Raw genomic sequence first — 72,089 nt, forward strand, 5'->3', positions numbered from 1 at the left:
TGGGGTTGCTTATGTACACTATCATATCATCTGCAAACAACGAGAGTTTAACTTCTTCCTTTCCAATTCGAATCCCCTTGATCCCCTTTTGTTGTCTTATTGCTATTGCTAGAACTTCAAGCACTATAGTGAAGAGATATGGAGAGAGTGGACAGCCTTGTCGTGTCCCTGATTTTAGTGGAATGGCTTTGAGTTTCTCTCCACTCAATTTGATTTTAGCTTAAAGATAAGATTCTGTGTAGCCTGACCCACAGACTTTTGCTATAATATAAAACATTTTGTCATACCCTGATGCAAGATTTTCTAATAGCCTCATCGATTGGATTTTTGAAATTAACTGATGAAACACTAACTGCATATCTTTGACAAATGCAGTGAGCTCAGGAGATGGTAAAAAATGATCTTTTAAATCTAAAACAATAATAGTGTAGGTATCTTTTTTTATGGAAGAAATAGAAGACAATGCAAATGTAAAGCTCCAATTAAGTCTCAGTAACTCTTCTTAAATTTCTCTGTTGGGGAAAACTCTTTAACTGTTTTTTTTTTCCTGTAAAGCTAGCCAATGGCTATATGAGTGTCCAATATATAAGAACATTCAAATATGATCAGAAATGTTATTCTTTTTCCTAATGGTCTCAAAGCAGACTTAAAAATTACAATAGCATTATTATAAGCTAGCTTTACTTCTCATGGATCCAGTTTCTGTGTCTCCAATTAATCTGTTTGGTTACTGCATCATCCTGTAACTATTAATCAGGTTCCTGAATTAACAGACATAAGTCGTCAGTCTGCTCTCCAGAAGATAGAAGTTTACTCCACGCCTTCTTGTCATCGAAGTGACTTGGGCATATACTGCTATTTCCAAATTTTATTGCTGATTTCTTTTTCTATGAATTCCCTCACCAGTAAGCATATGAAAAGAAAAGGGAATTTGTTGGGTCAGATTTCTCTCATCTCTGACCCAACATTTTTCATCATGTTTGGTTTTCCACAACAGTCTTCATTTGACAGACAAGCTTTGTCCAATTCTCTTCATTCCCCATAGTGTAAGGCTTCTAAAATCCTATACTCCAGCAGCATTTGCATCAAAGTATCATTTGAGCCATACTAAATTCAGGTTTCTTTTAATTCTTTGAGTTTTTTGAATGGGCTCAGGACACCTAAGTTATTATTAGTTCTGCACACATCTTTGCTCTATTGCTAATAACATTTGTACTTTCCTTCCTCAGCAGGTACCTTCTCTGAAACTAGCTTGCTTGAGAGATACACAACAAATTCTGAGTGTTTGTACTACTCTAGGAGGTCTCTGCATCACTGCTTGATCTAAGCCACCCCTTGTGTAGGAAGAGGAGTGCTTTTTTGTAAGAAGAGATTTTCAGTTTCCAACTTCTGTGAGGTTAATATTGCCAAATTACTCAAGCTTTCAACTCTTGCTTAAATCTCCACCAGTTTCTACTTCTCAGCATTGCTCACAATAAGCAAAGGACTTGAAAATTCCTTTTTCTTGTACTTAGCAGATTCTCTCTATAGCTCTCTATGCATAGGCTGATCATAATCAAACAGCATTATAAGTGTTTCCTCGTATCCCCAGACGGAGAAAATGACAAAGGACTGCAAGGGATGCTATCACCCACTGATACAAGGGGTCGGATCTAATGAGAGTTTACCAAGGGCAGTTGGACTGCGACTGAACGAGCACGTGATCCAACCAGATTCTCTGAATGTGGCCGGATTCTCTGAATGTGGCTGGCCCGGAGTCTTTCTGAGAAGCCATTGACAATGACACTGGGACTAGTTTCCTCTGCATATACTGGATTTTTGGAATCCAGTCTGTTTGGATACTCACCTTCCTGGACCTGGAGGGAGGGGGGACGAACTTGAACTTCCCACAGGGCAGGAAACCCTGACTGCCCTTAGGGACAAAGAGGGAGGTGGAGAGGGAGGGGGTAGTGGGAGGGTGTTGGGAAGAGGGGCGTAAATGGAAACTTTTATAATTTAATAAAATTACTTTCAAAAAAAAAATAAGTGCTTCCTCATCTAACAGCTCCTGTGGTAGATAGGGGTGTCCTGTCTTGCTTCTAACCATTGCAGTGGAAGCTACATTTTACCTATTATGTGCAAATACAAACTCTCCTTTATAAGCAGCCACAAATTAAAAAGAATACTTTGTGCTAATTAAATGTTAAAATGTTCTTGGATTTTCACCTCAAATTTTTTGTGTCCAAGGTACCTTGCTTGGAAAACCACAGGCCACGCTACTCTACAAATTTTAAAAATTTCTGTTTTGAAACTGATCCACCTACACTCCTCTACCTTGTAAATTATCTCCAAATCAATTGAATAGTCAGTTAACTACTAATTTTCTGTACCATTATAAATTTATTTACAATTATAATCCCTTGTTATTCAACCCATATTCACTTTCATTTTTTTTCCCAAGCACTTATGCTTTACTTAACACCTGTGGTATCCTCAACTTTTTGGTATCGATCATGCAATACCTCCATTCTCCTGTCTCATTTCTGAGGATCCATCATTTATTGTCCTGACCGACCCATTTCCATATTTGTGGAAGGGATAAGGATTAAGATCTAAATTTACAAGAGAAAATATATAGATTTAGAATAATGCCCTGTAAACACTGTTGTATGTCTCAAGTTTATTATTCAAAGTTCTTATATAACTCAGTTGAAAAACTGATTGGGGGGCAAGACTTCCTTGCCATGATAGAAAGAACAAACTAAGTAATTTTCTCTTAAAATCACCAAACAGGGAGCAACCACAACCTAGGTCAACATACCCTTTTTTCTTCTCACAATGTCCTGCAACAACACCTTAGGTCAAATCATCCTAGATTATAGCCTTAAAAAAGCAATTGTAGATCTGAACTCTATGACCATTAGAGAATCTGTAAAATATTCACATAAGCACATGTGAATTCATGAATTCTAGGTAATAAAACAAAATGCTTATTCTTGTGGTATATCCAGCTGGCCTCGGTGAGCTCTCATTAGATCAGTCCCCTTGTATCAGTGGGTGAATGCACTCCTCACGGTCCTGCCTTTCTTGTTCATGTTCTCCCTCCTTCTGCTCCTCATTTGGACCTTGGGGGCTCAGTCCAGTGCTCCAATGTGGGTCTCTGTCTCTATCTCCATCCATCACCATATGAAGGTTCTATGGTGATAGGCAAAGTATTCATCAGCATGGTTATGGGCCAAGGCCAGTTCAGGCACCCTCTCTTCTTCTGCCCAAGGAACAATCTGGGGACCTCTCCTTGGGCCTGGGAACCCCTTGTGGGGCGCTGCTCGCCTCGCCCACATGGCTCCCCAACCATGCCTAAAAGATGGCACTGGCTCTTAGCCTTTATAAAGGCCACCTTGAAGTAAACGACTCCTTATTTGGCATCGGACCACAGCTCCTCTGACAAGTGTCTGCAGTTGCCAGGGAGCCTATGAGCTATGCCCACGTGGCTAACAATTATTGGAGAACAGAGGCTTATAAGTTGCTTACATGGAGGGTTCGGGGAAGAAGATATTATTACCCCTAAGCTGTTACTGAGATCCTCCAATAAAGCCACTTGCTGGAAGACACTTGGTGCTGCATTATTCCTTGCTGGTCCAGGACAGCGTGACATTTGTTGCCCCCCGGGAACCTTCTCATCTTATCTGAGAGCCAGAACCAGCAGCAAGCAGGGAGTGATCACTGGTAAGTCTCAGGTAAGAATGGGAACACTTCGCCTTGACTGAATATTATAATTTGCTCCTACCTGTAGGTAAAGGAGGAGGGAGATAAGTGCTGAGACCACAGCGACAGGGAAAGTGCTGCGACTATAGAGGCGGGTTAGGGAACGCGAGCATAGGAAGTTAAAGCGAAACTAAGTCATTGGGTACTGGTCTGTATGGAGAGCTGCTACTTGTTAGCCATTTGGTTGGTTGTTACATTTCTGTTTGTTTTGATCCTGGCACTTGTCTGTTGTAGAGCCTGCATAGTGCAGAGCATCCAGAACATTAACATGGGAAATTCACCAATGAGCTATTGAGATCCAAAAATTTAAAACTCAAACAGAGAATGCTTGCTCAATTTTTATCTGAAGTAGACATTGCAGCCCCGTGGTTCGCTATGTCTGGAGCCCTTACTGTCCCATCCTGGGACAAATTGGGTCGTGATCTGGATTTTGCCTTTGAACAAGGCACCTTAAAAGGGGTAGTCCGTCCCATTTTCGAAGTTGGTTAAAGGATGCTAAACAGATCAAAGATGCAGTTCAGCATTAGAGACCAGTAAAGCGGACTTAGAAATCCTTCAAGGAGAGAGGTCGGAGGCAAATTCAGTCAGACAGACATCCAGGAGGAAGGGATATACCTCCGAGGAGGAGGAAGAGGATGATAAAGATAAGATATTGGATGAGAAATTTAAGCTTCAATCAATGTATCCTTCCTTGCGTGAGAGACGCCTTAAGTTAAAAGACAGGGAAAAAAGTTTTCCATTCCTTCCCCCAGTGACTCCTACTGCACCCCCTCCTTATGAGGGCGCGAATCCCAGGGGAAGAACCATGCCTCCCCCAAAGAATTCCTTACATCATTCAATTTGGAGGCAGGTTTGTGCGGAATTGATATCTTCAGGAACGGGCCCCAAGGTCCTTATGTCCTTTCCTGTATTCTTAGATCAGGCAGGAAATCAATTTCATGAGCCTCTAGATTTTAAAACTGTCAATCAGATTGCTGATTCAGTCCGCACATATGGCTTTGCAGCAGCGTTTACTCTCAGGCAAAGAGAGAGCCTGACTCGCCATGCTATGACTCCCTAGGACTGGTCCAATTTGGTGAGGGCTTGAATGGCACCAGGGCAATTTTTAGAGTGGAAGGCCTATTTTAATGAATATGCCAACGCACAGGCGATGCTTAATAGAATGAGGCCACCACCTCACAATGCCTGGGGCGCAGATATGTTAACTGGTACTGGTCTCTATGCTAACAATCAGGCAGCCTTACCACTCCTTGTTTTTAATCAAATAAATGCCTTGGCGATAAAGGCATGGAAATCAGTCCCTACAAAAGGGGAAGTTAGAGGCAATCTTACTAAGCTTATCCAAAAAGCAGAAGAGCCATTTTCAGATTTTGTAGCACGTATGGTAAAGGCAGCAGGCAGGCTGTTTGATGATCCTGATGCCATGGTGCGCATGCTTAAGCAATTAATATTTGAACAAGCCACAAAGAAGAGCAGAGATGCTATTACACCACATAAAACTAAAGGATTAGAGAGCTGGGTTCGAGTATGTAGAGAGGTAGGGGGCCCCCTATCTAATTCATGCTTAGCAGCAGCAGTTGTGAGACTTACCCAAGGAGGGAGGCCCAAATCAGGCACTTGTTATGGCTGTGGGCAAATGGGACATACTCATCAAGATCCCTTCTGTGTCCCAGAGTGATTGGTACGCAAGATCAATCAGCCTCCAAAAGACAATGACATTAATACTTATGATGAGCCTCCTGATAATACCCATGGTGATGATGGTGCCCCTTTGGGGAATAATGTATGCCTTTCCTAAACCCCTACCGCTGTCCTTTTCATCTATCGTCTTTCTTGATATTCCATCAAGGCTGTATTCCTATACATCGGCCCCTGTGTGCGTTTACCCACCACTTTGTTTTGCTTACCTACCATTATTGTTTTTATTGAGTAATTCTTCCTTTGCAGAATGCCACAATGATACTTGCTTTTAATTTTACTCATCCGGCTAATCTTACCCGAGAATTGCTTTCTTTTTTTTTTGTTTTTGTTTTTGTTCACAAAGTTGATTTATTTACAAATACCAGTGATTCTAGATTCAATCTACAAGACATTTATAAGATGCCAAAGAAAAAAGTGGTAGGGTAGTCTTAGCATTATTTTAAATCTAGACTTAGTTATGGGCCCCGGCGGTGGCACACACCTGTAATCCCAGCACTTGGGAGGTAGAGGTAGGAGGAGCAGGTATTCAAGGCTTACCTAGGCTACATAGGAAGTACAGGGAAAGCCTGGACTACATGTGACCCTGTCTCAAAACAAACGGCAAAACCCCAAAATAACATGAAAAACAAAACAAAACACCTTCAAAACCCAAATCTATGTTTTTTCTTAAATTTCTACGAAGTATTTTCAATTCAGCTATTTTTCCCATTTTCAAGATATTTCCAAAACTTGGTTATTTCTTTTAACCTTTGGGGGTATTAAAACAGTATCTTTATAAGCCCTTTTTACATTTGTTTCTATGTACAGAATTATGAAGAACTACCCCTTATCTCTGGTATTTTATGTGTACCATGTTAGACTATTTCCTTTCTGAAAATGGGCAACAAATGAACAACCCTATCAATACTCTACATTATGAAACTGAAACACATTACTTTGGGTAAGATTTTGTGTGTACACAGATCAAGATCCAAATACAATTTACATTTATGCAAATTACTCAATGACATTTGAACTCTTGACATTAAGTGTGAACCATGAACCAAAAATTGAGAAACCTTTTCTCAGTTACACCATTTTATCAGGACTTTATCTCATGTTCCTGCAGAACAGCCCATTCACTCCCTTATTCATTCAGAACAAACATCATATAATGAAGTCGTTTCCTCCCCTACAGATGTACCACCATGCCTGCAAACCCAGCTCTCAGGATTCATGTTCAAGGTCAGCCTGGGCTATGTGAGTTTGAGGCTATCTGGCCTATAGAGGGACAGCCAATCTCAAAAATCCAAAAAGAAATCAGTGACAAGGCTTTCTTATCTTCTAGGCAGTGGGACTGAAGATTTTGATAGAACGTTGGAAAAGCTTCGAGAAGCTGTTGTTGTTATCAATTCCACGGGAATCGATTCCACTCTAGCGGAGAGCCTGTCTTCCTGGATTACCTCTGCCATTGGCTACTTCAAAGAATGGGCTGGGGTGAGAGCAGCACTCTGTCTCCTTTTAGTAGTTTCCTTTGTTTGTCTGTGATGCATATGCAATATTAGGTCCTCACAGCAACACAACACTGACGTGATGGTGCAAGCTCTAGCCGCATTGGATGCTGGATGGACAGTTCCCAGATGCTTGGCTTACAATAATTGAGCCCTGCACACTCTGACAGAAGAATACTGCACTCATTTGACTACCTTGAGTCATCTGAGGAAGGCATGTCTGATTGCATATGGGTAGATGCCTTTCTCCCATCTTTGCAAAAAGGGCATCAGGCAGGTTTCTGGCCATCTGGATGGATGACATCCAGATCAGTCAGAGAGTGCGCTCCTTCTGTGGCAGAGATTGGACCCCTGCCTTCGGCTTCTGCGTTTTTATATAGAGTAGGGGGAAATGTGGGGCACTGCTCGCCTCCCCCACATGGCTCCCCAACCATGAATAAAAGATGGCGCTGGCTCTTAGCTTTCTGAAGGCCACCTTGGAGTAAACAACTCCTTATTTGGTATTGGACCACAGCTCCTCTGATGAGTGTCTGCAGTTGCCAGGGAGCATATGAGCTATGCCCACGTGGCTAACAATTATTGGAGTACAGAGGCTTATAAGCTCCTTACACAGAGGGTTCAGGGAAGAAGACATTATTACCACTAAGCTTTAACTGAGATCCTGCCTAAAGCCGCTTGCTGGAAGACTCTTGGTGATGCATCAGTCCTTGCTGGTTGAGTTCTGGAGTGACATCATTCCAAAATCAAGTCTCTTGCAAACCCTAAAATGGCTCCCTTAGTTGAGATATATACTTCCCTGCTCCCATATCCAGCCTTCCCCCCCCCCCCCCGCGTCTCATTCCCCCAAGCCATCCCCAATCCTTCCCCTCTCCCCACTCCTAACCATGACAAACTCCCCTTACATCTCCCTCCCCCACCCCGTGCACACATGTTTGCCTGGCAATCTTGTCAACTTCCAATATCCAGAAGGATAACTATGTGATTTTCTTCAGGTTCACCTTCTTATTTAGCTTCTCTAGGATCACGAATTATAGCCTCAAAGTCCTATAAGGCTAGAATCTACTTATGAGTGAGTACATACCATATTCCTCTTTTTGGGTCTGAGTTACCTCACTCATCAAAGCGTTTTCTATTTCCATCCATTTGCATGCAAAATTCAAGATGTCATTGTTTTTTACAGCTGAGTAAAACACTAATGTGTATATGTTCCACACCTTCTTTAACTATTCTTCTATTGAGAGGCACCTAGGTTGTTTCCAGGTTCTGGCTATTGCAAATATTGCAGCTATGAACATAGTTGAACAAATGCTTTTGTAGTATGATAGGGTATCTCTTGGGTATATTCCAAAGAGTGGAATTGCTGGGTCCTGAGGGAGGTTGACTCCCAGTTTCCTGAGAAACCGCCACACTGATTTCCACGGTTTCTGCACAAGTTTGCATTCTCACCAACAATGGATGAGTGCTCCCCTCACTCCATATCTTCTCCAGCATCGACTATTCTTGGTGTTTTTAAGTTTAGCCATTCTTACAGGTGTAAGATGGTATCTCAAAGTTGTTTTGATTTGCATTTACCTGATCACTAGGAGGTTGAGCATGACCTTAAGTATCTTCGGGCCATTCGAAGTTCATGTATACTGAATTCTCTGTCCAGTTCAGAAACCCATTTTTTAATTGGGTTAATTAGAGTTTTGCTGTCTAGTTTCTTGAGTTCTTTGTATATTATGTAGATCAGAACTTTGTCTGATGAGGGGTTGGTGAAGATCTTCTCCCAGTCCAAAGGTAGACTTTTTGTCTTACTGACAGTGTCCTTTGCTTTACAGAAGCTTCTCAGTTTCAGGAGGTCCCATTTATTCATTGATTCTCTTATTGTCTGTGCTACTGGGGTTCTACTTAGGAAGTGGTCTCCTGTGCTTGTATGGTAGACTACTTCCCACTTTCTCTTCTATCAGGTTCAAAGTGGTCGGATTAATGTTGATATCTTTAATCCATTTGGACTTGATTTTTGTGCATGGTGATAGATATGGATCTACTTTCATTCTTCTACAGGTTGACATCCAGTTATGCCAGCACCATTTGTAAAAGATGCTTTCCTTCCTCCATTGCATACCCTTAGCTCCCTTGTTGAAATTCAGGTGTTCATAGGTTTGTGGGTTAATATCTGGATCTTCTATTCAATTCCATATGTTGACTTCTCTGTTGTTATGCAATACCAAGCTGTTTTCAATATTGTAGCTCTGTAATAGAGTTTGAAGTTAAGGATGGTAATGCCTCCAGTAGTTCGTTTATTGTATAAGATTGTTTTGGCTATCTTGGGTTTTTTGTTTTGCCATATAAAGTTGATTATTGTTCTCTCAAGTTCTGTGAAGAAGTTTGATGGGATTTTGATGGGGATTGCATTGAATCTATAGGTTGCTTTTGGTAGAATTGCCATTTGTACTATGTTGATTCTCCCAATCCAAAGGCAGGGGAGGTCTTTCCATTTTCTCGTATCCTACTCAATTTTTTTCTTCAAAGACTTAAAGTTCTTGTCAAATAGGTCTTTCACTTCCTTAGTTAGAGTTACCCCAAGATATTTTATGCTATTTGTGGCTATCATGAAAGGTGATGTTTCTCTGATTTCCCTCTCTGCTTCTTTATCCTTTTTTCATAGGAGGGCAACTGATTTTTTAGAGTTGATCTTGTATCCTGCCACATTCCTAAAGGTGTTTATCAGCTGTAGGAGTTCTTTGGTAGAGTTTATGGGGTCGCTTATGTATACTATCATATCGTCTGCAAATAATGAAAGTTTTACTTCTTCCTTTCTAATTAGAATCACCTTGATCCATTTATGTTTTCTTATTGCTTTTCCTAGAAATCCAAGCACTATATTGAAGAGATATGGAGAGAGTGGACAGCCTTGTTGTGTTCCTGATTTTAGTGGAATGGCTTTGAGTTTCTCTCCATTCAATTTAATGTTAGCTAGCGGCTTGCTGTAAAAACCATTTTTTAAAGTTTATTAAATTATAAAAGTTTACATTTCCGCCCCTCCTCCCAACACCCTCCCACTTCCCCCACTCCCTCTCCTCCTCCCTCTCCATCCCTAAGAGTAGTCAGGGTTTCCTGCCCTGTGGGAAGTTCAAGTTCCTCCCCACTTCCTCCAGGTCCAGGAAGGTGAGTATCCAAACAGACTGGATCTCAAAAATCCAGTATATGCAGAGGAAACAAGTCCCAGTGTCATTTTCAATGGCTTTTCAGAATTTTATTATACTAAGGTATGATCCCTGTATCCCAAATCTCTCCAACATCTTTATCATAAAGGGGTGTTGAATTTTGTCAAATGCTTTTCCAGCATCCCATGAAATGATTATATGGTTTTTTTCTTTCTGTTAATTTATATGATGGAGTACATTGATAAATTTGCATATGTTGAACCAGCCCTGCATCTCTGGGATGAAGCCCACTTGATCATAATGGATAATTTTTCTAATGTGTTTTTAGATTCGGTTTGCCAGTATTTTATTGAGAATTTTTGCGTCTACGTTCATGAGTTGGATTGGCCTGTAATTCTCTTTCTTGGTTGTGTCTTTGTGTTGTTTTGGTATCAGGGTAACTGCTGCTTCATAAAAAGAGTTTGGCAATGACTCTTCTGTTTCTATATTGTGAAATACATTAAGGAGTGTGGGTATTAGCTCTTCCTGGAAATTTTGGTAGAAATCTGCATTGAAACCACAGCTTATCCAGTTATCTCCGTTGAGAAGTCATCTGGTGCAAAATATCCTAAGTTAGTCAAATAATATAAATGACAACTTGTAGGTATGAGTAATCTAAAGGAAATAAAACAAGTAATATTGTCTTATGACTCACACTTACTTAGCATTTGTTTGGGAGAGGATTCATGAATCAAGTAAGAGAATTGAATAGTATACTAGGGTTAAGCAGGTCAAGAAAGAATCCTATATTGACCTTTTATAAAAATTAAGGTTTTATAAGTAGAAGTAACAGACCTGAAGAAAGACATATACTTTTAGAATCTCTGGCCTTTGAAAATTCCAATTTACAATGCACAAAGATTCTTGGGCCTTTGAGGATCAGATCAGCACCAATTGGTGAACTGACCTCACATACAATAAATTTTGAGACATTAGAATATAGTACTGAGTCTTGGGTAGGAGAAGCATTTCAATGGTATGAGGAAATAATAAAATGCCAAATGAGCAGGAATTATAGAAGCAAGGGAGGTTTAAGATCCTGAGAGGGAAACTTACAGAGAACTAAACCAAGCTCATGGGAAATCATGAACTCTACACCAATAGCTGTGAAACCTGTATTCCACAGATTTAGGTGATCTGTATGTGGGAGACAGATGTGCAGCTTGGTATATTTAAGGGGCCTTGGAGGGGGAGCAGGATCTGTTTCTGGTTCAAGATCTAATTTTTGGAGACAATTCCCTATGTTGGGATGCCTAACTCATCTTCATATGGGAGTGTTTAGGAACTGCCCCAGCTTAATGTGCCAGGCTATGTTTCCTCCTTATAAGTGGCCTTACCTTTGGGACCAATTGATGAGAATATGTTTTGGGGCAGCAAGCATAGGGAAGAGGAGTCACTGTGAGAAGTGTAAAATGCAAAATGAATAAAAAGAAAGCAATTATATAAATTCCACCTTTTCAGTGATTCATCAATAGTATCTCATTTAAATTCATAATTACATATGAAGAACCAATAAAGAACTGTGGAAACACTGGTAATGCATACTAACAAACACACAACAGTCTGTCTAGAGTCTTGCTGAGCCAAAGTCTACTAAAGATATTTCTTAAGTCAATCAAAATGACATATAATCCCAAAATATAAAGGAATATTACATAACCTGTTTTTGAATAGCTAATACACACTACCTTTCAATACATTTTATTTAAATGCTGATGGAGACATAAAGTGCCATCCTTGTTAGCAACTTGAGAAATTTTATGATTAAATTTTCTCATAATAATGGGGGCATATAGTAACATGTTTGTGTATTTATTCTGAAATATATATTTTTCCTTACTTATGTCGCTTACTCAGTAATGATTACATCCTGAATGCTCATGTCTAGAAACTAAAGAACAACCACATGAGCATGGAATTTTAACCCACTGAGCTGATGCTGAATATCTAACCACAAGCTGGGCTGTGATGTACAAGTGCCTTAAAGTATGGGATTAATGATCGGGCCCATTTTCTTAGTCAGGATGCCCAACCCATTCTGTGACATGAAGTAAGCATATAAAACAATCTAAAGACTAAAAACACTGTGACTTTAATTGTTTCTAATGAGAAAAAGAAAACCCAGTACAGGAAAATATTCCCGTAGTACACATTGTTTTTTGTCTGTTGCAATTATTCAAAAGAAAAATCACATTTAAATAACACTAATTTATATGTAATGGTTCTCTTTTGATTTTTATGTACTTTTATTGCTTGAATCATATGGTTTACCTGGTACATTAGAAAGACACATCCGGAAAACAGGCAATTTCTTAGGTATTTGTTTTATTTCATATTAGCATTTCATAGTTTATTTTAATTTTATTTAAGTCCAGGTCCCACTGCCCAGACCCTAAAGTCTGCTCCAGCCATACATGTCTCTCCTACATTCAGAGCACTTAGTTTGGTACTATGCTGGTTCCCTCACTCTCAGGCCAGAGGTTTTAGGTGGCTTCCATTAGCCCATGTAAACTGATTCAGTGGGTATTCCAATAATGCCCTTAATCCCTTTGCATATATTCTCATGCACCGCATTCTTCAACTGTACTTTGGAAGCACAGAGCAGTGATAGTCTGTGGATCTCTGCATCTGCTTCCATCAGTTGCTGAATGCAGGTTCTATGATGACTTTTAAGATAGTCATCAATCCAACAACAAGGCAAAGGCTGTTCAAGTACTCCCTCCCATAATATACAGGGTCTTAGTTGGGGTCATCCTTGGGAATTCCTGGGAATTCCTCCAATTCCATCTTTAGCTATTCCCATAATGTTTCTGCCAATGACTAAATCTTTTCCCTTGCTCTCTGTCTCTTCAATCCCCCATCTCAACAATCCTGTTCCTTCAAGATTTTTCCTCTCCTTTTCTCTCTTTGTCCTTAGTTTCTGCATCCCCTTTCACTGCACCCATATTTTCCCATTTTTCTCATTATATTTGTAATTTTCCGATTCCCATGGTTATCAATTTTTCCCCTTAATGTTCCCCTTATTACTTAGCTTCTCTATGGTACTGAACTAGAGGTTCCCTATTCTTTGCTTTGTTGTTTTTCTTCACCTATGATTTGGTACAAACCATCCTCATCATTCTGGTCTGAGTTACCTCAGTTAGAATAAATTTTTATCGATATTCATTTGCTTGCAATTTTAAGATGTCTTTGTTTTTACCACTGAGTAGGTCTCCATTGTTTAAATTTGCCCACATGTTTCATCCTTTTTTTTTGGCATGGATTTTCTTCCATGCTGCACTTATTACCTTATATGCTTAAAGATTACAGAAGAAAAACCCAGACATTTGCCCACTTGTTGACATTATTATCTATTCTTAGGAAAAGATAATTTAACATTGCTGTTTACAGAAGACCGTATCATATTTGGTGAGTAAATAGAATACAATGATCTTTAGAGTGGTTAACTATGTGGTCTATTATTTATACTCATTATCCTAATTTTTTGCTTTTATGGTTACATTGAAATCAGAGACAGTCAGGTAGCAGTCTCAGTCAGGAATATGTTCATTTGAAAATTTGCAAACCTAGAAGTCATTTTTTAGAATACTTGTTTGTAAATTAGGCATGCTGTTATTGTACAATTCCAGGACATTAGAGAAGTATGGTAACAGGAATATAGATTTTTCTCTTCATTGGTCCATACTCCAGGAACAATTGGATCATGCTCTGTCAGCAAAGGCTACCCTTCTGCTGACTGAGGCAAGGAGCGTTAATAACACTTTCAGCAAAGCAGGTCCTTACTAGTCATGCTCTGGCTATATTACATTTCCAAGCTGCCCATCCCTTTAACAAAAACCCGATTGAATAGCACTAAGTAGCAGTCAATGTTGATATACTACATATCAATCATTAGGCATGTGCCACTGTCACCAGAGATGGTTCCCTTGAATGTCACAAATATGGGTGCTGGATGTGTGAGGGAATGTGGTGTGAGAAGAAATACAGACATTACCTGGGTCACTTGGAACCATAGTATACAATAAGCAGATGTTTAAGAAAGACTCAAATACTTTCTGGATCTTGATACTGGCACAGCAAATTCATAGTTTTCCTACAATTTCTTGGAACAGTATATTTATACAGTTGGGAATTTTGGGGACGATTTAATTGAGTAATTGTAATGCAAAAATTACTCTCTATAATGTGGATATGCTACGTTGAAGAAATAAGAGAGAGACAAGAAAAGGAAGTGGTGAAACTGAGTTACTAGAAAACAATGATGATGAGATTTCATTGGAATCTTAGTGATTGCAAATAAATTTTTGAAAGAAAGACAGCATTTGTGTGGATACATTTGTGACAGGATTTAAAGACTGCTAGAAAGTTCATGGAAGGTTTCCATCATATAGCAATCTTGGTTGTTTTACCATGGGTGACCTTTGTATCACATCACTGAGTAATTTCCCATCTAGTTTCAGAAGTAACACTTCTGGTGAGTTTCTCCTGATGCACAAATATATAGGTATGAGAATATATGACTAGGAATCAGTTTATTTCTATATGATTTTAACAGGAAGATAATTTGTTTCTGCGTAGTTTTGTAATCATTTTAGTCTCAGTTTCTAGTCCATTAAAGACATGTGGGGTATTCTTCCAAAACATGCCCTTATCATAATACTCTTAGTTATTTCATTGCACCCATGATTATTGTGCCACTTTGTTAAAAAAATCTGAAGATTTTTCATGATTCTTTCTGGAGGTCTGGCTAGAGAGCATTTAACTGGGGCTTATGAGAAGAGTGTTTCACCTTACTTAATGGCAAAAAAAAAAACCTGATGAGACCCAGGCCTGGTTCTGGGTCTGAGAGAAAGGCTCTCAGAGGCAGTAAACATGCCTTCACCATGATGGACTGAGTGGAACTCACAGGCAAGATGGCAGAGTTAGTCCTAGCCATGTCTACATAGCATATAAAAATGCTCCTGGTCAGAAAACAGTTAAGCTATAAAAAGAAACATCAGTTTGAAAATAAGTAAAACAAAGTCTTTAAATAGACAGAGTATAGATAGTAATAGAATAAATGAGTAAAGAAGAATAATTCATGTAAAGATAGAAAATACACAGGGAGTCTGAATTATGCATATTATTGTGTTTTCTTTCACTTTTGACTGTTGTTGCATGGAGAGTGAGCCCTTTTTTTATATCCCGTCCTGCTATCTAGTTTTCACCTGAAATAATCACCCAAACCTGTATTCATTTAAACACTGCCTGTTCCATTAGCTCTAACTTCTTATTGGTAACGCTTGCATATTAGTTTAATCCATTCCTATTAAATCTGTATATAGCCACGTGACTGTGGCTTACCAGCAAGATTCTAACCAGCATTGTCTCAGCCAGGAGATCCATGGCATCTCTCACTCTTCCCCTTTTCCCGGAATTCAGTTCTGTCTACTCCCTGCCTACCTAAGTTCTGTCCTACCAACTAGGCCAAGGCACTTTCCTTATTCATGAGCAATGAATGCAACACACAAACAGAAAGAACTATAACAACAGACTTTAAATGAGTTAAGTACAGAGGGAGAGGGATTTCATAATATGTGGTGCTATACACACACACACACACACACACACACACACACACACACACATATATATATATATATATATGTTTTAAAGATATCTTGACTTCAAAATTTGGTTTTAGTTGTATATTATATTTGTATAAAATTCATTATATCTTATTATGAGTAACATTGAATTATACATCGACTGCATAAAAACCACACATATAAACAGGCATAAAAACTAATCACAAAAAATCAGAAGACAGATACATAGGCAACCCAGATTCACAATCAAAAATCTCCAGACAAGAAGGAAGTTCTATATGTATATAGGCAGATTCGAGGCAAAAACGGCTGCTGGCTCCCTCAACTTGTCACATTTTGACAGTTTTGTAGATTGTTAACTAGAGGCTGAACAAGGGTAAATTAAATTTTATCCTGTGTTCCCTGTCAACTGCTCGGGAAGGAGGGAGACACAGATGACTCATCTGTTCTGGATGACATAATCTTGTTAAATGGAGTCCTGTGCTTTCTTGTCCTCGGTTTGAGATCACTCTCCTTATTGGCTCCTACATGGCATGAAAAGGTCTGCACTGAGGAATTTTGCCAGTGGGGCTTTGACTAAAGTCCTGCTAAAAGCTGAACTTTAGTCAAAGCCTCATGGAAAACAACACCAGAGAAGAAAATGTGTCCCAGAGAACTGCAGGATACAGAAGCAATTGGGAAAGCAAGAAATTTTTGCGAAGAGTCACCCTTTTCTGTTTGCAGTGCAGGAAATGTGCTCTAGTCTGAAGCCACTGATTCAGCCATAAAATCTGTGATTCCTAGGTTAGCCTTAGGTTCTGTATTTTCTGAAATGAAGATTTTCTTAAAATGTCTCTACCAGACAACAATCCGATTGTGCTGATCTTATGCATCTTTGGAGGCCACACTAAGATAATTGCTATGTCGTTAAATTGCCTCAGGTACCTGGAATATGAAAATTTCAAGTGTCTGATTCTCCCATCAGTATGCTAGGGTCCTGACATGACATTTCTGAATGTGATACCAGGAAACCGCAATCGGCAGCACAGTATCACAATGATCCATCAGCAGGGAGAAATGTAAATTTTCAGGTAGATAGGCAGAATACAGACCCAAGAAGTCCGATATGTGATCACATCCTAGTTAACTCACAATGATTTCTCCTTTTTGATAATTGGATTCTGGTCCTAGGTAAACTACATTTTTTCCTGTCGTCCGCTTTACTTTCATTTTTTTCTGTCAGAGGAAACATAGAGATGGGGGAGAAAGGAGTCAGCAGCTCTGATGGAGTTCTCCAAGGTAACCACAGGCTTTGTTCCTATTGGTGGATTTGAGATCACCCTCCTCATTGTTCAGGGAAAAATTTGAATGCACACACTCCTTCAGTCAGAAACAAGGAGAGCTAACAATATTGCCAGGCCCTTCCTAGTCAGTCTCTGGGAATTTGCTACTTCTCTGCTCCAAATGTTTTTACCTGAACCCTGAATGTACACTGGCCCATACCTGGCACACTGCTCTTGACATCTTTATGAGAAAAAGGCCAGGGATATTAGCAGTCAGGTAATGGTTTATTCCTGCTTTCACAGTTCTGAGTCTCTTGTTATTGTATGTGCATCATGTCTATCCCTGTTTATGAAAATTCTCCTTCTCTTTAAACTTGTAGTACCACTTTCTCTGTTTTGAAACACTGCAGTATGTGCAAGGAAATATATCAATTCTGGTTTCAGGATCTGACAGCATCATGGGGAGTCATGCCCTTTACTCTATTCATGGGTATGGCATTGCAGGGTTATTTTTACATAAAAACTTAGACTCATTGAAAATGTTATATAGTAAAATCTGTAAGCACTTCTGTATCAGTCACCAAATACTCTGCATTTAGAATAAGGAAAAGAAGAGGAAACATATTTCTTACCATCCTCTTGCATTTTAGGTTCTCACACGCTCAAATTTGCTGTTTTGGCTGAACAAGTCTTTGTGTTTTTCCATATAAATTCTCATGTACATGATGTTTTCATAATTTATTCCCATTCCTAATAAGGAAATCAGACAGCATAAACTTGGGAAATCAAGTGTTTATTAATGATGGCAGCTAGTATTACATACTTCAGTTGAAAATAATTAACAGAATAGATTTCTTTGTTATTGTGTGTCTTGTTTTTATATGCTTTGAAAAAATGCATATATTATCTTGTAAATTCATCTCAGACTCTAAACCTGTATGTATGCTAGTAATGTTGAGACTGGTAAATATTGGTACTTTAGAATCAAAAGACTCCATTTGAATCTGTCACAATATTTCTGCCATCCTTAAAATGTAAGTATATGAAGCTTTCAAGTAAGTTTACAGACATGAAACATCAAAATATAGTACTAAATAGCATTTTATTTTCTATAGAAAAAATCTTTCCTGCACATGCTATTTTCCTAATAGTATGAAAGAACATCTCTTATGAGGTTCAAATGATTCTCAGATATATGAGCATATCAATATTGCATTAGATGATGCAAGAATAAAATATATCATTATTATAAAAGTCTGGCACAATTTTTGTCATAGATTCCTAGCCATTAAGGCTATTTGAGTTATTCTTTCCATCATATCATCTTAAAAACAATATTTACTTGATTTTGGTCCTGAGTTTTTGACTTTTATGATGAAAATATTTCTGAAGAGTTCTTACTATTTTCTCTTTTTGTCATGTAGCTAATAGGAGGATTAATCTGCAATCATAGAACAAAGAGTCAATCTGATTTAAATTACTCATAAAAGGAAATGTATTAACATTCTATACTGATCAATGTATGTAGAAACTTCCAAAGAAAGTTCTTTCCACTGTTTTATCATTATAAGCATATGTTTGAAATGGTCTGTGAATGTCTAGTTTTGTACCTGTAGCCATGACTTCAAGCAATAAACAAATATATTGACACACTATTTTGATCTGAGTGAGAAATAGCTGATATGCCTCAGAGTATAAGAAGTTCAGCTTGACAATGTCTCTCCTAATATACTATGAAGCCTATATTACTTTCTATTGTTTATATAAGTTTATGTATATGTACATGTATGAGATTGATTATACATAATTATATTTATACATACATATGCATGTATGTGTTTACTTTCTTAATGTCGTTTAGAATTTTATACATGAGTACTGTATTTATGTTACTTTATACTCAATTCTGTTTTTTTCTTTAAAATTATGTCTATACTAAAATTATCAGAATAAGCCCTATATATAACAAATTTTGCACTGCCCCTCAGGTAAATCAAATGAGACCCTATAGGGGTTAGTGAGAATGGGATGCGACAAGAGACACAGGCATTGGAGACAAGACAGGATTCTGATCAAGTCTTGCTTATTCCAGGGAATAATATAGAGGAAGGGAAAGAAGACAATTCTCCTTGTGAACATGGGTAACTAAGCAACACATTGACAACCTAACCATGATCTAATCTTCAGGCTTAAGGTTCCTAACTCAACATAAAGAACAGTCACAATGTTCAGAACATGGGAACAATGGATCAATAACTCCTTGCAGAGTTAGTATTTGACAGATCAGAACAGAATGAGAAGCGAAGCACAACAGGTTGGGAGAAGCTGATTCAGGGAGCAGTAAGTCTCCCACAGGTTCCACATTTTATTTTTATTTATTTTAGACAGCTGAAAGTCAATTGAGGGGACTGTCCCCGTTTTAGGTTGGGAAAAACTCCTGTAGTCCCACCCTTATTCATCATAGGAAGACAAAACTGTTTTTGCTTCTGTTCCTGTCTTAGGTAGCATGCTTAACATAAATATACATCCTCCCATTACCTGAATCTCGCTAACCAGCCCATTACACCAAGTTTAAAGGCAATTATCTGTGGACCTCATGTGTGCATGATCTTACCAGTTAAACATTGTCATATTTTTTTAATGTTGGCCCTGTCTAATTATGTTAATCGACCTGTATAGTTTAAATTTTCTTGTATACTTTACGTGTTAGTTGCCTCATGCAACTGTTGTTTTATCAATGCCATCAACTTAGAATAAAAGAGCCAAGTGAAATAAAATTAATAAGCCAAGCAAGGATGCTTACAAGGGAAGAAGGTAGGGGACACATTGCTAATGCCTCCATGGCATTCATAAGGAAAGCAAAATAAAACTTTTAGTAGGGTTTTGGGTATTGGCCAAATTAAATAAAAATAATACACTGAAAGAAAGGAAAAGTATACAAAAGCAAAGCACTTCCATCATTATGCCTGATGATGTGTGATGAACAGAACTCAAAGGCCACTTCTTTATAGGGTACAGATTCTGACAGAACATTTGAAAAATGGGCAGAGAAAGTATATTTTCATCTATGCTTGGTCTACCAAGCAACTGTTTCCCAACTTATGAGGGTTAAACTCATCAAAGGTATTAATATATAAATTTAATTGACAATCATAACAATCAATTCCAGTTGTAGAATTAATTCTTCCAACAAAAATACATGTGGTATTGGCAAACAATCAGTAATATTAGTACTTCCAAATAAGGGAAATTTGTAAGTAGAAGCAGATACTACTGTTGCAAAAAATGAGCCATTTAAAAGCTGAACATGTATTAAGGCAGGAACAATCTTCTGAATTGCAGTAGGAGCTGTGAGTAAGGCAATGCGATTATCACTGATTCCTCTATCTCCCCGTGCCAGAAGATGTCTTCCAGTTATCATTTCATTCTCGGCTCAATTCAACCTGGTAGCATTAAGCAAATCACAAGTGATAATATTCCATTCAGAACATGTGTTAATAAATTGACCATATGCTCCTCAATGGATCTATTTATTTTGAACTATTTTGCCAAATTTTTCCAAACAAGTCTACCAGATTAATGGTTGATATTGTAAACTATGATATGTAATATCTGGGCATACAGGATATGATAATTTGTAATTTTCAGTAATATTTTCCCAGGTCTGATTAATGGACCATGCTGAAAGTCGTTGAAGACAAGTATGAGATATGTCTATTTTAATACCAGGTTGTAATAATGTAATCCCACTGATAAACAAGGACAATTTCCAAAGCTTATTGACTTTCTATCATCCTTATAAGTAATATTATAAGAGGTCCCATTAAAATTATTCAGATAAGTCAAGTCATTTCAAGGAGGAGAGAGGATACTTACAATACTATACACTAAAATATCAGTATCTCACCAAAAGAGAGGCTTTAACCTAGGTGTCCAAGGGATATAAACACTGTAACTTATAGCTGATCCCTGAACAGAAGAGACAATTAACAGAGCACATAGGGTCAGAAAACAATTTCTGGCTGTAACCCGTCTTTTGTACTGCTGGACAGTAATCTGACCATAGGGAACAAGAGATTTCACCTGACCCCCAGTTTGTGATCGTGGTGAAGACCAATGTTGTCAATTTAACTTCCATGAATATAATTGTACCATGGCCAATATTGGAATGCCTTCTTCAGGAGCCATAATTGTTACTCATCCTTCAGAGAGAGATTGCGATACCATCTCCCTTTCTCCATTAGCAATGCAGACGCTATTCAGCATCTTGGCAAATTTTCTGCTAGTTCAACATTTGAAGTATAAGCAAAATATTTCTCTACCCTAGTGAGAATATCCCTTTGGGGCAGATTTGAGCAATTTAATATGAATTAATATAAAGTTGCCCGAATGCTTCCAAATATCTCACATTATTCCATACAAAAATCTTCCTTTTTAAAATTTCAATTTGCTGTTTTAAAATGTAATGGACTTTAAAGTATGATTTGCTACTCAAAATGGAATTTTATATTGAACATATGGATGATTAGCATTAGTATGTAAATGTCCACGTTCCTCTTAACAATAGGAAAAAGTTACCAATGATCCCTTAGAGCATTTCCAAATTTTCAAATGTCAGATGTCTAGACATTTTGTATGTGATCAGAGGTTATAAACTATTGAAAAGGCATTTTGAATATCCTCAGTAACTAACTTTACTTTTGCCTGAGCTTCTTTGGTAAGAAACTAATTTGTCGATTTCCAAACATTTTAAATCTTTTAAATTTTTATTTTCTTTTTGCAGATTGTAATAAATGGTGGTCATAGTTTCAGCACCCAATTGCAGTTTTCTACTTTCATGTGTAATGTCTGTTCATTCTTTCCTATAATTATTAATATTTCCTGTTTCCTAAACTGATAGCTTAGCTCACTATAACACACATTGGCATTTTTATATGCTTGGCATTTTAAGAAGTTATTTCCTTGCTTCTTCTCCAATTAGAGTTCTTTCTACTGCTTGTTTTAGCCGAGCTAGGAATTCAATATATAAGGCTCATTAGATTTCTGGATGACTATAATCCAACAACCATAGTTCTCTCCCATGCGGCAAAGATGCTCCAATGCTTCCATGCCTATTTCTCTCAGTAATTTATGTATTTCAACTGGGGTATTAGCCTGATGATTAGGGTTATTACAAGCTCCACTTGCCTGTTAACACAGGAAAAATAATTTCCCTTAGCACAGGATTGTTGCTGGCTGTATTAATTTGAACCTTCTCAAATTAAAAAACCCATATTTGCCATTGCAAATATTTAGGCTCCTTTTTATTCATTTTCTCTACCTTATCATTTAATAATACTTTCTCTTCTATCCCCATAACATTGTCAACTATAAAATCATAATTCCTCTAAAACTAAAATTTATTATATCTAATAAAATAGACAGTTATTGGGACATTTCTTGGTCCAAATGCTTAATAATAATCTTTAAGAGCCTCTCTTACTCTCTATCAATTTTTCTCATCTATAAACATCTTTTATGTGCTCAAAAAACCTTAACTTTTAATTTTAATATTTACCCCCACCCCATGTCTTGAATGCATGTCTCATTTCATGCTAAGTTATTGTCCCGTGATCGGTGTTCTGCTTACCGAGTTTTAGAACACACAGCAGGTTCCTGTGCTTCTCTTCCTCTTACTTATTCTTCACTTTACATGTGTGTCTCTGAACAGCTTCTTCACTGAATCCCCTGTGTTCCAGCCAAATGATGGGCACCAATTTACCCTGACACACCTTCAGTCAATGCGTCCCTAGAGGGGAAGTGAGAATGAGATGGGACAAGAGACACAGGAGATGGAGACAAGACAGGATTCTGATCAAGTCTTGTTTATTCAAGGGGAAATTCCAGGTAAATAAAGGATAAGGGAAAGGAGGAAATTCTCCTCATGTACATGGTTAATTAGGCAACTTACTAGACAATAACTTGGTCAGGAATAAAGTCTCTAATAGCAACAAGAATAAAAGTCAGAATATTCAGGACATGGGAACAATGAAGCGTAACCACTTGGAGAGTTAGTATTTGACAGATCAGAGCAGCATGAGAAGGCAAGCACAACAGATGTGCGAAACTGAATCAGGGAGCAGTAACTCTCCCACAAAAATTATTATATTTTATTGTGTAGATATGATTGTACAGATCAAAATTCCATACTGAATTGCTACATCCACTGCTGTCTCGCCAGTGTAGCAGAAATGCTGACTGGATGGGCAAATATTGCCGGAAGGATCAGGATCCGCGCTTCTCGGAGTTGAGTCCTGGGCTGTCCCTTGGCAACCAGTTGTGGTGTAATGCTACCTGAGTTGCCATTTGTACTGACTCGACCTGACTGTACTTGGTGCTATATGTCTGTCTTTTCCCTTGTCTGTGTGTTCTTTGTGATCCTTGCATATTGCTAACAGATCAGACTATTCCAGGCAGTTGCGGATACAAACAAGACTGCTGAGGACATTTTTGAGCTTTGCACCCCTGTTCATTAAAGCCTTTAAAGAAATAGCCAGTTCTGGAAATAGGGAAGTCATCGTTAAAATAATTCCTTAATGATGTGGAGCAAAAGGAGTTGCTCTTATCAGGAGAAACCTTAGAAGCCTTCTGTAGGAAAACAGCTGCAGCAACACTAGATGTTTGCCTGAGAATTACGTGCGGGAGGCCTATGCAGCCTTCATTATGGCCAGAATAAACCTAGGCTAATTACAACATCTGACCCTGAGAGTCGGGGAGGGAAGAAAGTTGAGATTTATGATATGAAACCAGATTCAGACAAGTTTGAGATCATGTCTAAAATTTCCTAGCAGAAAGTTTTCCCAGGAAGATAGTGGCCTTCTCCTCTCACACCCCAAGATATTCTGAGCACAAGGTCACTTAGCCCTGCCAGCCGCCTGGTACAGACTGGGCGAAAGTCCTTGTGCCCAAGTCAAAGAATTTTCAAAGACTCTTTTTGTAAACTATTCTATGTTTTTTTTTATGATCTGATGATGTATGACTTTTCCAAGTTCTTTGCTTGTAATAATATAAAAACCTCACACTGAATAAGTAAAACGCAGTAGCATTTTCAAAATACATTGAGAGTGGCTGTCTGTCAAATTCCTCCGCCGTATCCTCAAATCTTCCGTCCTTCGCCCTGATTCCCTCACGTTCTGAGTGGCTCCCCTGAGCCGGTCCGTAGCACTGAATACTCACTGTTGTGATTTTATATAACCAATTTAATACTGTCCTTTCAATAAAAAAGCCTATCAATATTACTATACAATAGAAAATGATCCTTTCTTCTTAGCCTCCAACATTTGTCAGTGGCTTTTCTGGTAATTGTGTTAATTTAGAGAGTTTTCCATCTCTTTTGACATTTCAATGAGGGATGTCATTGTGCTAAGCATTTTTCATAATTTCTTTGCTTTCATTTAATTTTAATAGGCATTTAAGATTTCTAAAGTTTTGTTCTTTAATACTTTAACTTTATCTGTTTTTTTTTTTCTACAAGTTATAGCCAATATGTCTTGTAGGTCTACGGATAAATATTTAGGACCGAGTTACAAATTATATTCCTAAGAAAAGTTGCAGAGGAAGTTTATGACTTTTTTTTACAACTATCTCCCTAACAATATGGAGTAGGCTCGATTGCTGCATTTGGAAATTTTTTCTCTTTGTCAATTATATATCTGCATTTTTAAAAAATATAAGAGTAAAAATTTAGACATGTCTATGCATATGAAACCAGTAATACCCTCGATGAGCTAAATTTTGACAAATTATGTCATTTGAAGTAACTGGAAAATCACACTTTTAACCTTGATATGTGGTACTCTTGTTAGTTGTGGTTTTGACGGTAATATTTTAGGATGAGTATAAGTAGAAATTATAGCTATAATCATGGTTTAAGAGACTGACATTCACATCCTAATAGTGTAAACAGTTATTTAAATATTTTATTTTTAAGATAAACAGTAAAACTTAATTTTATTTCCTTCTATGTAGTTTTGTATGGGAGACTTCTGAATGTTGCTCTTATTTGTTATATGTGTGGATTATATAAGAACATCAAAGACATTGTAGTGATCCTACAGTTTTAGTTCAGGAGGCAGACAAAAATTTTAGAATCTGTAAAAATGCAAAAAATAGAATCAGAGGAGAGAAAGTGGTAGAGAAGTGAGTTTTATATAAAAACATCTTTGCTTACTTCAAATAATAACCCTTATGTTATATTCTGCTTTTATGTTCAAAAAATTAACAGAGTCATTGAGGGCTCAGTCCATAAACTGATAATTTGAAATATTAACAACTGGATCTATTTATAATATATACATGTGCAAAAAATCTGGTACACTAACATTATCATATTTTCCCAGGACATGGAGCATATACAGTGAAGGAATCACTAAGATTTTTTTGCCTGTTTTCATACCACATGTGGCACATTTCAAGGCTGTGGCCTCCTATTATACTAACACATACAAATAGTAATTGATTAATATTTATGTATATGTATACTTGTATTATTGAATTTAAATTGTGTAAATTTGCATATGTAATTGTTTCATTACAAAATCCAGAGAATGTTCTACTGTATTCTGAGGAACATTATGAATTCAAAATATGAGAATGACTTATATTTTCATTAAATAATTAATTTATTCATTTATTTATTAAAAATTTCCACCTCCTCCCTGCCTCCTTTTTTCCCTCCAATTCCCCACCTTTGCCTCCCTCTCTATTCCTAAGAGCAGTCAAGGTTCCCAGCCCTGTGGGAAGTCCAAAGTCCTACCCCCTCCATCCAGGTCTATAAAGTTTAGCATCTAAACAAACCAGGCTCCCACAATGTCAGTCCATGCGGTAGAATCAAAATCCAGTGCCATTGTCCTTGGCTTCTCAGTCAGCCTTCATTGCCAGTCACATTCAGAGTGTCCAGTTTGATCACATGTTCCATCACTCTCCGTCCAGCTGGCCTTGTTAAGCTCCCATTAGATCAATCCCACTGTCTCAGTGAGAGGAAGCACCCCTCATGGTCCTGACTTCCTTGCTCATTTTCTCCCTACTTCTGCTCCTTATTTGGACCTTGGGAGCACAGTCCAGTGATCCAATGTGGGACTGTGTCTCTATTTCCATCCATCGCCAGAAGAATTTTCTATGGTGATATGCAAGACATTCATCAGTGTGGCTATGGGACAAGTCCAGTTCAGACACCCTCTCCTCTGATGCCCAAGGAACAATCTGGGGACCTCTCTTTGGGCCTGGGAACCCCTCAAAAATAAAGTCTCTTGCAAACCCTAAAATGAGCCCCTTAATTAAGATATTTATTTACCTGCTCCCATGTCCACGCTTCCTCCCTCCCACCCATCCCATTATCCCAAGTTCTCCCGAATCCTCCCCTTTTCCTTTCTCTCTACCCATTCTCCCTTTACATCTTCCCTTCCACCCCCATGCACCCAAGAATTGCCTGACAATCTTTTCTACTTACAATTTCCTGGAGAATAACTATATGATTTTCTTTGGGTTCATTTTCTTATTTAGCTGCTGTAGGATCACGAATTATAGGCTCAATGTCATTTAATTATAACTAGAATCCATTTATGAGTAAGTACATACCATATTTCTCCTTTTAGGTCTGGGTTACCTCACCCAGTAAAGCGTTTTCTATTTCCATCCATTTGCATGCAAAACTGAAGATGTCATTTTTATCGCTGAGTAAAACTCTAATGTGTATATGTTCCACACCTTTTTTAACCATTTTTTCTATTGAGAAGCGCCTAGGTTTTTTCCAGGTTCTAGCTATTACAAATAGTGCTGCTATAAACATAGTTGAACAAATGCTTTTGTAGTATGATAGGGCATCTCTTGGGTATATTCCAAAGAGTGAGATGGCTTATAGTTTTTATAGAAATGATGAAAGGGTTAGAATAGATTTTCTCATGTATGCTAGCTTTGAAATGTTGCCCATGTACTAGAATAATGCCCCAATTCAAAACACACGCACACACACACACACACACACACACAGTCACACACACACACACACACACACACACAAACATTTTTCCCTGAAGTCAGATGTCAGTGAAAAGAGAGAACAGATATATGACCTGAGGATGAAGTACTGATATTGGTGATTATAGAGAAAATCTAGTGAAGGCAATGTGGTGAATTTTATCAAAATTAAAGTGTTTATATAAAAATACCTGAAAACATGTCAAAAGAATTAGAGATTATTACTCTGAAATCAATGTCAAAATATGTACACATATGTGAAACACTAATAAAAGCATGCATACAATTTTGAAATTTGGAAATAATAAATATATTTTGTTCTTTCTAAATTAAAACATCAAACTTTTGCAAAATTATCATGACACTTCTAGATATCATTCATATGTAATTTGTGCATTTCTGAACTGTGGTTTTAAAATAACATCCCTATTTAGAAAATATCTTTATTATTTCATAATTTCTATTTAAAATTTATTCATTTAAAATGTACTACAACTTTTATAATTCATATAATTATTAATTGCATTTGTGGAATCTGACTTGGCCTATTAGAAAATGCCAGCAATAAGCTTCAATTAGCAGGCCAGAGTAACAATCAGAAATATAAAGATTGAAATGAAGGCTTTCCTATTTATAGCCAAGATGTAGACCCTAACAGTAAATAATTGTCACTCATAGTTATCATGGACTATTGTTTATAAAAGATTGTTATCATGGATTATTGTTTTTAATCCCCCTCTCATTAAGATGACCCATTTTCTCGAGTAAATTAAAATTCATTCTCTTGTCCACGCTCAGTTTGTCTGCTACTGCTATGGAGGAAGAAGCAAATCAGCAGCTAGATTGAGCTCTCCAAGATGACCACAGAAATTGGCTGCACAGTTGAAATTGAGATCACTCCTCTAGTTGGTTCTTATTTCATGCTCAATTTGAATGCACACACTCCTGCTATCTAAGACCAAGAATGCTTATAATAAGTTATCAGTACTGGTTCTTACCAGTCAGGTTCTGTTTTTATTCCAGGTCTCATTTGGAACTCGGTAAAACCAAAGCCTCACTGTACATTGGTCTCGACAGGGCAGCCTGCTCCTGACATGTACAGGAGTCCATAGAATTAGCAAAATCAGGACTTAAATTCACAAAAACATTCCATCTGTGTTTGGCAACATTGGAGAATATATTTTATTAGCCACCCATTTTTGGTGCTTACAAAGTTTTGTTCCAAAATCACAGTCTACAATAACTTGTATTAACCAAACTAAAAATATTTTTTCTCTCTTTACATCATTTTCTCAGTTAAACATGGAAGCATTTCATGTCTCTCAATGTTTTTAAATGTTACATCTCTTTTATCAGTTTTTTTTATCTTGGTAACAAGGAAAAATGTAAAACTATAACTATGTAGTCGTCAATTGTTTCAAAGATCTGAGGAGAAGAATACATATCTGAGTAAACAGCAAGTGCAAAAAGAACAGTTTTAAAACTATGAAACTGAAGGATACTGAGGGCTGTAGGTTCAGGCATACAAGTTTTCTCTGCAACAATGAGGCATCTGTCTTTAGCTTATAAGCCCAAAACATCTCACAGACATTTCTGCAAGGGTAAATATTGAAGGACAGGCCACCATCATCTTGTCAAATTCTAACAGGCCACTTCTTTTATTCCTTTTTGCCAAATGAGGACAGCATACTCTCTGCAGTTGTGGTAGAAGCAGTTTCATAAATACTTAATTTAAATTCTTTAAAATTGTCACAGTGAATTCAAACTCCATATCGAGATTCCTTGATGTTCATCAGCTTCTCTGTAGTCATTGATATTTCCAGGTGCAGATGTATATCATTGTCAGAAAATGTCTTGAGCTATTAAAATAACTTAAAGTCTATTTTCTTTAGATATCTGATGTGTTTGAAGATCACCTATCTGCCAAAAGTTATCCCTGAGTTACATAGGAAACATCTAACATGAATACATTTTTGATTTGTAGAAGTGATTAGCTACTATCTATGTTTGTTAGTTTTTCTAAACAGCTTGTAATAGTATCTTTCAAGGTGTAGCACTTTATATTGCATTTTCAATGAGTAAATAGAAAAAAAAATAACCCAAACAAGAATAAAAACTTCCATACATTATGTTGCAAAAATAAAACTGAATTTATATCAATAAAGAAAAATTCATTCCAATGTAAACCATCACGAAAGGATACCCACATGAATCAAATTCTCCAGAAGGATATAATATTAACTAGTAAAAAGAAAATGCATTGTAAGCAACTTTTAAAACTCTAGAATTGACAGAGACATCTCATTTCCCAGAGAATCACCCAAAGGTTTTTGGTATGGTTGGACCATCCATCTTTAGCCTACTTCCCATATTATCTGACAGACTTTTTCACACATGTGAAAATTTAGAAAGGTTTGCCTATATTGGCAGCTTGTCAGTAACTTTTTTGTGTGTCCTACAGAATGTGTTGAATACTCTTTTATGAAGCAGGAACCCCAAAGGACTGTGCCAACTTTTTAAGTCAGATTTAGCCATCATTTTTCAATGGGTCCTTCAAGTTCAATCAAACTGTTCAGGCAAGAGCATTTTTTTTTCATCCAATGGGTTAACCCTTTCCGTAAGGAGCCTCTTTGGTGCCCATTCTTTTCTTGTCATGGACTATTGCTTCCAGAAGCAGCTGTGTCCCATTGTCATGAAAAATCCTGTCTTTTAAAAACTCTTTTAAATGCCATCTTCTGTTGTCTTTAAAAGATTTGAAGAACACCTATCAATCTGAAATACATCTCTGTACATCTAGAAAATCTAACTAATATGACAACAAGCTTGACTATTATAGAGTATTATCTATTAACCTCTCTTTTGGCCAAATAAATGAGTGAGTGACACATAAAATGAATTATACTGTATAAACTGCTTATAATACAGACATGCAATGTTGAAGAGATAACAGAATGGACAAGAAAAGGGAGTGGTAAAACTGAATTACTAGAGAGGGAGGGTGGCAAGGTTTGAATGGAACCTCAATCATTGCAGGAAAATTATTGAAAGAAATACAAACTTTGTTCTAAAGCTATTATGAACAACATTAAAGATGGTTAAGAAATTCATAAAAGGTTTCCATCATAAGTCTAACGTAAGACAAGTTTATACCTTGTGTAATCAAACATAAATTGCCATTTTACAATATGCTGTTGATTTTTAACATGATCAGCCTAGAAATAACCATATTTTTTATTGTATTGTATAAAATAACAATGAGAGAAGAACTAAATATTGTATAATTTGGACTTATGTAGAAAACAGGTAGGTATTAAAGATTTAGAGGCCTAGAGTCACCCCTAGTGTGCATGAATTATCTTAAAAGTAGAGAAAGTAGGATTACATTCATGGCTCATCTGGATACATATGTTTATTGAAAAGATATTGGCATTCTCAAGGATAAACTCTGTACTAAGATAACAATTATTTCTAAGATGTACAAAAGTCAAACTTTATAAAACAAAATACTGATAAGCAGAGGAATCTAGCCTGATGTGTGATGTGGGTGTCCCCTCTCTATGCTGTGATTACCTTTATTGAACAGAGAAACTGCTTTTGACCTATAGAAGGGCAAAACTTGCGTAGGCAGGGGAAACTAAATTGAATGCTGGGAGAAAGGAGGCAGAGTCACAGAAAAGTCTTGCTGCCCAGCAGGAGCCTGATGGAAAATTTCCTGATAAACACTTACCACATGGCAATGCACAGATTAATGGACATTGGGTAAATTAATATGTAAGGACTAGTCAATAAGAAAGTAGAGCTAATGGGCTGAGCAGTGATTATTTCAGGTCTGAGAAGCTGGCAACCAATAAGTGGTCTTCATTACAACAATTTGGTGCACATGTGGCCAACTGGAATCCACTTAAAACCTGAAAGAATATGGAAAGGGATTCTAGACACAAAAGAACAGAGGTAATCATGACTTCTTTTTAGCCAGTCTTTGGTAGGTGGCTTGCAGCTGCTCCTTTAAGAGCAGTTTTCCTGATGCAGCAATAGCAGTAAGAAAGTCACACCATTTTGAAATGCAGGCATCCTAGGCAGTGTTTCTAGAGTGACCTTTGGCTCTTTCAAAAGACTAAGCATTTAAATGAGTTTTGTAAGCACTGTGTTACAAACTGTTTAATGCCTTGACATAGACTCAATGCATACTTGAAGTTGGGGCAATGTGCTCACCTTGTAGATGAATACTGTTCTTCACATATACATGAGACTGATCCTATGAAAATTAGTAAAGTTTGGTATTGTTATAGTCCCAGCATTACAGCTCTCAGGAATTGCTCCTGTCACCTGTGCAGCAAAGTATTTAATGCCTCTGAAACTTCTGCTTCTCTTTAAACATGTGGAATCCCTGTCTCAGTCTTGAATGCTCTGTATATGCAAGGAAGCTAATTTCCCTCAGGCTTCAGTTAGTGACAGTGACTAGTGGAATTCTGCTATTTCTTCTCACCAAGGAGATCTATTGTGGGAATGGCTAAGACATTGCAGTATTATTCATGAAACCTTAAAGTCACTGAATATTTCAACCAATAAAGTAACTACATATTATCCATACTTCTATACATGATTCTTTATGGTTCATATAGTACACCCTACCCATGATATTAGGCAGGGCATGAGTTTTCTTGGAAATCAATTATTTTTTTATGTCAGAGTTCTACTTTATTCTATCCTTGAAAATGATTAAAGACCAGATTTCATTGATTTGGGGTATGTTATTTTGTATGCTATGAACCAGTGTAGATCTTATCGTGTGTCTAGCAGACTCTAAATTCCTATGTCTGAGAATAAAGCTAAGACTTTAAAACATTGGTACTTTGGAATCATCAAGCGACTACGAATCTGTTGGAATATTTCTGCCATCCTTTCAATACAAAAGAATGTTGCTTTCTTCTGGGGTTTTGTTGAAGACAAGTAACATCAGAACATAGTAGTGAAATAAGAAAGTCTCTATAGAATTTTGTGCACATCAGTGTGTTTACTCCCAACTAGTAACTTATTGGCATCTCTTATGAAAGTCAAGTGATACCCATATACTCAATATATGGGTACATCAATATGCCATCACTACACAGTTCATTGTTACATGACTCTGTCAGAATGAGTTAAATTACTTTTCTGTAAGTTTAATCACTTTAGTCTCAGGTTCCTGGCCATTAAGCAGTAAGGGGAATTCCTTCCAATTATCACCTTAATCATAATCCTTTTAATTATTTGATTTCTATCCTGATATTTTGGCCACTATAAAAAGTATATCTGAAGATGGCTTGATAATTTTTATCATACATGTTGCTCACATGATTGAGGAATTTTGTCTCTGCTATTTTATTTCTTTAATGTACAGTATACCTTTAATTCATGTCTTATGTATTCAACTCATTGAAGGTTCTAAATAGCAGGAGATACATTTATATTTTATAATGACATAAGTATGTGAGAACTTAAAAATGAGGTTATTTCCTTCACATTGTGAGTTGCAGGCATATTTTTGAAATGGTCTCTGAAGCTCCGATTTGGCATGATATGCATGTGGTTGGTCAAGAGCAAAATATATAGCACCTTACTGGTGTTATATAGTTTGCTTTCCCTAATTGATATGAATGATTCAGTTTTCATACTACTATCCAAAATGAATATGCTTCCAGGTCCAGGAAGGTGAACATCCAAACAGACTGGATCCCAAAAATTCAGTATATGGAGAGGAAACAAGTCCCAGTGTCATTGTCAATGGCTTTTCAGTAAGACCCCATGCCAGCCACATTCAGAGAATCGGGCCACATTCAGAGAATCTGGTTGGATCACGTGCTGGTTCAGTCCCAGGCCAACTGGCCTTGGTGAGCTCTCATTAGATCATTGCCTTTGTATCAGTGGGTGAACGCACTCCTCATGGTCCTGCCTTTCTTGTTCATGTTCTCCCTCCTTCTGCTCCTCATTTAGACCTTGGGGGCTCAGTCCAGTGCACCAGTGTGGGTCTCTGTCTCAATCTCCATCCATCAACGGGTGAAGGTTCCCTCTGATCTTGCCTTCTTTGCTCACCTTCTCTCTCATTCTGCTTCTCGTTTGGACCTAGGGAGTTAAGTTCAGTGTTCCATTGTGGGTCTCTGTCTCTATATCCATCCATCGCCAGATGAAGGTTCTATGATGATATGCAAAATATTCATCAGTATGGTTATGGGGGGAGGGAGGAAGGATGGATATGGGAGCAGGGAAGTATATATCTCAACTAAGGGAGTCATTTTAGAGTCTACAAGAGACTTGATGAGAAAGGGGATCCCAGGTCCAAGGAGAGATCCCCAGATTGTTCTCTGGACAGGGAAGACAAATCTTAAACTGCTCTGTTAGTTGCAGTTTAAAACTACAGAGATTAACACATGTGTAGACACAAGGCATTAGTGGCCATATTTTCCTCTCATGGTTCTATGAAAATCCAGATTTATTCCTGAGATATCAGGGAGTCCTTATTTCCTCTCTAGGTCAGGGAAGTTGTTGTGTCCATGCTGACTACTAGTAGACTGTTTCCCATTATCCATTAACCCCATTTAGCTTTATGTCATGGACATCGTAAAAGAGCCATACATATGTTAGCAGCACTCAGCCTAGAGCCGTTCTTTGTTTGCCCTTAGGATTGAGTTCAGCCAAGGAAAGTTGTTATCAAGAAACTGCTTTTGGCTCCGGTACTGGGTGGTTTGTCTCTTTTCAAATACTTTTTTATGAATTATGTTGAATGTCTGGCCCTTAGTGGGAGTGCTATTTGTAGGTAGAATATTTTATCCCACCAGATGGTTCCCAAATAACCACAGAGAGACTGTTATTCATTATAAATGCTCTTTCAACTGATTAGGCTTGTTACTGGTTCCACCCTAGATTGTATACCCTTCTTTCCTTATCTAGGCGATGCCATGTGAATTATTAAATTTCTCAGTATAACAAGGTCATGTCCTTCGTTCTGTAGCACCTCACAATACTGAGACTCCTTCCCTATTTCCCTAGAAGCCTCTTAGTCTGTTTCTCTCAGCTAATTTTTCATGCCTAGGTATGAGCCATGACATTTATTTATTATTTCAGTCTATGAAATATATATTCACACTTTCTAAAGGGATATTATTCACCATGGTTTTGAATTTTTCATTCACACACCATTTTTATTGCGTTTTATTTATAAGCCTACAAAAATATACATTTCTTTTCTTGCATCTATTTAACAAGTTTCATGATGAACATATGTTTATAAACATACTTGGATAATATTATTTTCTGTGTTTAACTTAAAATATCTGTAATTATTCCTAATTATTTCATTTATAAAGAAGTGCATGCAAAATGTTATGTCACAGGTTTAGAATTGATCTAGAGCTGCCTTAATACATAGGATAAAACTTAGAATATATTTAAAATTTGCTGTGTACTTTCAAGAGATTATAAATTTGATTCTACTTTATTTGGTAATGAATATAAGAAGGGAAGGTGCCTCTGACTAAGAACCTGTGAACGAATGAATTTCAAATGGTTTTGCAGTTAGATGCTGTGGTAAGTTTCATTGAAGGACCAATGTTTTAACTATATCCATAAATTGTTATGTGTAGTTTGATCTCAGAATATAGCAACATATAAAATATGCATTTAATATTCCCCAACTTTGTATCAATTGCTTTCTCTTAAAATGTCCACTAAAATCTTTTATCTTAGTCATGCTGACCCTCCCATTTGGTGATATGAAGTAAACACAGCAACAAAATTTCAAAGAATAGAATTCCACTTACTATAAATATTTAATTGAGATGAATAAAACCTGTTCTCTGGAAAAATTTGTTGGGTCCTTTTTCTCTCATGTATGGCCCAACTTTTATTCTTCATGTTTGGTTTTCCACCACAGATAGTCTCTATTTGAAGGCAAGCTATGTCCAGGTAGCTTTTAATTCTTTCATTTGTTCAAATGATCTTGGGGCACCTAAGTAATGATTTTTTCTGCACATATCTTTGCTCCATCACAAATAATATTTGTGTTTTCTCTTTTCAGCTGGTACCTTCTTTGAAACTATCTTGCTTGAGAGATATACAACAAATTCTGAGTTGTTACACTACTACAGGAGGTCTCTGCACTATTGCTTGATATAAACCATTCCTTGTGTAGGAAGAGCAATTCTTTTCTGATAAGGGGAGGTTTAAAGAGTTTCCTACTTCTCTGACGGTGATATTCTAATTCTCTTAAGGTTTTAAGCCCCTGCTTAATTTTTTTTTTACAGGTTTTACTTCTCAATATTCCTCACCAGAAGCAAAGGACTTGAGAGCTCCTTATTCTTTTATTTAGTGACTTTTTCCTATAGCTCTCTAGGTACAGGATGGTCATAATTAAGCAGTACTATGGATGTTTTCTCATGTAACAGCTTCTGCTGTGGATTGGAGTGTCCTGTCTCACTTTGGACCATTACAAGGAGAATTATTTTTACCTATCACTGTGCAAATCCGAAATCTCCCTTATAAGCCCTCACAAATTAATAGAATGCTATGTGCTGATTCCAGGTTATAATGGTCTTGTATTTTTCACCTCAATTTTTCTGTTTCCAAGATATCACCATCCTTGGGAAATCAAGGCATAGTTGCTCTACAAATTCAAAAATTTCTGTTCTTGAAACTGTTACACATGAGCTCCACTAGATTTTAAAATATCTCCAAGTGAACCTTGGGATATCAGTCCAGTGATCTGATGTGGCTCTCTGCCTCTATCTCCATCTGTAGCCAGACAAAGGTTCTATTGTAATATTTAAGATAGTCATCAGTCTGAATATGGGACAAGGCCAATTCAGGCACCCTCTCCTCCACTGCCCAGAGTCCTATCTCGGGACATTCCCATGAAAACCTTGGAACCCCTCTTGGGGCAAGCTTTTTGCCAACCTCGAAATGGCTTCCTTAATTAAGATATCTGCTTTCCTGCTCCAAAATGTGTTCCTCCTCCATATCGACCATCCTACTCCCACAAATCTCCCCAACCCTCCCCTTCTCCTTTCTCTCTCCCTGTCTCTACTTTCACTTGCCACACACCCAATCCCATACTCCCAATTTTTGCCTACAGATCTTGCCTGCTTCCAAATTCTAGGAGAATCTATCTATGTTTTTCTTTGGATTCACCTTATTACCTAACTTCTCTAGCATGGCAAACTATAGGCTCATTGCCCTTTGTTTAAGGCTGGAATCCACTAATGTGTGAGTAAATACCATATTCATATTTTTTGGGTCTGGGTTATTTCACTCAGGAGAGTGTTTTTTTTTTGTTGTTGTTGTTTTAAAGTTTATTAAATTATGAAAGTTTCCATTTCCGCCCCTCCTCCCAACACCCTCCCACTCCCCCCTCCCCCTCCTCCTCCCTCTCCATCCCTAAGTTCAGTCAGGGCTTCCAGCCCTGTGGGAAGTTCCAGTTCCTCCCTCCTCCCTCCAGGTCCAGGAACGTGAGTATCCAAACAGACTGGATCCCAAAAATCCAGTATATGCAGAGGAAACAAGTCCCAGTGTCATTGTCAATGGCTTTTCATAAAGGCTCCGGGCCAGTCACATTCAGAGAATCCGGCCACATTCAGAAAATCTGGTTGGATCACATGCTCTTTCAGTCCCAGTCCAACTGGCCTTGGTGAACTTTCATTAGATCAGTCCCCTTGTATCAGTGGGTGATCGCACCTCTCGCGGTCCTGAGTTTTTTTTTTTTTCATGTTCTTCCTCCTTCTGCTCCTCATTTGGACCATGGAGGGCTCAGTCCGGTGCTCCAATGGGGGTCTCCATCTGTATCGCCATCCATCGTTGAATGAAGGATTTATGGTGATAAGCAAAATCTTCATCAGTATGGTTATAGGCCAAGGCCGGTTCAGGCACCCTCTCCTCTGTCCAGAGAACAATCTGGTGGGGACACTAGAGTGTTTTTTATTTCCATCAATTTGCATTTAAAATTCAAGATGTCATTTATTTATTTATTTATCTATTTATCTATCTATTTATTTATTTATTTATTTTTACCGCTGAGTAGTACTCTAATATGTAAGTATGCCACACTCTTTTTATCTATTCTTCCATTGAGGGGCATATAGGTTGTTTCCAGGTTCTGGCTATTACAAATAATGCTGCTATGAACATAGGTGAACAAATACTTTCACTGTATGTTTGGGAATCTCTTGGGTATATTCCCAAGAGTGGTGTTGATGGATCTTGAGGAAGGTTGACTCCTATTTTTTGAGAAACTGCCACACTGATTTCCAAAGTAGTTGTACAAGTTTGCATTCCCACCAGCAATGGATGAGTGTTCTTACTCCACATCCTCTCCAGCATAGGTTATCATTGATGTTTTTGATTTTAGCCATTCTGACAGGTATAAGATGGTATCTCAAAGTTGTTTTGATTTGTATTTCCTTTATCAATAAGGAAGTTATACATGACCTTAATTATCTTTTGGCTATTTGAACTTCTTCTGTTGAGAATTCTCTGTTCAGTTCAGTACCATATTTTTTTATTGGGTTTCTTAAAAATAAAATGTCCAGTTCCCTGAGTTCTTTATATATTTTGGAGATCAGTCCTTAGTCTGATGTAGAGTTGGTGAAGATCTTTTCCCATTCAGTAGTTTGCCTTTTTGTATTAATGACTGTATTCTTTGCTTTACAGAAGCTTCTCAGTTTCAGGAGGTCCCATTTATTCATTGTTTCTCTTATTGTGTGTGCTTCTGCGGTTATACAAAGGAAGTGGTCTCCTGTGCCCATGTTTTGCAGACTACTTCCCACTTTCTCTTCTGTCAGGTTCAGTGTGGTTAGATTGATATTGAGGTCTTTAATCCATTTGGACTTGAGTTTTGTGCATGATGATGAATATGAAATCACTTTGAGTTTCTCTCCATTTAATTTGATGTTAGCTTTTGGCTTGCTATAGTCAGGACCATGAGGGGTTGGTCCACTCACTGAGACAGTGTGCCTGATCTAATGGGAGCACATCAAGTCCAGCTGGACTGGGACTAAATGTGCATGGGATCAAACTGCACCCTCTGAAAATGGCTGACAATTTGGGCATGATGTAGGAGGTCCTTTTGTATTTGTGTTTCTTTCATTGGTTGAGTAAAGAAACTGCCTTGGACCTTTGATAGGACAGCAATTGGATAGGTGGACTGGACAGAAAAGAATGCTAGGAAGAAGGACAGACAGGCAGACACAATGGTTCTCCTGTCCAAAATGCCATGGTTCTCCTGCCCAAGATGAATACTTGTTAGACTCATGCTGGTAAGGCACGGTCAAGTGGTGATTCATTTTTATGGAGATGAGATAAACTAATATGTGAGAATTAGCCAATAAGAGGTTAGAATTAATGGTCCAGGTAGTGTTTAAATGATATAGTTTCTGTGTGATTATTTCAGGTGTAAGCTTGCAGGGCAGTTGAGATGAAAAACAGGCCTACTCCCTCCATCTACAGAGTGGAAACTAAAGGACCCACACTCCAAACAATAGGAGCAAAATTAGAAGCTAATGATAACGTGCCAGGGATTTGTCTCTAATGCATGCATTGAATTTTGGGGATCCTAGTATATTTGGATGCTTAACTTCCTAAGCTTGGATGGAGTCAGAGGAGGGCCTTGGGCTTAACACAGGATAGTATACACTGCCCTCTGTTAGGACTGGAAGGGGAGGGGAAATGGGAGAGTAGTGGGACAAAGGGACAAAGCAGAAAATTTGAAAGGTATTATTTATAAAGTAATAAAAAGTAATAAACAATAAAAAGTTAAAATATCTCCAAGCTATTGTATAGCAAAAAATTACTAATTTTCTGCTCCATTACAAATTGATTTACATCTATATTGCCATGTTATTCAACCCATGTTCACTCTTAATATTTTTCCATGCACTTATTCTTTACTAAATAGCTGTGCTATTCTCAACTTGCAATATCCATAATGCTATACTGCCATACTCAAGCTTCACTTCTGAGGAGCCTTCAGTCAGTGTTTTGACTATACTATTCCCAGTTGGGATTAAGATTAAGATAGAAATGCACAAAAGAAATATTATAGATTTTGTAGGGCATCCTGTCTCAAGTTTAACATTCATAGTTCTTATGTACCTCAATATAAATTTGGGTATGAGCCAAGATTTCTTTTCCATGGTAAAAGACCATAAAAGGAATCCATTTACACATCTCTATACATGTAGTAACCACTCACTAGGTAAATATACTCTTTTGTCTAGAGACAATGTTCTGTAACAACACTTTAGCTCCATGCATCCTAGCTTACACACTTGAAGCAGCAAGAGTAGGTCTGAGTTCTCTGACCTTTAGACACGTTGTAAAGGATTCATATAAGTACATGTGAAGTCATGAATTCCAAGAAATAGAACAAAATGTTTAATTCTTGTGGTATATCAAAAATTCAGAAATCCCAGCATGCCTAATGGCAGAACTAATGTTGCCTGAACCATATCAGTGTGAAATTACTGAAATGAACATTAGATGTATTTTCAAGGATGTTTACCAAAATTGGCTACTAATGTTCCAGTAGGTGGATTAATACTGAATGACATACAACTTACTTAAATGAACTAAGTTGTCATTAAAGAGATAAAAGTATACAATCTTCAGTTATAATAGTGATTTTTGAAATTGGGCAGTAGTTTTAAAATTGGGATGTGACAGATTTTTTCCCAAAATTTTTGTATATTAATATAGGAGAGGCAAATTTCAATGGTCCAAAGAGATGCCAAAATGCCAACTGAGCAGGAATTATATGATCAAGGGATGTTGAAGATCTTGAGAATATTACAGAGACAGAAGCCTGCTCATGAGAAATCATAAACTCTATACCAACTGCTATGAAGCCTGTATTCCACTGATCTAGACTAACTGTTTGTGGGAGATAGATGTGTAGCTTGGTCAATTTAAGAGGTTGGGAGGGGGACCAGGACTCATTTCTGGTACAAGATCTAATTTTTATAGACAAATCCATAACTTTGGATATCTAACTCATCTTGACATGGTAGGATTTGAACTGCCTCAGCCTTATTTGCCAAGTTATATTGCCCCCCCTCCATGGGTGGCCTATCCTTCAGGAGGAATTTGTGTGGATGTACTGTGGGGAGGAAAATGTGGAAGAAAAATCCGTGGGAGAACTTTATTTAGAATGCAAAATGAATGAAAAGTAAATAAAAAGAAAGGAAGTACATAAATTCATCTTATCAGTGATCCATAAATATTATCTCATTTAAATTCATAACTAACATTTAAAAATAGACCAGCAGAGAAACTGGCACATGAATATTTATAAACAAAGAACAGCTCATCTGGAGCATTTTCTGTATGAACTTTCTTTACTAAACAACTGCATTGTTCTTTTATTAGATGAGACAAATGTTAAACTACAAGATTCATTGTAATTTAACACTACTCACAGTTGTCGCATGGCATTTGTAGCTGGCTCCTCACTTTTGGGCTCCTCAGAGACTAGCTTCATGGTTGAGGTCTCAGGGAGCCATGATTATCACTGCACCTATGGGACATTATTGGATCCATTTATACACTGAGTAGCATACAGCTCATTGTTAATAAACCTTATAAAGTATTTGGATGGAGGACAACTTAAGGGAGTTATGCTCTTGGTAGGCACCAGTGCCCAGCTCATTAAGCATTTCTTAAAGGGCCATTCCACTGTTTCACACTAGCATTGTTCCTAGCTGAACAAAGACACTATTCAGAATCCACATTTGATTCAATTTTTTTGATTGTTTGAAAACTTTTAGATATATATTTTAATTTGTCTTATACTATTTAGTTCCCCATATCAGGATATCATTAGTAGGCAGAGTTTTGTTTCCCACTAGACTGTTCCTGAGTAACCACAGAGATAATTATTATTTATTCTTAACACTCAGAAAATAGCTCAGGTTATTACTAACTTACATGTAAATATTTAAATTAATTATATTTCTTATATGTGCTCTGCCATGTGCATTACCTCCACTTTCCACAGCTTTTCATGATACTGATAATTCTCCATTTTTCCTATTTTTTGTCTATTTCTTCAGACAAAACTTATACTACTTAAAAAATATGCAGTCACAATATTTCTTAAATCAATCAAAATGACATGTATTTCACACAATATAAAGGAATATTCTGTACCCTGTTCTTGATTAGTAGGTACCCACACCCTACTTATTACATTTTATGTATATGCTGATGTAGAAATAAATTTTTATTTTTGCTTTCTGCTTGAGAAATTATATGATTACATTTATTCATAATAGTGTTGGTATGTATTATTTTGTATGTAATTTTAGTATAAGATATCTATGTTTATTTCTTACAATTCTCACTTACTCAGTAGTGATTTCATCGTCAGTGATCATGTCTACAAACTGAAGAACAACCACATAAATTTGGAATTTAAACTTGCCCAGCTGATGCTTAATATCTTACCACAGACTGGGCTGTGATCTACACCTGCCTTAAATTATGGAATTAATGAACAGACCCATTTTTTCAGTCAGGCTGCTCCTCCCACTCTGTAACATCAAGTAAGCATATAAAGCAAATAATACAATTTCAAAAAGTGTAACCACTGTGACTTTAATTGTTTCCAAGGAGATAAAGAAAACCTAGTAAAAAGAAATATTCCAGTACTCATAATTACTGTCCATGACTTGCAATTATTCAAAAGTCAAATCACATTTAAATGACACTAAGTAATATGTAAGTGTAATCTTTTGCTTGATTATATATGATTTACCTGATACCTTAAAAAGACACACCACTAACACAGGCAATTTCATTATTAATTTATTTTATTTCATTTCAACATAACATAGTTGCATTTGTATTTTATATTTTTTTTGGTCTCACTATATCTAGACTTTGCTAGATAGTCTTCCAGAGAATGGGTTCCCTAAAATTAGAACATGCAGGATGAATCAATCCTGCTTCCGCTGCCCCTGGTCCCAAATTCTGCCCCAATCATACAAATCTCCCTCACATTCAGAGTGCCTAGTTTGTTAGTATGCTAGTTTCCTCATTGTCAGGCCAGAGTTTCTAAGCTACCATTAGTTTAGGTAAGCTGTTTCAGTGGGTTTTCCCACAATGACCTTGATCTCTTGCATGTATTATTACTACTCCCATTCTTCAACTGGACGTTAGGAACTCAGCCATGTGATCAACTGCTTCCATAATTAACAGGATTTAGGTTCTATGATGACATTTAAGATAGTCATCAGTCTGAAAACAAGGCAAGGACTGTTCAAGTACCCTTTCCACTATTACATAGAGTCTTAGTTGTGGCCATCCTTGTGAATTCCTCCAATTCTAAAGTTTAGCTCTTCCCATAATATTTCTGTCAATGAACAGAACTTTTTCTTTGCTCTCTGTCTCCATCACCTATCTTTACAATTCTGTTCCTTCCAGTTCTTTCCTCTCCAGTTCTCTCTTGTCCTTACTTTCAGCATTCCTTTTTCACCTTACCCATCTTTTCCCATTTTTTCATCATAGTTGTCATTTTGCTCTTCCCAGGGTTATCAATTTTTAACTAACGTTCACCTTATTACTTAGATTCTCTGTGGTACTGGACTATAGGTTCCCTAACTATGCTTTATAATGTTTGTTCACCTATGATTTGGTTCAAACCATCCTCAGGATTCTGGTCTAAGTTTCCTCACTTAAGATGGATTTTTATAGAATCGTTCATTTGCCAGAAAATTTCCAGATGTCTTTGTTTTTTCTGCTGAGTAATTCTCCATATTGTTTACGTGCCCACAATTTTTTTTTTATCTAATTTGGTCAAAAGGCATGGATTTTCTTCCATGTTGTTCTTGTTACATTCAACGCTTAAGGATTATAGAGGAAGAACACAGACATTTGTGCATTTCTGGTCATTATTATCTACAATTCAGAAAAGATAATTTGACATTGTTTTTTTACAGAGGACCATATCATTTTGGTGAGTAAGAAGAATACAATGATATTAGAGTGGATAACTCTGTTGTCTGTGATTTATACTCATCTTAATTTTTATGCCTTCATGGTTACATTGAAAGCTGATAGCAGTCTCAGTCAGGAATATTCTCATCTGGAAAAAGTAAACCTGCCATTCATTTTTTAAATGCTGATTTTCTAATGCAGGCATGGTGGTATTAATCCATTTCAGGACATTAGAGATATTTGGTAAGAGAAAGTTCTCTGAGTATTCATGGCCAGTTAGGGTAGAATAGCACAATTCAGTCCCAGGAGGAAACCTACCTCAATTACACGTGTTTGAATAAAGATATGCATCAAACCACTCTTTGATTAATATGTAAGCACTATTGCCCTAATGAATATCAAACAACTGGAACTAAATACATAATTCTTGTAGTATATCCAGTACTCAAAAGCATAATATGCATAGAGGAAAGACAATGAAGTCAAACCCTTATTAGAGCAGCTATTTGTAGTACTGACCTAATTGAGTAAGAAATTTATTATCAACATAGTTTGCCAGGTAGGGAAATCATGTACCAATACATGGTTTCTAGTTAATGTTCCTACAACCTCCTTAAATATATTATATATATATTAAAGATAGAAAATTTCTTTAGATTTAATAATGATTGTAAAATCTTGAGAGAAATTCTAGTATTTGAAATCTATTGGATTTTTAAAACAAATACTTATAAATTTATTAAAAGAATATTTTATACATATTATGTATATAAATTACATATGATAAGAAACATTATGAAAGTTGTCTCTTTCAAAGGTGGGGGTGAATATATCTATAATGACTGTAATGAGTCAAACATAAATGTTAAGAATGTAAATATATTTAAATTTTTTGTCAAAATTTAATTAACTTCAATTCATTTTTTTATCATTAAGACACAGTGGAATATGTTATTACAATCAGATCCATTTTCAGGGGAACTTGAAATCAACATTTCTTCCTACAGTCCATCCATCTCCTTATACAACACTCTAATGGACTTAAATATATTATGTATTGCAATGTAACTACATGAATCATTGTATTAATACCTTATATTAAGATATAATACATATTACATGTATTATATATAACATAATTAAGTATAATTCAACAGCATAAACAAACACACATAAAAACAAACAAAAATAGATCACAGAGAATCAAAGCCAGACGGACTTGACATTGCAAAGTCGCAATTAGAAACCAAAGATATAAATGGAGGCTTTCATGTATACAGCTGAAATGTAGGCAAAAGCAGCTGCATTGTTGCTGTGGCAACCAGTCATAATGAGCCAGGTTTGTCTGTTGTTAACTGGAGGAAAATCAAAGGGAAAATACATTTTATCCTGTGTTTCCCTTTAAATGGCTCTGCTTCTTTTAACTATGCATAGGGAGGAGGGAGACATCCGCTCTGAATGAGATCACCATGTTAAATGCAGTTCTGTGCTTTACAGTCCTTCGTTTGAAAGCCCTCTTCTTATTGGTTCCTAGATGACATAAAAAGGTCTGCACTGAGGGATTTTGCCAGCCAGGCTCCTGGCTAAAATCCAGCTTTTAGCTGGAATTTAGTCAGGAGATTGGCTATAAACAATCTCGGAGAACAAAATCTGTTGCAGAGACCAGCAGGAGACAGAAGCAATAGATACCTTGAAAAAGCAAAGAATTTCTGAGATTCCCCCTGCTTCTGATACGAACCACCTGTTCCTGTTTGCAGTGCAGGGATTGTGCTTCAATGTATGAAGACACTGCTTCAGCCTTAATATCTGTGATTTCTTGATTAGCCTTTGATTATGCATTTTCTGTAATCAAATTTTACTTTGGGAGTCAATATCTGGCAGAAACTGGGAATGTACAGAACATATGCGCCATTGGAAGACCCACTATGATAATTGCTATGTTACAGAATAGCGTCAGGCATCCCTGATTCTGAAAATCTCAAGAGGCAGTTTCCACAATCAGTGTGTTTAGGGAAGATGCCACAGCATTTCTGAATGTGATACCCGTAAGCTGCAATTGGCAGCGAAGAATAATAATCAGCAATCCGCAGGCAGAAATGTTGGATTTCAGGAAGATAGGCAGGATACAGACCCAAGAAGAGGGATATATGACCATCTCCTGATTACCCCGCAGTGGTTTACCCTTTGATGATTGGATTATGGTCTGTGGTAAACTGCATTTTTTTTTCTTCTCATCCACTTTCACTTTCATATTTTCTACCTGACAGTATTGTAATATTTCTGCATATTCATTGCCAGCTAGGCAAGAAGAGCACCAATTACTGTAAAAGGAAAAATCTAATCTCAGATATTCTAGCTTCAATAAACATATGCATGAAACCAGTATTTGATTAATGTAAAAAAAAAACACTTCCCCAATGAAATTTCAAGAACTGAAACTAAACGCATTATTTCTCCAGTGCTCAGAAATCCTAGTATGCCTAATGGCAGGACTAATGAAGCTGAACCCTTATTAAAGGGGCTATTTAACGAATTTAACTAATTGAAAAGAAAAGTTACAGTTATTTTCTGAGTGGCTGGCCATGAAATGGGCTATGTTACAATGGGTGGCTTGAAATTGGTGGATATCAAACTTCCTTAAATAAATTCTCTGATTATATTAAATAATTATATATATAAATATGCATATGTGGGTGTTTCAGTTTTAATTGTGATTATGATTCTAATATTTTAATCTACTTGTTTTTTAAATAAATGATTACAAATTATTATTTAGACAATATTTATGTATATTGATTGCATGTAAGAAACCAAATTATGAAGGCATCCTCATGCAAAGGCAAATGTTGAAACAACTATAAGCATTAAAACAAGCTAATACAAATGTTAAAAATTTAAAAATATTTAATTTTTTCCAGAAATCAATTAAACTGAATTCATTTCTTTATCATTAAGATACTATGGGCTACTATATTACAGTTGGATCTATATGGGTGAGGGTTTCAAATATACATTTCATTCTACAATTCACCCACTTCCTTGTACAGCACTCTAATCAACTTAAATATATTTTGTATTATAATTAAACAATATGAGAAATTATAATTGTATTTTTTATTTGTGTAAAATATAAAATATCTTATTATATGTAACAAATTTAATTATAATTTGACCGGGTTAAAAAAAACACACGTAAAAACAGAAAAAAATCAAAAAGAATCAGAAGCCAGATACACTTGGCAGGACAGATTCACAATCAAAAATCTCCAGCCAGGAAAGGAGGTTTCCATGTATATAGGTAGATTCAAGGCAAAAACAGCTGCCAGCTCTCACAACCTGTTACATTTTGCCAGTTTTGTCCGCTGTTCACTGTAAGCAAAATGCAGGGTAAATTACATTTCATCCTGTGGTCCCCTGTCAATTGCTTGGCTTCTTTTCACAATACACGCTAAGGAGGGAGACACACATGACTGGATGTGTGATCTCATTTTGGATGAGATCATCAAGTTAAATGCAGTCCTGTGCTTTCTGGTCCTTGATTAGAGATCTCTCTTCTTATTGGTTCCTAAATGGCATAAAAAGGTCTGCACTGAGGGATTTTGCCAGTGGGGCTTTGACTAAAGTCCTGCTAAAAGCTGGACTTTAGTCAAGGCCTCACTGTAAAAAACACCATAGATGAAAATGTGCCCCAGAGACCTGCAGGATACAGAAGCCATAGGAAACGCAAGGAATTTGTGAGAAGAGTCAACTGTTTCTGTTTGCAGTGCAGGAAATGTGCTCTAGTCTGAAGCCACTGATTCAGCAGTAAAATATGCGATTCCTAGGTTCGTTTTAGATTATGTATTTTCTGAAATTATGATTTTCTTAGAAAGTCTTTACATGATAATACTGGAATGTACTGATCTTATGCGCCATTGGAGGCCTCAGTAAAGTAATTGCTAAGTTGACAAATAGCCACAGGCACCTGGGAACCTGAAAATTTCAAGAGTAAGCTTCCCCAGTAAGTGTTTAAGAACTATGACATGGCACTTCTGAATGCGATATCAGTAAGCTGCAATCAGCAGAACAGTATCACAATCTGTCACCCACAGGGAGGAATGGAAAATTTCAGCTACACATGCAGGATACAGACCCAAGAAGTCAGATATATTCACCTCCTACTTACCTCGCAATGATTTCCCTTTTGATATTTGGATTCTGGTCCTAGATAAACTACATTATTTCCTGCCATCTACTTTCACTTTCATATTTTTCTGTCGCAGCAAACATTGAGATAGGAGGGAGAAATGAGTCAGCAGCTCTGATGCGATCTCCATGGTTACCACAGGCTTTGTTCCTATTGGTGAAATTGAGATCATTCTTCTCATTGTTCGGGGGAAATTTGAATTCACACAGTCCTTCAGTCAGAGGCAAGGAGAGCTAATAATATAGTCAGCATAGCGGGTCATGCCTAGTCAGGCTCTGGCTATATGCCAGCTCCAGCTGCAAATATTTATAACTGAAATCTGAATGTACATTGGCCCAGACATGGCAGACTGCTCTTGACAAGTATATAAGATAAATCCGAGGGAAATTATCAGTCAGGTACTGGTCCATTCCCAGTATTACAGTTTGGTGTCACCTGCTATGGTCTGTGAATCCTGTACATCCCTGCTTCTGAAACCTCTCCTTCTCTTTAAACTTTTGGCACTATTATCTCTTTCTTGAACACTGGTATCTGCAAAAAATTAATTCGCTTAAGGTTTTAGTATATGACAGCGTCAAGGGGAGTCATACCCTTTCCTATTTTCTCTGAGTTTCATTGTGAAAATTGATATGGCATAACATTTTTTTCATGAAAAGAGAATCATTGAAAATATTATACAGTAACATATGAAAGCACTATGCTACCTGTCAGTAAAGACTCTGAATTAGAATAAGGTATTCAAGAGGAAACCAACTTCTTATCATTCTATTGCTTTTAAGGTTCTCACAGTCTCAAATTTGCTGTTATGATTGACATAGTCAATTTTTGCTTATAAATTATTTGCTTATAAATTATAAATTTGCTTATAAATTATTTGCTTATAAATACTCTTGGGCTGGATACTCACATTTTGCTAATTTCTGATTAGGAAATCAGAAAGTATGATCCTTTTGGAAATCCAGTGCTTATTGATGATGGCAATGAGGTATTATATACTTTCCTTGAAAATGAATAATACAGTTCATACCAATTTATTGTGTGTCTTGTGTTTTATGCTTTAAAAAAGTGATGCACTCATCTTGTATGTTCATCTCAGACTCTAAATGTGTATGTCTGCTAGTAGTTTTGAGACTGGAATCTGTTACAATATTTCTGCCATCTTTAAAATATGCATGTATGAGACTTCCAGGTAGATTTTAAAGACTTGAAACACCATAACATAGGATCACGCTGGCTCTTTTTCCTTATAGAAAGACCTTCCCTGCACATCATTATGCTGTTTTCCAACTAGGGACAAAGGAAAATCTCTGATGAGGGTCAAATGATGCTCAGATATATGAGCATATCAATATTTCAGTAGAGTTTGAGAGAATAAAATGTATTTTTTAATGTAATTCTGTCATCATACTAGACTTAGATTCCTAGTCATTAAAGCTGGTTGAATTACACCTTCCATCATATAGTTTTAATAACAATATTTACTTGATTTCTTGATATTTTGGCCATTATAGCAAAGATATATCTGAAGATTTCTTACTCTTTTCTTTTTTCAGGTATGCAGCTAATGAGACTGCAGAATATTGGTCATGCTAATATCAGTATTAATCTTCAATTAGAGCCCAAGTAGGTAATACCATTTAATTTACTAATAATATCTGAAGTATTGACATTCTATGATGATGAAAGTATGTAGGAACATCCAAAACATGTTCTTTCCACCGTATTGGTTGTTGTAAGCATATCTTTGAAATGGTCTGTGAATCTCTAGTTTTGACTTATAGTCATGCCTTTGGTCAATAAACAAATGCAATAACACCACTACTTGAACCTGAGTGAGAAAATGCGCATAGTATAAGGAGTTCAGTTTTACAATGTCTCTCCTAATATACTATGAAGCACCTTAATTACTTTCTAATATTTATATAATTTTATGTACATCTACATGTATGAAATTGATTATGCCTAATTATATGCATGCAAGTGTATACTTTCTTCACATAATTTAGAATTTCATACATGAGTACTCTATGTAATTTAATGCTCAATCTTTCTCCTTTAAAACAATGTTTATATTAAAAGTATGAAATAAATCCTACCACATATTAAAATAATTATATTTTATTGTATAATACAATTAGATACATTGATAATCCTAATGAGTAGAAACCGTTGTGATTTTGTATAACCAATTTAGCATTGATCTTTTCTAATTTAAAGGCCTATCAATATAACTATATAGAAAAAATGATCCTTTCTTTCTCACGCTCCAATATTTTTCATTGGTTTTTTTGCTCAAAGTTTGACTTTTAGAGAATTTTTTCCTCAGTAGGAGATATTATTATGCTAAGCATTTTTCATTATTTGTTTGATTTTATTTAATTTTAATTGGCATTTAAGATTTCCAAAATTTATTCTGTAATACCATAACTTTAAATGTTTTAAATTTTTTTAAATTTTCCATTTAAGAATATACACTTCCTCCCCTCTTTCCAATTCCCTCCCACTCTCCTACACACCTTACTTCCTCCCCTTTCTGCTTGAGAGTGGGCAAGGAAGCCATCTCAATGGGTAGTCCAAGGTCCTCCACTCTACATCCAGGCCAAGAAGCTGTGCATCCAAATAGACTAGAGTCTCAAAAAGCCAGAACATGCCCTAAAAACAAGACCCAGTGCCTTTATCAATGGCTTCCCATTTAGCCCCCATTGTCAGCCACAGAGAGTTCAATTTGATCCCATGGTCATTCAGTCACAGTCCTAATGGATTTGGTTAGCCCCCATTAGAAGAGGCACACTGCCTCAGTTGGTGGACCTCATGGACCTGACTTCTTGCTCATTTTGTCCTTCTGCCTTTCAACTGGATTTTGGGAGCTCAGTCCACTGCTCTGATGAAAGTCTCTGTCTCTATCTCCTTCTGTCCTCAGATGAAGTTTTTATGGTGGTATTCCAGATAATCATCAGTGTGATAGTGGGGCAAGGACAGTTCAGGCACCCTCTCCTCTGCTGACCAAGGACCTAGCTGGGAACATCCCCTTGGACACCTGGGATCCCCAGTAGAGTCAAGTCTCTTGACAACACTAAAATGGCTCCCTTAATGTAGATATATTCTTTCCTGCTCCTATATCCACCTTTCTTCCATCTCCACCTTCCCACTCCTCCAAGCTCTTTCCAGTCTTTTCTTTCTTCCTTCTCTCTCCCCCTCTCCCTTTTCAGACATCCACTCCCACCCTTACCACCACCCTCATGCTCCCAACTTTTATCTGTTTTAATTTTTTTTCAGGAATTTATAACCAATGCTTTTTGTGGGTCTATGGATAATATATTTAGGGCAGAGTTAGAAATCAAATTCCTTCAGAAAAGTTGCAGATGAAGTTTCTGATTGTATTATCACTACATCGCTAACATTACAGAGTAGGCTCGACCTTGACTTCTTTTTAGCCAATCTTTTATATGAGGCTTGCAGCACCTCCTTTAAAAACAATATTATATGTATCTGTTGTTATGGATGATTGAAAAGGCAATGGAAGCATTAATTATTCTAATTATCTCTTCTTGAATCTTATATCAATCTCCAATTTACAGATTTCACTGTTAGGGATAACATATATATCATCTTTTTTCTATGAAACAGATGTCCCTGGCTGCGTGAGAGGCCAATATCTGAAGATACTCAAGTGTAATCAGAAAATATTTACCTTTCTTTCTATATGGTCTCAAAGCAAACTTATACTGCAATAGTATTGTAATTGGTTTGCTATTCATCTCCCAAACTCTCCAGCTTCTGTATCTCCAGTTAATCTGTTTGATTAGTATGTCATCATGAATCATTTCATCATGACCCTGATTAAATTTACATAAGTCTTCAGTCTGCTTTCCAGGAGACAGAAGTTTATTCCACGCATTCTTTCCAGTTCCAATAACTTGGGCATATGCTGCCATTTCAAAATTTCATAGAAGATTTCTTTTTCTATGAAGTCCCTCACAAGCAAGCATATAAAAAGAGAAGAGAATTTATTGGGTCAGATTTCTCTCATCTGTGGACCAACATTTTTTTTCTCCATTTGAAGCAAGCTATGTCCATATTGCTTTTAATTGTTTGAGTTGTTCAAATGAGCTCGGGGCACCTAAGTTAATATTTGTCCTGCACAGATCTTTACTCTATTTCTAGTAACATTTGATCTTTCTCTCCTCAGCTGGTACCTTCTTTGAAACTAGCTTGCTTGAGAGATACACAACAAATTCTGAGTTGTTACACTACTCCAAGAGGTCTCTGCTTGACTCTAAACCAGCCCTTGGGTAGGAAGAGGAGTGCTTTCCTGATGAAATTTACAGACCTTCCTAATTCTGTGAAAATGATATTACTAAATCTCTTAGGGTTTTTGCTCCTGCTTAATTTTCCAACATTTCCTACTTCTCAGTATTTCTTACCAATAACAAAGGCCTTGAGAGTTCCTTATTATTTTACTTAGTAGCTTCTTCCTATAGCTGTCTAGACATAGGCTGATCAAGCAAACAGAACTATTAATATTTCCTCATCTAAGAGCTCCTCTAGTGCATAGCAGTGTTCTGTATCACTCCTGATCATTGCAAAGGGAACTACTTTTTACCTATCGTGGTGCGAATCCAAACTCACCCTTAAAATTATAATAATTATATCTATAATATAATTATAATTATAGAATACTTTGCCACTAATCATAGAATACTTTGTGCTGATTCCAGGTTATAATGGTCTTGGATTTTCACCTCAATTTTTCTTTTTCCAAGATCCTTGGGAAATCAAAGGCAGAACTGGTCTACAAATTCCAAAAATTTCTCTTCTTGAAACAGTTACACATGTGCTGCACTAGCTTTTAAAATATCTCTAAGTGGATTTGGGGAGCTCAGTCCAGTGTTCCAATGTGGGTCTCTGTCTCTATCTCCATCTGTAGCTGGACAAGGTTCTATGGTGATATTCAAGATAATCATCAGTCTGACTATGGACAAGGCCAGTTTAGGCACCCTCTCCTTTAATGTCCAGGGTTCTAGTTTGGGAAATCACCATGGACACATGGGAACTCCTCTAGAGCCTAGCCTCTTGCCAACCCCAAAATGGCTCGCTTAATTAAGATATCTTCTTGACTGTTCCCATATCTGTCCTTCCTACATCTCAACCATCCCACTTTTTCAAGCATTACCCAGCCCTCCATTCTCCCTTCTCTCCTCTTCCCCCCATCCTCCACGCCCATGCTTCCAATTTTTGCCTGGAAGTCTTGTCTGCTACCTATTTCCAGGAGGATCAATATGTGTTTTTCTTTGGGTTTACCTTATTCCTTAGTTTCTGTTGGATTATGAATTATAGGCTCAATGTCCGTTGTTTATGGCTAGAATCCACTTATGAGTGAGGATATACAAAACATGTTCTTTCCACCGTATTGGTTGTGGTAAGCATATTTTTAAAATGGTGTGTGAATCTCTAGTTCTGACTTATAGTCATGACTTTGGCCATAAACAAATGTAATAACACCACTACTTGAATCTGAGTGAGAAAATGTGATAACCCGCATAGGATAAGGAGTTCAGTTTTACAATCTCTCTCCTAATATACTATGAAGAACCTTAATTACTTTCTAATATATATATATATATATATATATATATATATATATATATATATATAATTTTATGTATATCTACATGTATGAAATTGTTTATGCACAATTATAATTATACATACATATGCATGCAAGTGTATACTTTCTTCACAAAATTTAAAATTTCATATAATCTATTTCATGCTCATTCTTCCTAATTTAAAACAATGTTTATATTAAAAGTATGAAATAAATCCTACCACATAATTAAATAATTATATTTTATTGTGATACATGGTTATTCCTACTGAGTAAAAGATGTTGTGATTTTGTGTATCCAATTTATCATTGATCTTTTCTAATTTAATGGTGTATCAATATAACTATATAGAAAAAAATGATTATTTCATTCTCAGGCTCCAATATTTTTCAGTGGCTTTTTTTTGCTAAAAGTGTTACTTTTAGAGACTTTTTTCCTCAGTAGGAGATATTATTATGCTAGGCATTTTTCATTGTTTGTTTGATTTTATTTAATTTTAATTGGCATTTAAGATTTCCAAAATTTATTGTTTAATACCATAATTTTAAATGATTTATTTTTTTTAAAATTTTTCATTCAAATATATACATTTCCTCCCCTCTTTCCAATCTCCTCCCACTTTCCTACACACCCTACTTCCTCTCCTCCCTGCTTGAGAGTGGGCAAGGAAGCCTTCCCAATGGGTAGTCCAAGGCTCTCCACTCTACATCCAGGCCAAGAAGCTGTGCATCCAAATAGACTAGAGTCTCAAAAAGCCAGAACATGCCCTAAAAACAAGGCCCAGTGCCTTTATCAATGGCTTCCCATTTAGCCCCCATTGTCAGCCACAGAGAGTTCAATTTGATCCCATGGTCATTCAGTCACAGTCCTAATGGATTTGGTTAGCCCCCATTAGAAGAGGCACACTGCCTCAGTTGGTGGACCTCACGGACGTGACTTCTTGCTCATTTTGTCCCTCCTTCTGCCCTTCAACTGGACCTTGGGAGCTCAGTCCATTGCTCTGATGAGGGTCTCTGTCTCTATCTCCTTCTGTCCTCAGAGGAAGTTTTTATGGTGGTATTCCAGATAATCATCAGTGTGATAGTGGGGCAAGGACAGTTCAGGCACCCTCTCCTCTTCTAACCAAGGACCTAGCTGGTAACATCCCCATGGACACCTGCGATCCCCACTAGAGTAAAGTCTCTTGACAACCCTAAGATGGCTCCCTTAATGTAGATATATTCTTTCCTGCTCCTATATCCAACCTCCTTCCTTCTCCACCCTCCAACTCCCCCAAGCGTTTTACAGTCTTTCCCTTCTCCCTTCTCTCTCCTACTCTCCCCTTTCAGACCCCCCACCCTTACCACCAATCCCATGCTCCCAACTTTTATCTGTTTTAATTTTCTTCTGGAATTTATAGCCAATGCTTTCTGTGGGTCTATGGATAATATATTTAAGGCAGAGTTAGAAATTATATTCCTTCAGAAAAGTTGCAGATGAAGATTCTGATTGTGTTATCACGACCTCGCTAACATTACAGAGTAGGCTCGATCATGATTTCATTTTTGCCTGTCTTTTCTAGGAGGCTTGCAGCAGCTCCTTTAAAAGCAGTTTCCTGATACAGCAATAGCAGTAAGAAAAGCACAGCATTTTGAATTGCAGGCATCCTGAGCAGTGTTTCTAGAGTGATCTTTGGCTCTATCAAGTCATGCTGCCCTTCCCACTCTATGATATGAATTAAACACAGCAACAAAATTTCAAATAGTAAAATTCCCCTGACTTTAAATTCTTTACAGAGATAAAGAAAATCTGGTAACCGGAAAAATTACATTAGACCCACCTCTCACTCTGGACTCTGCTCCACCACAGTATTTTCACAGTATGAAGGAGGTTTCTCATGAACAACCGAAATCTTGGCATAACAGCTGGGCATAACACCAGGCACCTCTCCCTATATTTACACAGAAAAATGCAATCCTGAATGAGGTACAGTTTTCTATGTAACATCCAAAGACACAGGTACAATTCATTCTCTCACTGCCAACTGTCCCAAAATTAGACCAAGCCTCACAAAGGTCACAGATAAGCAGAGGATTTGGTGGATCCCATGAAGCCACCGTGGTTTTATATCTCATATTAATTTCTGAAAATCATTCCAAGTTTGTCATCTTTTTCTCTTGATTTCTGATTTCTTTGGCTTAATTTCTTCTGGGTAAAACATATATCCCAAATATTCAAGAAATGTATTTTCCCCTTCACTGTGGCCATTTCTACCCCTGCAGAGACAAGATTCAGCTGAAGCTGACAATATGTTACTTACAAACTTACGTCATTAACAAAGAGAAGCAAGTCATCATCCTTTAATGGATAATATAATATAAACTTGTTTAAATTTATGATTGATGCCTAATAATTTGTGTAGCCTGAGAAACATATTTCTGGCATAAGGTAAATTTTTCTGCCATACCCTGAGTCAAGATATTCTAATTGTATCTTCTAATTTGATTTTGAAATTAACTGATCAAACACTAAATGCAATTCTTTGACAATTTTGGTGAACCCAGGGAAAGGTTAAAAACAATCTTTCATGTCTAAAACAATATTATAGGTATCTTTTGTTATGGATGATTGAGAAGGCAATGGAAGCATTAATTACTCTATCTCTTCTTGAATTTTATATCAATATCCAATTTACTGATTTCATTGTTAGGGATAACATCTATAATATATTTTTCCTTTGAAGAAGATTTCACTGGTTACATGAGAGTCCAATATCTGCAGATACTCAAGTGTAATCAGTAAATATTTACCTTTCTTTCTAAATGGTCTCATAGCAAACTTATACTGCAATAGTATTCTCATTGGCTTGATATACATCTCCCAAGTGTTCAGCTTCTGTATCTCCAGTTAATCTGTGAGATTAGCATGTCATCGTGGAATAGTCCATCATGACCCTGATTAAATGTATATAAGACTTCAGTCTGCTTTCCAGGAGACAGAAGTTTATTCCAGGCATTCTTTCCAGTTGAATTAACTTGGGCATATGCTGCTACTTCAAAATTTAATTGAAGATTTCTTTTTCTATGAAGTTCCTCACCAGTAAGCATATAAAAATAGAAGGGAACCTATTGGCTCAGATTTCTGTCATCTGCAGACCAACATTTTTTATGCATCTTTAGTTTTTCCACAACTGATAGTCTCCATTTGAAGGAGAGCTATGTCCATGTTGATTTTAATTCTTTGAGCTGTTCAAATGGGCTCAAGGCACCTAAGTTGTTATTTGACCTGCACATATGTTTGCTCTATTGCTAATAACATTTGTTCTTTCTCTCCTCAGCTGGTACCTTCTTCGAAGCTAGCTTGCTTGAGATATACAAAACAAATTCTGAGTGTTACACTACTTCTAGAGTTCTCTGCATCATTGCTTGATCTAAACCAGCCCTTGTGTAGGAAGAGGAGTGCTTTTCTCATGAGATTTACAGACTTTCCGAATTCTGTGAAAGTGATATTGCTAAATCTCTTAAGGTTTTTAACTCCTGCTTAATTGTCCACCATTTTCTCCTTCTCAGCATTCCTCACCAGGAGCAAAGGACTTGAGAGCTCCTTATCCTTTTACTTAGCGGCTTCTTCCTATAGCTCTCTAGGCACAGGCTGATCATAAGCAAACAGTACTATAAATGTTTCCTCATCTAAAAGCTCCTGTGGTGCATAGGAGTGTTCTGTACCACTTCTGATCATTGCAAGGGGAACTACTTTTTTCCTATCATGGTGCAAATCCAAACTCTCCCTTATAAACTGCAACAAATTAATAGAATACTTTGTGCTAATTCCAGGTTATAATGATCTTGGGTTTTCACCTCAATTTTCCTGTTTCCAAGATACCATTCTTGGGAAATCAAAAGCAGAACTGCTCTACAAATTCTAAAAATTTCTCTTCTTGAAACTGTTACACATGAGCTGCTTTGGCTTTTAAAATATCTCCAAGTGGAATTTGGGAGCTCAGTCCAGTGTTCCAATGTGGGTCTCTGTTTCTATCTCCATCTGTAGCCAGTCGAAGGTTCTATGGTGATATTCAAGATAATCATCAGTCTGCCTATAGACAAGGCGAGTTTAAGCACCCTCTCCTTCACTGTCCAGGGTTCTAGCTGGGGACATCACCATTAACACCTGGGAACTCCTCTAAAGCCAAACCTCCTGCAAACCTCAAAATGGTTCCCTTAATTAAGATATATTATTACCTGCTCCCATATCCACCTTGCCTACATTTCAAAGATCCCACTTTCCCAAGCATTCCCCAGCCATCCCCTTCTCCCTTCTGTCCTCTTTTCCCCATCCCCCATCCCCATGCTCCCAACTTTTGACTGGCAATGTTGTCTGCTTGCTATTTCTAGGAGTATCTATGTATGTTTTCTTTGGATTTACCTTATTACTTAGGTTCTCTAGGATCAAGAACTATATGCTCAATGTCCTTTGTTCATGGCTAAAACCAACTAATGAGTGAGTATATATCATATTCACATTTTTGGGTCTGGGTTATCTCACTCAGGATAGTGTTTTCTATTTCCAGCCATTTGATGCAAAATTCAAGATGTCATTGTTTTTTTACCGCTGAGTAATACTCTAATGTGTAGATGTGCCACAATTTCCTTACCAGTTTTTACATTGAGGGACATATCTAGGTTTCTTCCAGGTTTTGGCTATTACAAATAATGCTGCTATAAACATAGTTGAACAAATGCTTTTGTTGTATGATTGGGCATCTCTTGGGTATATTCTCAGGAGTGGTATTGCTGGATCCTGAGGTAGGTTGATTCAGAATTTCTTGAGAAACTGCCACACTGATTTCCAAAATGTTGCACAATTTTGCATTAATACCAGCAATGGAGGAACGTTCCCCCATATTCCACATCCTCTCCAGAAGAGGCTATCATTGGTGTTTTTAATTTTATCCATTCTGACAGATGTAAGATGGTCTCTGAAAGTTGTTTTGATTTACATTTACCTGACCATTAAAGAAGTTGAATATGACCTTAAGTATCTTTTGTCAATTTGTAATTCTGTCAAGAATTCTCTGTTCAGTTCATTACCACATTTTTAATTGGGTTATTTAGAATGTTAATGTCTAGTTTCCTGAGGTCCTTATATATTTTGGAAATCAGACTTTTGTCTGATGTAAGGCTGGTGAAGATTTTCTTCATTGAGTAGGTTGCCTTTTTGTCTTAATGACTGTGTCGTATGCTTTACAGAAGCTTCTCAGTTTGTATTATTTTAGCTTCTTTGCCAAAAATCAGGTGTTCATAGATTTGCGGATTAATATCCAGGTCTTTAATTCTATTCCATTGGTCACCAATCTGTTTTAATGCCAATAACAAGCTGTTTTCATTACTGTAGCTCTGTAACAGCATTTGATGACAGGGATGGTAATGCCACCTCAAGTTCCTTATTGTATAGAATTATTTTGCCTATCCAGGGCTTTTGTTTTTCCATATTTATGTATTGATGTAGATATAAATTGCCATTTTTGCTCTCCACTTTAGAATTTATTTATTTATTTATTTACTTATTATTTATAAGAAATTTCCATCTCCTCCTCAACTCCCTTTTTCCTTCCCCTTCCCTCATCACTTCCCTCTCCAGTCCTAAGAGCAGTCAGGGTTCCCTGCACTGTAACTTTATTCGTAAAAGTGTTGGTATGTATTATTTTATATGTATTTTTAGTATGAAATATCTATGTTTATTCCTTACATATTTCACTTAGTCAGCAGTGATTTCATGCTCAATGCTCATGTGTAAACACTGAAGAACTATCGCATGAACATGGATTTTAAACTACTCAGCTGATACTTAATATATTACCAGAGACTGGGCTGTGATCTACAAATGCCTTAAAACATGGAATTAATGAACAGGCCTATTTTTTTTTTTAGTCAGGATGCCCTTGCCTTTCTGTGATAAGCAAATAATACAATTTCAAAGGGTAAAAACACTGTGATTAATTGTTTCGAGGAGATAAAGAAAACCTAGTTAAGGGAAATATTCCAGTATTCATATTTTTTTCTGTCTATGGCTTGCAATTATTCAAAAGGTGAATCACATTTAAATAACAATAAGATATATAAAAAGACTCTCTTTTGATTTCTAATGTTTTATTTTTGCTTGTTTATATATGATTTACCTGATGCCTTAAAAAGACACACCACTAACACAGGTAATTTCATAAGGTGTTTATTTTATTTCATATCATAGTTCCATTTTTTTTAATTTATTTTGTTTCCACTAATTCAGAATCTTCTAGGTAGCCTCCCAGAGAATGGGATCCCAAAAATCAGAACATGCAGAATGAATCAATCCTGGTCCCACTGTCCCTGCTCCTCCAGTCTTCCCCAATCATACAACTCTCCCTCTCATTCAGAGTGCTTAGTTTTGTCATATGCTAGTTCCCTCCCTGACAGAACAGAGTTCATAGTCTGTAATTAGAACAGGCAATCTGTTTCAGTGGGTATTCCCATCAAGACCTTGCTTTCTTTGCTTGTATTCTTACTACTTCAGTTCTTCAATTGGACTCTAGGAATTCAGCCATGTGATCAACTGTGGATCTCTGCATCTGCTTCCATAATTTACTGGATTTAGGTTTTATGTTGACATTTAAGATAGTCCTGAATCTGACAAAAGGCAAGGGTTATTCAAGTACCCTCTCCATTACTGCATAGGGTCTTAGATGTGATCCTCTGAATCATGGCGGCCTGCTTGATGGGGATTCTGTCTGCCATGTTCCCTTAATCAAGTTCCAAAGAAAATCAAACGGAGTTCTATATTAATCATAAACTGATTGTCCCAATACCACAGGCATCTTATTAACTCTTATAACTTATATTAACCCATTTTTTTCTTATTTATGTTAGATATGGCTCAGTACATTTTTCAGCATGGCAGGCCAAATCCTGCTTCTTTGTCTGAACAGGACTGGGGAGAAATGGGCTTCCTCCTTCCCAGAATTTTGTTTTTATCCTTGACCCACCTCTTCTTTTTGTTTGCGTGTCCAGTCTATACTTCCTGCCTGGCTACTGTCCAATCAGTTTTTATTGAAAACATAATTGGCAGAATACAGAATTGTCCCACACTAATCATCATTGTGAATTCCTCCCATTATAGTGTTTAGCTATTCCCATAATTTTCTGTCAATGGATAGAACTTTTTTTATGCTCTCTGTCTCTTTCCTTCCCCAATCTTCTCAATCCTCTTACTTCCAGTTCTTTCCTCTCCATTTCTCCTTTTGTCCTTACTTTCTGCATTCCATTTAACCTTACTCATATTTTCCCATTGTCATCATATTTGTCTTTTTCCTCTTCCCAGGGTTATCATTTTTTTAATTAATGTTACTCTTATTACTTAGATTCTCTGTGGTCCTGGGCTATAGGTTCCCTATTCTATGCTTTATAGTTGGTGTTCAACTATGATTTGGTACAAATCATCCTTATGATTCTGGTCTGAGTTTTTCACTTCAGATGGATATTTATAGATTCATTCATTTGTCTGAAAATTACAAGATGTCTTTGTTTTTACTGCTGAGTAGTTCTTTTTATTTTTACTAGACACTGAGTAGTTCTTCATAGTGTAAATGTGCCCTCGTTTTTTTTTTTTTTTATCTATTTTCGGTCTACGGGCATGGATTTTCTTCCATGTTGTTCTTACTACATTAAACGCTTAAGAATTGTAGAGGAAGAACACAGACATTTGCGCATTGCTGGACATTATTATCTACAATTATGAAAATATAATTTAACATTGTCTTTTATAGAGGAACATATGAAATTTGGTGAGTAAGAATAATCCTATGATCTTTAGAGTGGTCAACTCTGTGGTCTGTGATTTATATTTATCTTATTTTTTAAGCCTTCATGGTTACATTGAAAGTTGAGACACTCAGGTAGCATTTCAGACAGGAATATTCTAATTTGGAAATTTGTAAACCTGCAATTCATTTTTATAATACTGATTTTCTAATGCAGCAATGCTGGTATTAATCAATTTCAAGACATTAGAAAAGTGTGACAACAGAAAGTTTTCTGAGTATTCATGGCCAGTTAAAGTAGAATGGCACATTTCAGTCCCTGGAGGAAACCTATCTCAATTACGCAAGTTTAAATAAATATCTGCATTAATCCGCTATTTTAATAATATGTAAGCACTTTTGCCCTAATCAATATCAAAGACCTGGAACTAAATGCATAATTCTTGTAGTATATCCAGTACTCAAAAGCGCAATATGCATAGATAAAGGACAATGAAGCCAAACCCTTATTAGCGCAGCTTTTTGTAATATTGAGCTAATTGAGTAAGAAATTTAGAATTATTATCAACATAGCTTGCCAGGTAGGGAAATCATGTACCAATTGATGGTTTCTAATCAATGGTCCTACAACTTTCTTAAATATATTTTATATATATAAAAGATAGAAAAATTTGTATAGATTTACTAGTGATTATGAAATTTTGGGAGAAATTCTGGTATTTGGAATCTATTGAATTTTCAAAACAAATATATATGAATTTATTAAGATATTATTTCACACATATTATATATATTAAATACATATGATAAGAAACACTATGAAAGTTGCCTCTTGCAATGGTGGGGGTGAATATATCTATAATGACTGTAATGGGTCAAACATAAATGTTAAGAATAGAAATATATTTAAATTTTTATCCAGAAATGAATTAACTTGAATTCACTTTCTTATCATTAAGACACAATGAAATGTGTTTTTACAGTCGGGTCTATTTTCAAGGGGACTTGAAATTAACCTTTCTTCCTACAATCCATCCATCTCCTTATACAACATTCTAATGGAATCAAATATATTATGTATTGAAATTTAACTACATGAATCATTGTATTTATACTTTATATTAAGATATAATATATTACATGTATTACATGTATCATAATTAATTATTATTCAACTGCATAAACAAACACACATAAAAACAGACAAAAACCGATCACAAAGAATCAGAAGCCAGATGCACTTGAATTTACAAAGTCGCAATAAAAAAACAAAGATATAAATGGAGGCTTTCATGTATACAGCTAAAATCTCAGCAAAAGCAGCTGCATTGTTGCTGTGGCAACCAGTCATAATGAGCCAGGTTTGTCTGTTGTTAACAGGAGGCAAATCAAAGGGAAAACACATTTTATCCTGTGTTCCCCTTTAAATGGCTCTGTTTCTTTTTACTAAGCATAGGGAGGAGGGACACAGATAAATCATCAGGTCTGAATGTGATCATAATGGTAAATGCAGTTCTGTGCTTTACAGTCCTTCGTTTGAGAGCTCTCTTCTTATTGGTTCCTAGATGACATAAAAAGGTCTGCACTGAGGGATTTTGCCAGCCAGGCTCCTGGCTAAAGTCCAGCTTTTAGCTGGAATTTAGTCAGGAGATTGGCTATAAACAATCTCGGAGAACAAAATCTGTTGCAGAGACCAGCAGGAGACAGAAGCAATAGATACCTCGTAAAAGCAAAGAATCTCTGAGATTCCCCCTGCTTCTGACAAGAGCCACCTGTTCCTGTTGGCAGTGCAGGGATTGTGCTTCAATCTATAAATCTACTGCTTCAGCATTAATATCTGTGATTTCTTGATTAGCCTTTGATTATGCATTTTCTGGAAACAAATTTTACTTTGGGAGTCAATACCTGACAAAAACTGGGAATGTACTGATCATATGCAGCATTGGAAGATCCACTATCATAATTGCTACGTTATGGAATAGCTTCAGGCATCCCTGATTCTGGAAATTTCAAGTGGAAGATTCTACAATCAGTGTGTTTAGGGAACATGCCACGGCATTTCTGAATGTGATACCAGTAAGGTGCAATTTCAGCGAAGAAAAAGAAGTCAGCAATCCGCAGGATACAGACCCAAGAATTGGGATATATGACCATCTCCTGACTATCTCAGAGTTGTTTCCCATTTGATGATTGGATTCTGTTCTGAGGTAAAATGCATTTTTTCCCTCTCATCCACTTTCACTTTCATTTTGTCTTCCTGACAGTATTGTAATAGTTCTGTGTATTCATTGCCACCTATGATGGAATGGCACACATTACTGTCAAAGGAGAAATCCAATCTCAGATATTCTAGTTCCAATAAACATCTGCATGAAATCAGCATTTGATTAATATTAAAAAAAAACACTTCCCCAATGAAATATCAAAAACTGGAACTAAATGCCTTATTCTTGTAGTTTATCCAGTGCTCAGAAATCCTAGTATGCCTAATGGCAGGAAAATGAAACTGAATCCTTATTAAAGGGCTATTTTACGTATTTAACTAATTGAAAAGTAAAGTTACAGTTATTTTCAGAGTGGCTTGCCATGAAATGGGCTATGTTGCAATAGATGGCTTGAAATTGGTAGACATCAAACTTCCTTAAATAAATTCTCTTATTAAATATTTATGTATTTATAAATATGTATATGTGTGTATTTCAGTTTTAATAGTTTTTATGAGATTTAGAAAAAACTTCTAATATATTAATCTACTTGTTTTTTTAAATAAATAATTATGAATAATTATTTAGACAATATTTATGTATATCGATTGCATGTAAGAAACCAAAATATGAAGGCAGCCTCATGCAAAGGCAAATGTGGACATAACTATAAACATTAAAACAAGCAAATACAAATGTTAACAATTTAAAAATATTTAATTTTTTTCCTGAAATCAATTAAACTAAATTCATTTCTTTAATATTAAGACACTATGTAATACATTACAGTTGGGTCTATATGGGAGAGGGTTTCAAATATACATTTAATTCTACAATTCACCAACTTCTTTGTACAGCATTCTAATCAATGTAAATATATTATGAATTATAATTAAACTACATGAAAAATTATACTTATATTTCTAATTTGTATAAAATTTAAAATATCTTATTATTTGTAACAGATTTAATTATAATTTGACTGCATTAAAAAATATTGTCGTAAATATAGAAAAAAATCAAAAAGAATCAGAAGCCAGTTACACTTGGCAGCACAGATTCACAATCAAAAATCTCCAGACAGGAAAGGAGGCTTCCATGTATATAGGTAGATTCGAGGGAAAAGCAGCTGCCAGCTTGCTCAATCTGTCACATTTTGCCAGTTTTGTCCGCTGTCAACTGTAGAGCAAAATGAAGGATAAATTACATTTCATCCTGTGTTCCCCTGTCAATTCTTCGGCTACATTTCACAATACACGCTAAGAAGGGAGACACAGATGACCCATCAGTTCTGGATGAGATCATCAAGTTAACTACAGTCTTGTGCTTTTCGGTCCTTGATTAGAGATCTCTCTGCTTATTGGTTCCTACTGGGCATAAAAAGGTCTGCACTGAGGGATTTTGCCAGTGGGGCTTTGACTGAAGTCCTGCTAAAAGCTGGACTTTAGTCAAAGCCTCACTGTAAAAAACACCAGAGATGAAAATGTGCCCCAGAGACCTGCAGGATACAGAAGCCATAGGAAAAGCAAGGAATTTGTGAGAAGAGTCACCCGTTTTTGTTCGCAGTGCAGAAAATGTACTCAAATCTGAAGCCGTAATTGTGCAATTCCTAGGTTCGTTTTAGATTATGTATTTTCTGAAATGATAATTTTCTTAAAGTCTATACATGACAATACTGGAATGTATTGATCTTAGGCGCCATTGGAGGCCTCAGTAAGATATTTGCTATGTTGGCAAATAGCCTGAGGCACCTGGGAACCTGAACATTTTTTTCAAGTGTAAGCTTCCCCAATAAGTGTTTAGGAACTATGACATGACATTTCTGAATGCAATACCATTAAGCTGCAATCGGCACCACAGTATCACAATCAGTCACCCGCAGGGAGGAATGGAAAATTTCAGGTAGAAAGGCAGGATACAAACCCAAGAAGACGGATATGTTCACCTCCTAGTTACCTCACAATGATTTCCCTTTTGATAGTTGGATTCTGTTCCTAGGTAAACTACATTATTTCCTGCCATCTACTTTCACTTTCCTATTTTTCTGTCACAGCAAACATTGAGATGGGAGGGAGAAATGAATCAGCAGCTCTGATGCGGATCTCTATGGTTACCACAGGCTTTGTTCCTATTGGTGGAATTGAGATCATTCTTCTCATTGTTCGGGGGAAATTTGAATTCACACAGTCCTTCAGTCAGAGGTAAGGAGAGCTAATAATATCATAGGCATAGCGGGTCATTCCTAGTCAGGCTCTGGCTATATGCCAGCTCTCAGCTGCAAATATTTATAATTGAAATGAATGATCATTGGCCCAGACATGGCCGACTGCTCTTGACAACTATATGAGAAAAATACTAGGGTAATTAGCAGTAAGATACTGGTCCATTCCCAGTATTACAGTTCAGAGTCACCTGCTATGGTCTCTGCATTATGTCTGTCCCTGCTTCTGAAACCTCTCCTTCTCTTTAAACTTGGGTCACCACTATGGCTGTCTTGAACACTGGTATCTGCAAACAAATAATTCGCTTAAGGTTTTAGTATATGACAGCTTCAAGGGGAGTCATATCCTTTCTTCTTTATTCTGAGTTTCATTGTGAAAATTGGTATGACATTGCATTTTTTTCATGAAAAAATTATATAATTAAAAAATTATTTTCATTGAAAATATTATAGAGTAACATATGAAAGCACTATGCTACCTGTCTTAAAGGACTCTGAATAGAACAAGGTATACAAGAGGAAAACGACTTCTTATTATCCTATTGCTTTTAAGGTTCACACAGTCTCAAATTTGCTGTTTTTTTTTCTTGTTTGGTTGGATAATATCTCTTTTTTTAAAGTAAATTTTATTAAATTATAAAAGTTTCCATTTACGCCCCTCTTCCCAACACCCTCCCACTCCCCCCACTCCCTCTCCTCCTCCCTCTTTGTCCCTTAGGGCAGTCAGGGTTTCCTGCCCTGTGGGAAGTTCCAGTTCCTTCCCCCTCCCTCCAGGTCCAGGAAGGTGAGTATTCAAACAGACTGGATCCCCAAAATCCAGTATATGCAGAGGAAACAGGTCCCAGTATCATAGTCAATGGCTTTTCAGAGAGACTTCGGGCCAGCCACAGTCAGAGAATCCGGCCAAATTCCGAGAATCTGGTTAGATCACCTCCTCGTTCAGTCCCAGTCCAACTGGCCTTGGTAAACTCTCATTAGATCCGTTCCCTTGTATCAGTGGGTGATAGCATCCCTCGCAGTACTGATTTCGTTTTTCATGTTCTTCCTCCTTCTGCTCCTCATTTGGACCTCGGGGGGCTCAATCCGGTGCACCAATGTGGGTCTCCGACTGTATGGCCGTCCTTCGCCAGATGAAGGATCTATGGTGATAAGCAAAATATACATCAGTATGGTTATGGGCCACGGCCGATTCAGGCACCCTCTCCTCTGTCCAGAGAACAATCTGGGGGATCTCTCCTTGGACCTGGGATCCCATATATAATCAAGTCTCCTGTAAACCCTAAAATAACTCCCTTAGTTGAAATATATTCTTCCCTGATTCCATATTCATCCTTCCTCCCTCCCCCCCCCCAATCCCAGGCCACTGAGCTTTCCCCATTCCTCCCCTACTCCCTTCTCTCTAACCCTCTCCCCTTCCATCGACCCTCCCACCCCCCATGCACCCGAGGTTACCTGGGACTCTTGTCTACTTCCTACCTCCTGGTGGATAGCTAAATAATCTTAATCAGGTTCATCTTCTTATTTAGCTTCTCTAGGATCACAAATAATAGGCTCAAAGACCTTTAATTATGGTAAGAATCCACTTATGAGTGAATACATACCGTGTTCCTCTTTTTGGGTCTGCCTTACCTCACTCAGTAAAGCGTTTTCTATTTCCATCCATTTGCATGCAAAATTCAAGATGTCATTGTTTTTTACCGCTGAGTAAAACTCTAATGTGTATATGTTCCACACCTTTTTTAACCATTCTTCTATTGAGGGGCACCTAGGCTGTTTCCAGGTTCTGGCTATTACAAATAGTGCTGCTATGAACATAGTAGAACAAATGCTTTTGTAGTATGTTAGGGAATCTTTAGGGTATATTCCCAAGAGTGGAATTGCTGGGTCCTGAAGGAGGTTGACTCCCAGTTTCCTGAGAAACCGCCACACTGATTTCCACAGTGGCTGCACGAGTTTGCATTCCCACCAACAATGGATGAGTGTTCCCCTCACTCCACATCCTCTCCAGCATAGGCTATCATTGGTGTTTTTTGACTTTAACTATTCTGACAGGTGTAAGATGGTATCTCAAAGTGGTTTTGATTTGCATTTCCCTGATCGCTAAGGAGGTTGAGCATGACCTTAAGTGTCTTCTGGCCATTCGAAGTTCATCTATTGTGAATTCTCTGTTAAGTTCAGTACCCCATTTTTTAATTGGGTTAATTAGAGTTTTAGTGCCTAGTTTCTTGAGTTCTTTGTATATTTTGGAGATAAGACCTTTGTCTGATGAGGGGTTGGTGAAGATCTTCTCCCAGTCAGAAGGCAGCCGTTTTGTCCTACTGACAGTGTCCTTTGCTTTACAGAAGCTTCTCAGTTTCAGTAGATCCCATTTATTTATTGTTTCTCTTATTGTCTGTGCTGCTGGGGTCCTACTTAGGAAGAGGCCTCCTGTGCCTATATCTTGTAGACTATATCCCACTTTCTCTTCTATCAGGTTCAAAGTGGATGGATTAATGTTGATGTCTTTAATCCATTTGGACTTGATTTTTGTGCATGGTGATAGATATGGATCTACTTTCATTTTTTTACAGGTTGACATCCAGTTATGCCAGCACCATTTGTTAAAGATGCTTTCCTTCTTCCATTGTATACCTTTAGCTCCCTTGTCGAAAATTAGGTGTTCATAAGTTTGTGGGTTAATATCTGGGTCTTCTATTCGATTCCATAGGTCGACTTCTCTGTTCTTATGCCAATACCAAGCTGTTTTCAATACTGTAGCTCTATAATAGAGTTTGAAGTCAGGGATGGTAATGCCTCCAGAAGTTCTTTTATTCTATAAGATTGTTTTGATTCACATAGTCTTCCTGTATTTTCTTATAAATACTCTTGTGCATAATTCTCACTTTTTGCCCATTCCTAATTAGGAAATCAGAAAACATGATCTTTTTGGAAATCCAGTGTTTATTGATGATGGTAACGATGTATTACAAACTTTCCTTGAAAATAGTTAATACAATATATATCTTTGTTATTGTGTGTCTTGTTTTATATGCTTTTAAAAAGTGCAGATCCTCCATCCGACGATGGATGGCGATACAGATGGAGACCCACATTGGAGTACCGGACTGAGCCCCCCATGGTCCAAATGAGGGGCAGAAGGAGGAAGAACATGAAAAAAAAAACTCAGGATGCGATCACCCACTGATACAAGGGAACTGATCTAATGAGAGTTCACCAAGGCCAGTTGGACTGAGACTGAATGAGCATGTGATCCAACCAGATTTTCTGAATGTGGCCAGATTCTCTGAATGTGGCTGGCCCGGAGTCTTTCTGAAAAGCCACTGACAATGACACTGGGACTTGTTTCCTCTGCATATACTGGAATTTTGGGATCCAGTCTGTTTGGATACTCACCTTCTTGGGCCTGGAGGGAGTGGGGAGGAACTTGAACTTCCCACAGGGCAGGAAGCCCTGACTGCTCTTAGGGATGGAGAGGGAGGAGGAGGGGGAGGGGGTGAGTGGGAGGGTGTTGGGAGAAGAGGGGGAAGTGGAAACTTTCATAATTTAATAAAGTTTGAAAAAAAAAGTGCAGAACTTATCTTGTCCGTTTGTCTCAGACTCTAAACGCGTATGTCTGCTAGTAATTTTGAAACTGGAAAACATTGGTACTTTGGAATCAGAGCCTCCATTTCAACCTGTTACACTATTTCTGCCATCTTTAAAATATGTGTGTACGAGACTTCCATGTAGATTTTAAAGACTTGGAATACAATAGCATAGGTCCACGCAGGCTCTTTTTTTATTTTTTATAGAAAGACCTTCCCTGCACATCATCATGCTGTTTTCCAACTAGGGATAAAGGAAAATCTCTGATGAGGGTCAAATAATGCTCAAATATATGAGCATATCAATATTTCAGTAGAGTCTGGGAGAATAAAATGTATTATTTTAATATATGAATGTCATCATCGTAGGCTTAATATCCTAGTCTTTAAGGCTGTTCATGTTATACCATCAATCGTATAGTCTTAATAAGAATATTTACTTGATTTCTTGATATTTTCACCACTATAACAAATATATATCTGAAGACTTCTTACTCTTTTCTTTTTTCAGGTATGCATCTAATGAGAGTGCAGAATATTGTTCATGCTAATTTCAGGATTAATCTTCAATTACAGCACAAGTAGGTAATACTTTTTAATTTACTAATAATATCTGAAGTATTGACATTCTAAGATGATAAAAGTATGTAGGAATATCCAAAATATGTTCTTTCCACTGCTTTCGCAGTTGTAAGCATATTTTTGAAATGGTCTGTGAATCTCTAGTTTTGACTTAAAGTCATGACTTTGGCCAATAAACAATGTAATAACACCACTACTTGAACCTGAGTAAGAAAATGTGATACCCCACATAGTATAAGGAGTTCAGTTTTCCAATCTCTCTCCAATATACTATGAAGCACCTTAATTACTTTCTAATATTTATATAATTTTATGTACATCTACATGTATGAAATGGATTATGCATAATTATAATTATACATACATATGCATGCAAGTGTGTACTTTCTTCATATAATACAGTATTTCATACATGAGTACTCTGTTATTTCATGCTCATTCTTCCTCCTTTAAAACAATGATTATACTAAAAGTATAAAAATAAATCTTACCACATAATAAGTTAATTATATTTTAGTGTGTAATTCAATTATATACATGATTATTCCTACTGAGTAAAAACTGTTGCGATTTTGTGTAACCAATTTAGCATTGATCTTTTCTAATTTAAAGGCCTATCAATATAACTATACAGAAAAAAATGATCCTTCCATTTTTAGGCTCCAATATTTCTCAGTGGCTTTTTTGCTAAGAGTGTCACTGTAAGAGACTTTTCTACCTCTTTTGACTTTTCAGCCAGAGATATTAAAATGCTAAGCATTTTTCAGTGTTTCTTTGATTTTATTTAATTTTAATTGGAATTTATGATTTTCAAAATTTGCTCTTTAATACCGTAACTTTATGTGTTTTAATTTTTTTATTTTTTCATTCAAAAATATACACTTCCTTCCCTCTTCCCAATCCCGTCCCACTCCCCAACTCACCCTTCTTGCTCTTCCTCCCTGCTTGAAAGAGGGCAAGGAACCCTGCCCAATGGGAAGTCCAAGGCCCTCCCCTCTACATGCAGGCCAAGAAGCTGTACATTCAAATAGACTAGAGTCTCAAAAAGCCAGAACATGCAATAAAAACAAGTCCTAGAGCCTTTATCAATGGCTTCTCATTCAGCCCCCATTGTCAGCCACAGAGAGTCCAATTTGATCCCATGCTCATTCAGTCACAGTCCAGATGGATTTGGTTAGCCCCCATTAGAACAGGAACAAGGCCTCAGTTGGTGGAGCTCATGGTCCTGACTTCATTGCTCATCTTCTCTTTCCTGCAACTGAACCTTGGGAGCTCAGTCCATTGCTCTGATGAGGGTCTCTGTCTCTATCTCCTTCTGTCATCAAAGGAAGTTTATATGGTGGTATTCAAGATAATTGCAGTGTGATAGTGGGGCAAGGACAGTTCAGGCACCCTCTCCTCCGGTGAGCAAGGACCTAGCTAGGGACATCCCCATGGACACCTGGGATCACCACTAGAGTCAAGTCTCTTGACAACCCTAAAATGGATCCCTTAATGTAGATATATTCTTTCCTGCTCCTATATCCACACTTCTTCCATCTCAACCCTCCCTTGCCCCCAAGCTCTTTCCAGTCTTTCGCTTCTCCCTTCTTTCTCCCCCTCTCCCATTTTAGACCCCCATCCCCAACATTACCACAACTCCCATACTCTCAACATTTTTCTATTTTAATTTTTATCTGGAATTTATAGCCAATGCTTTTTGTGGGTCTATGGATAATATATTTAAGGCAGAGTTAGAAATTATATTCCTTCAGAAAGTTGCAGATGAAGTTTCTGATTGTTATCACTACCTCGTTAACAATACAGAGTAGGCTCGATCATGACTTCTTTTTAGCCAGTCTTTTGTAGGTGGCTTGCAGCACCTCCTTTAAGAACAGTTTTCCTGATACAACATACCAGTAAGAAAAGCACATCATTTTGAAATGCAGGATTCCTTGGAAGTGTTTCTAGAGTGACCTTTGTCTCTATCAAGTCATGCTGCCCCTCCGACTCTATAATATGAAGTAAACACAACAATGCCATTTCAAAGAGTAAAATTCCCCTGACTATAAATACTTAAATGAGATAAAGAAAATCTGGTAACTGGAAAAATTACATTAGACTCACCTCTTACTCTGGACTCTGCTCCTACACAGTATTTTCACATTATGAAGAAGGTTTCTCATGGACACCAGAAAACTTGGCATAACAGCTTGGCATAACACCAGGCACCTCTCCCTATATTTAGGCAGAGAAATGCAATCATGCATGAGGCACAGGTTTCTATGTAACATCCAAAGTCACAGGTACAAATCATTTTCTCACTACTAACTGTCCCAAAATTAGACCAAGCCTCACAAATGTCACAGATAAGCAGAGGATTTGGTGGATCCCATGAAGCCACCATGGTTTTATGTCTCACAGTAATTTCTGAAAGTCATTCCAAATTTGTCATCTTTTTCTCTTGATTTCTGATTTCTTAGGCTTAATTTCTTCTGGATAAAACATATATACCAAATATTCAAAAGACAGATTTTTCCCCTTCACTGTGGCAATTACTAAACCTGCAGAGACAGGATTCAGCTGAAGCTGACAATATATTTCAAAAAAACCTACTTCATTCATGAGGAAAAGGAAGTCATCATTCTTTAATAGATAATTTAAACTTGTTTAAATTGATCTCTCAAATTTGTGTAGCCTAAGAAACTTATTTCTTGCATAATGTAAAATTTTTTGCAATACGATGAGTCAAGATATTCTACTGATATTTTCTAATCAGATTTTTGAAATGAACTGATGAAACACTAAATGTAAATCTTTGACAATTTTGGGGAACCCAGGGAAAGGTATAAAAACAATCTTTTACGTCTAAAACAATTTTATAGGTATCTTTTGTTATGGATGATTGAGAAAGCAATGGAAGCATTAATTACTCTATTTAAATCTTTTGAATCTTATGTCAATCTCCAATTTACAGATTTCACTGTTAGTGATAACATATATATCATC

General features: G+C 36.9%; 1 long non-coding RNA gene across 2 annotated transcripts; it reads right to left on the bottom strand.

Annotated features, from left to right (window-relative positions):
• Window positions 1-15,788: 15,788 nt before the first annotated feature.
• Window positions 15,789-47,229, bottom strand: LOC148118173 (uncharacterized). Of its 2 annotated transcripts, XR_015736334.1 has the most exons (4): window positions 47,110-47,229; window positions 40,427-40,524; window positions 22,603-22,761; window positions 15,789-20,416 (listed from the first exon to the last, which is right to left on the bottom strand). It is a non-coding gene; the product is annotated as an uncharacterized LOC148118173 (long non-coding RNA). The 2 variants fall into 2 exon arrangements; XR_015736335.1 differs by lacking the exon at window positions 40,427-40,524 and having other exon boundaries at window positions 20,150-20,416; window positions 47,110-47,219.
• Between the last annotated feature and the right edge of the window lie 24,860 nt (window positions 47,230-72,089).

Source organism: Myodes glareolus, chromosome 24 (assembly GCF_982192425.1).
Source record: "Myodes glareolus chromosome 24, mMyoGla1.1, whole genome shotgun sequence".
NCBI lineage: Eukaryota > Metazoa > Chordata > Mammalia > Rodentia > Cricetidae > Myodes > Myodes glareolus.